Consider the following 51,307-nt stretch of genomic DNA (forward strand, 5'->3'; position numbering starts at 1 on the left):
GGGGGGGGGGGGGGGGGGGGGGGGGGGGGGGGGGGGGGGGTGACTCACAGCATCGACGAAGTAGAAGGCGAAACCCAGAAGCGCAGACACGATGTACGAGCCCACGACGCAGAGACCCTGCGAACCGACAAGCATGCCTCGGTTGTGTGGCGTTGCCAGCTCGGCAGTGTACGTCGGCGTGTTGGCGAAGCACATGGCCGCGCCGAAGCCTGAGATGGCGCGGCCAGCGAGGAACATGGCGATATTGTGAGAGCCAGCGGACAGAGCACTGGAGAAGATGAGGAGGATTGCGGCTACGCCATTGGCGGCACGGCGGCCATATCGGTTGGCAATGGGAGCTTGTATGATGACACCCAGGAGGGCACCGCCGAAGAAACTAGAGACCGAGTTAGTGTTGTTCAAGCAATTGGTGATGAGCTGATGTGGGTTGGGGCTTCAATTGATCGTTGCGGACAACCAATTGATGAGACTATGGGTAGAACAAGAAGCACTTACCCTCCGACCATGCCATTGGTGCGCTCAACGGCATCATCTGGTGTGGACAGGAACTTCGCCAAGAAGGTCGGCTGCGCCAAAGTTCCCGTCAGGATATTGGCAGCATATCCGTAAATGAAGCCACCAAGACCAGCGAGGGCAATAGTCTATGCAGGTTAGCACGATTGGCAGAAAAAGACGGCTCAGGGACAAGCGTACAGCATAGCTCGTGGCACTGGTGTGACCACGGCCGACAATAATCTCAGCAGCAGGTTCCTTGGCCATGGTGGTCAACGTGAGGAAACACTGGTCAATTGACGAGGGAGCGCCTGGTCGAAGGAAGGAGAGCACGTTCAGCGAATCTGGCGGGGAAGGCTATAAGATATCCGGCATGCCTGTCCAAAACCACGCGAGCAAAAGACGAGTCCTCGCCACACACACGTGGCTCTGAGACCCCTTACTCGCGGACGAGGAGGAACAAGCCGTTGATACAATAGTTCTTGCATATTGGTACTGCAATTGGGCGATGTTCATCATCTCTTTCGGCTAGAAGGTTGGCGAGCTGCAGATGTAGCCCCCACACTATCACGGATTTGCACTCCCCGATTTGGCGGTAAGCACCGCGTGGTTCTTGCCTGATTGCCTGGAGGACGCGACCATCTTCAAGCGCGGCTCCGGCTCATGAAGAAAAAGGTGACGGGGCCAGGGGGCGGCAGTGTCGTTGCAGTAGGACGATGCCTAAGCGCTGCATGTACAAGGGTGGAGCTGGCGGTTTGATACGCCGGCTTGGCAGGATTTCACTATTCTCCCCATTGCGATGCCATAAGAGGCGTAAACGGGTGGGGATCCGGGTTTCATATACAGGCATCCCGTGCCGATCCCAAGCGGGCGGATTAGCCACCCCATGTCCCCTGCTCCACACCGTGGCCAGAACCTCAGCTCTGCCGAGCGGCGCAGTCGAACGCTCTGATCTTTACCACTTTGTGCCGCACTTCTCATGCGTGGTTATTCCTTTCAGTCTTCGATGCGCATTGCTTTTGTTCGGCGGTGAAGACTTTGCTGACTCGGCCGGCGACGTCTCCGCCATCTGCTCCCGGCCACGACTTCTTCATCACGCCGTTCACAAGTTTGACCACGAGTCCAGCAATTCATGTCAGCAAGCTCATCCCGGTTGGGCGCCGAGAAATGCTTGACACCTTTGCGGCGTACGAGCTGCTCCACACAAGAGGCGACGAATCATGTCATCGTCCGACGATTCTCGGCCTTATACTTATTAGGACTCGGCAGGATCTATAGCGCACGCTCTTGTGCACAACGATGATCCCTAACTCGACGATTCAATCCTACATTTCTTTTTCGGCTTTCGGGAGGGTGCTTGGCGACTCATGCTCTAGGATAAGGGGCTCCTTCTACACACCTTATCCACTGCTCTTGCACCCCTTCCGGCTCGAGCGACGCTAGTCCTCGCACTGGAGCCCGAATCCTGCGGCCAGGTCCGCTTCGGGCCCGGTACCAGCAACTTGGTGGAATGCAGGGAGTTTGTCGCCGTGCATCAGATCCCTTTGCCGCGTCGCACCTTCTGGTTCTTCCAGCAATTAGCAAGATTGCTCGCTATTCAGGTTTAGTGGGACGCCGTACATACGTATGTACTGTCGCTAACCGATGTCAAACACGTGGGACCGTTTGAATGCCGAGCGGGCCGAGCTGGTCCGCATCGAGCAAAGTATCGCGAAGTCGCACCTACAAGACAAGAGTCAGTCGTTGCACGATAGTTTTGTAAGCGAGCGGTGATCGCAACGGCGATCGACGCACTGCGCTGTTCGTGATGATTCGGGAAAATTCACAGTCGCAATAGGGAGCTGTTGATCTCTTGTAGAGGCAATACCTGACTCAGAACGCGAGCGAGGCCACGCGAAAGATCGTCAACGCTGACCTGATCCTGCTGGTCGATGCGAGAATAACAGCGCACACAATTCACCGCGATTCTGGCATTACCGTGCTTCAGAGACCCACGCAGTAAAACACTGCTGCTGCCCATCGATCTCATGCACAATATCGTATGAGACGAGCCACGGGTGTTGTATCAATGCACTCGCCATGACTCGAGATGATGTGAGACGCCACATGAAATAGGATGTGTTCGATTGGTTTTAAGTTATAAGACTGAGAGCTGTTGCTGGGTATACAAAACTGCAAGTGTAAAAAAAAAAAAAACAAAAGAAAATGTCGTGATTTTGGGCGCCACCGGAAAGACACCTCATATCAAGACCAAGACCGAGAAACCCCCTCCCAATTAGTACTACCTTGCGTGCGCTGAATAGGCGTTGTGCTGCACATTTATGCTCGTATCAGAAACATCATCGTATGTGACGGTGACCTCCTGAACGCGCTGGATCGCCTCGTTGCTCCCCTTTCCGTTGCCCAGGATACTCCTGTCACTGTCGGCGTCGGTGTGCAATGAGGCCTTTCCGGCTTGCGACGTATAAGTGGGGTCCATGGGCTTCTTGGCCGCTCCGGGCATGTAGTCGAGGTTGATGGCGCCATTCTCCGATCTCGATGCAAATCCACTCTTGGACTGCGATTGCTTGTGGTAGTTGCCGTATCCGGACGAGCTCTGGCCGGTGACACGTTTCCAGAGCGGACGCAGGGCGGGCAAAGTGACGCAAACGATTGTCAAAGTCAATTCAGAGAAGGTCCAGCATACGCTATCAGAGCAGGCGTCTGGGTAAACGGTTAGTGTGCGTTGCAAAAACTTATCGGTGAAGCCAAACTCACAGAGATAATCGGCCGAGTTCGACAAGGCATTCAGCGTAGTGATACGGACGACACCACAGATTCCAGCAATCACACCAAGGGACAGGGAGATGCAAATGGTGATTTTCTCCTTCTTCCTCATGTTGAGCTGCCAGAGGACCATCCATGGGAAGAGGGCGAGGAAGAAATCCATGGCGGCCGACCAGACGCAGGTCACGGTTGCAATAACGGTGAGGTTCATGTGGTACGTTCCCTTGACGGCCGGGTTCCAAAGGGCTTCGACGGGCGTGACTTGGGCAAATACGGAAACGGCGAGCAGAATGCTGATTCCCATCATGGAGATGATCCAGAACCAGAGAATAATGTAATGCCTTTTCCATCAGGTTAGCGAGATGGTGGATTGGGGGTGATGGATTTCATACCAGGTCTTGTTAAGGATGCGGATCAAGAAGACGGCGACTGCAGCCTTGCTCGTTCCCATGGCTGTCGCAATAGTGGATTGGCCGATGAGGAAGGCCTTCATTCCGATCGAGAACTCGGTAATTGGCTGGATGTCTGCCATGTGGATGCCGAGTCCATGTTGCGTAGCAATAGTACATATTATGGAGAAAGCAAACATCAAAAGCTGCAGAAAACGTCAGTCGCAAGGCGTAATATGGCGGGGGAAAAGCAAGACGCACCCAAGTGAGAACCAGCAACCAGTCGTCCCAGCCGACCTGTCCTCCGATCTTGCTTCTTGTCCAGTAGCGCAAGGAAATGACAGTTGCGGCGAGAAACGTCTCGAGCCACAAGACTGCGAGGATTTGAGGGCCCTTCTGCTGGATGGGAAGCGTCATGGCGTCAGTGGGGTAGGGTTCACGTCACTCCGAATCCCTCGATGCCGGCGCTGACGGGGAGGGGTGTCGGAATATATTCAAAGGTTGCGTCTTCCCCGGGCAGCATATGATACTTAATCTGAGGCGGACGCTCCGAGAGCTTGGCCATGGCCCGGGGAAGAGGTAACCGTGCATGTCAAGCCCAGCCGCCGGGACGCACACTGCATCTCAGCTAGGTATACCCCAGGCGCAAGACTTTTTCGCAGTCGTCGATCTTCCCTTAAGGAACCCCCTGGATCGGCTGCTTCCACTTTCCGGTTAGTAGGGACTTAAAGGTCGCAAGTATAACTATTTTCAGATCGGCCGTATCTTAGTAGCGGGCGTATGAGGCGTTGGGCCGGACCAGAGGGCGAGGGGAGATGAGTACGGGAGGGCCGATTCCCTCGACAACGCTTCCTTTCTCAAGCCATGGTAGGCAGTCCTTGCAACAGGTTTGATGAAAGGCCCCCATAGCCACGACGGCGTCGCACGCGCAATCGAGAAGTGACTCCGGCGGGCAGCATCGCGCTCGCCTCACGGCTTTTCCTCTCCCGACCACGGCGACGAGTAATGGCAGCAGAGAGCAGCGAGCCAGGGCCCTGAAACCTCGCTTGGCTGCAGGTCCGGCGTTTTCAACGGCATACCAGCCGCTCATTGCGGGAACGGCGTTCGCGCACAGTGTTGTCTGTGCAGAGGCGGCGGCAGCGGGAGGCGGGCGAGTGGGGCAAATGGTTGCCTTGCCGCTGCCGCTAAGCCCCAGTGAGCGGCGGCAACGACATCGTACGCGCACGTTCCGCGCAAGTGCGGCTGTCAAGGAGAAGATCGGCGGCAACCATGGATGAGTAATGAGACGGCCCCACTCGGTTGATGTTGCACCGGCGAGTCGTGGCTTCTCTACAGGGGAATCCGGTCCGAGCGCCTGCAAAGGAAGGACCTAAGTCACCGCCTCGCAACGGGGCTACGCACCGCGGAATCGGGTGTGGTCGCAGGCCGCTAGCCGTCCCTAGCAATGGGGTGGCGTGGCTGGAGATCGGATGGGGGCAATGAGGACGCGTAAATCACTTCCAAGAGATCGCCGTGGGATTGTTCTAGCTCAAAGTTCCTGTTCCTGACAGCCGCGGCCCGATACCACCTGTCAACTGTCACTTGTAAGCATGTGGACCCTGGCAATTTCCTCGCCAGTGGTCCGCCGGGAGATTTTCTGGTGGCGCGCCCCGTAAGAAGTTTAATGACTGCACGCTCGCTAAGTGTATAGCGACTGCGATTATGCATTGTCTCGCTAGTGCCAAGTACGGAGTTGGTCAGGATCTCCTGACAACTACTCCACCATCGCCGCACAGTCTCGACGAGACCTGCCATGTCCATTTCTCTCTTCTGGAATAGCACATCAATATTGTAAGTAGCGTGCGAAGATCGGGGCCGTATTGCACAGCTTGCAGATGACTCCGTCAGAAAATTCACGCAAAAATGAATTAATAATTCATTGGTTTTGGTCCTGTCCTCGAATTCGGCCGGACAGGGAATACTCGGCGCGAACGCACATCATCCAGCTGCTGGGTCAGCCGAATCCTCCTGCATGTAAGCCGACCGTTGAGGGCAACGTGGGATTGTGAGAGACATGCAGCCCGCCGGGGCCTCCTGTGCCGTCCAGGAGGATCAAGGGCCAACGCGTCCCGACCGCCAGAGGGGCGCGCGGCTCTTGTTGCGGGATACAACCCAACTCGTCGAGCGTGTGCCGTGGCTGAAAAGGGAAAAAGAAAAAAAAAACGAGCGGTTTGTCTCAACAACACCACTCGCGAACGTGCTGTTGCTCTTTGCTCGTCTCGACCTCAGCCGCCACTGTCACATTCGTTGATCGCCCGCCTCAGTGGTCAGGCTCGTGCGCATGACCCCGCGTCCAAGTGACTGACTTGTGACTGCAGGTGCAGCCCCTTGCTGTGACCGAACTTCAGTGTGGACATCGCAGATCGGGCAATAGGGGCGGTTGGCTTTATCTCGGGGATCGAGCGCCAAATTGCTATCGTTGCATGGAAACGTAACTTCATGCTTGCCGTCGGCTGTACGAGCAGACTATAGTTTACGAGACCATCTACACAATCATGGCCAAGACTTATGCATCCAACATCAACTTGTGCTCTGCATGGGTTGTGTAAGACACGTGCATGAAGTGTATACAGTGTTGATCAGAACTGAAGCCCGAGACATACCCCACGGGAGGCCTCAGCCGGGGCCCGCGCTCAACATCCTGATACCTTGACGCATGTGTGGGCAAAGCCGTTTCGGTACTCTATTGCAGTATTTATGTATGTATATGTATATATTGGGTCCTTGTGAACCGGCTGTTTGCTGTTGCTCTGAATTAGCATTGAGCCAGATCTAATGTAAGCGCACCAGCAAGAATGAAAAACAAGATCAACTCTACTGAATCAAGTATTGTTTCATGAGAGAATGCAAGTCATGCTCAATGTGGGGTTGCAGACAGGTCAAAGGCTGGCCCGAATGTCGCTCAATAGCAGAAGGTAAAAGCGAGTCACTGCGCCCTACAAAAACTTCAACCATTCCTTCAACCCGCCACCGACAATCCTCGAAGTCTCCGAGTCCGATTCCATCCGCCATTTCGATTATAACGTCCGAATCGCCATCCATCGCCCAAAATCTTAGTCTTATATCTGGCTCAAACTATTTGGTAGACTTACATCCTTGCTCGATTGTGGACTGATCACCGAGCCGCCACGCTTTATTTCGGCATTTCGTACTGCAGCGGTAGTTGTACTACGCTCTGCCCTTGCGCATGGCGTGATCATTCTGCTTTCGTAGCTTTACTTGCGCGGTCTGGATCGAAATCCTAGCAGCGTTGCGTAAGACGAAGATCACGTCACCGAATTTCCGAGAATGCCGGACGAGAGCATGGTGTCTGGAATCCGGGTGCCGATGTTTGGATCACAAGCCTTCAGCCTCAACGCGGCCCTACGAGCTGGCGCTGGGGGGAGCTGAGCCCTGATGCGGTCGCGTTTCCCGAAGCCGAAGGAGTGCCTGTGTAACAACCCAGGTCGACGGCGGTCTCCGCGAAAACCCTGTGCGACAAACCACCTTCCAAGCACTCTTGTACTTTGCTTTATTCAGGTTCGTGAAAGCTTGTGAGGCTGTAGCGGATCTGCCTGATCAACGCTTTTAAGCAGATTAGCGAGAGATTAACTTCAAGGCCCTGCATACAACTATAGAGGAACACGCAATGCATCCTCTGTAACTTGGGGTCTGAAAATCCTAACGGCAAACCAGATCTTTACCGAGTCAAAAGGCCGGAGCCGCATGTCCAATCCGAATTTTCGTCTGACGTCAGACAAAGATAAGAAAAGTGACCCTGACAGCGTGTGGCTCGTTTTTGGGCAGGGATTATCCGCCAGTGAGAGAATTTGGAGCGTGCATAAGGAGCGAAGAGACCCTCAAAAACAGGTTGCTTTTGCTCGGGGATGCGGCTCTAACACGAAAACATACATCAAGCAACGCCACCCAAGACTAGATGTCTCTGTACAGATATCTTCACGAGAACTGACATGCTCGAACCCGTAAAACTAGCCTATTTTCGGATTACATGCGGCTCGGCTGCTACTATAGCACAGTAGGGTTGGAAGTGGCCAGCGCATCGGGCGCGCGGTGAGGCTTAGTAACTCGAGGGCCTACGTGGTACACAGCCTTGCCGTTTTCGGGGACCTCCGCAAGGCAACTGTCGCTCAAAGAAGGCAGCTGCTTGAGCTCGACACCTACAAGCCTCAGTGGTACAAGGCCAGCCAAAGACGTGCTAAGCCGAGCGCAACTAATGGGCTCTGATTGGCTGGTCGAGAACTTCCAGCGGGAGGCGTTCATGCTCCGTACATCTGACCTACTCGTAAAAGACTGCTCGAGCTTGCCACGGAATGGTTGTGTGGTTGCCCTAAGGATTGTGATTGAACGGCCGCGGTGCCTGCGGAAACTTAGCCGCAATCGGTGTCTTACTCATAACCCCACGTCGAGAGGCTATGGCATGCATTAGCTCCAAAGGTGTAACGTAGCTAGGGAAGTGGAGTATATGGTTGCTACCGCGTCCTGATTGCTCCCAGAACCCATCCTGCCTCAAACATGAATTCAGTACAGATCCCCTACACACAATCTCCCAAGACACGTCGGAAATGGACCGAAGAGGAAGATCAAGTACTTTTGAAGGAAGTGGACTTGCAGAGTAAGTCAACTCATACATTATAAGAGTAGCAAAATAATTACCAACACTGCGCGTAGAGCAGCAGGGAACTCCTGCGGACTGGAAGGCAATAGCCCGGAAACTACCCGGCCGCTCCAACAAAGACTGTCGAAAGCGATGGAACAAGATCCGAGCATGCATTGCTAAAGGTCCATGGAGCTTTTCTGAAGACGAGAGTTTGAAAGAAGCAGTCAGGGTGCACGGACTCAAGTATGTTTTTTCTTCTCTTACACGGAATTCATCTTTACTGATGATGCCACCCCAGATGGATCGAAGTGTCACGTATAGTCAAAACACGCAACTCGGACCAGTGTGCGAAAAGGTGGCGCTACGCACTCGACCCATCCATCGACAGGAGCGTTTGGCGGCCACAAGAGGATGAAGCCTTAGTGACTGGGGTAGGGCAATACGGCAAAGCTTGGAAGACTATATCTGAAATTTTCCTGCCGACCAGATCAACAACGGATATCAAAAACAGGTATGACACAATAAGTCGACTGGGAGACCCTTTCTGACTCGAGCAGATACGTTACAATCATGCGCTACAGACGAAAATTCCAAAGGCCATCACAGATGGCCGACCTGGAATCGAATGACGGCCTGGACTTTCTGGAACTTGCTGACGGATTGAGCACATCACCTTCATTCTCAGATATCTCTGGCCTTGACCACGAGAGCCTCTTACAAACAAATGAGGTTTTTAGCATGGTTAATGCTGATTCATGGTTTGTTAACTCCATGAATACACGAGGAGACGATATTCAAAACCTCGATTTTCTCAGGATTATGCGGGACGATGCAAGTCAGAACACTTTTTGGCCCACGGGAAGCACCTCAGACATGACCATGATCCCTCCATGGGGCGCTCAGGCACATCAACCCAGTGCTATAGAACCCTTTGATTGGCTTACAGGGATGGATCCATGGACCAGAAGTTTCGAAGAAAGTGGCGAATTTGCACAAGGGGATCCATTTCAGTCTCATGGTCACTTCAGAGGGACTGATCAATCATCTGTCATGTCTGATGCTCAATTTGGATGGCAGTTTAGGCCGCAAGGATTCGCGAACTATTGCTGAGTACAGTCATTACATCGGTCCGAGAGGAATAAAAACAAAAATTGGAAAGCCAAATTGAAACAAAGATCACCAGTGCTGACAAGGTGTCCTTGAGTTTCGGGGGGAAAAAGAATAAATACATACGGGAAATAGCTAAATGTAGACATAACATTTGAAAATAGAGCTGGACGAGCTATCTATCTACGTTTGATGTAGATTCATATTCAAAGAGCAATGTAAGTTCGGAAAGTCTCCCGGGTTACCGTATCATGTGTCGCCAATTAATCAATGTACCGCTAGGTCGCCTTTTCTCAATCAGTCTTGCAACTTGAGTACATTTAAACCCCCAAATTAAATGTTCAAATATTGGCTATCACGGTTTCTCGTTCAGAATGTCTACAAATTCCCAAGTCCCCAGGAAATGTGGAAAGAGTTGAAATGCACGTGATGCGCCGTCCGCTGCGGCTATTTATAGCGCAGAGCCGTCCTGTCGCCGCGTTTCGCGCGTTGAGACAGTCCCTGTCAGCCTCTCACCCTCCCTTTTTTCGCCTTCACAGGTTGTCCCGCTCTCAAGACACCAACGCTTTCGCAACCGATTCGAGCGCGTTCTCGGGAGAAGTACAGCATGCCAGCCGCAGGTATGGTCGGTGGCAAGGCGAAGCGTAAAACGCACCAGAAGTCGCGTATGGGGTGTGCATTTTGCAAAAGGCGGAGAATCAAGGTAGGTGTGACGTTTGATGGCTCACCATGGCCCATCTCGCTTTTCGTCTTGGCACATGTCTAGTTGCTCTGCATTCAGCCGCACGCTTGTAGCAAAGATATGGATTAGCTGATTGTTTTCGAGTGTGACGAAAGAGAACCCGCATGCACTAATTGCATGAGACGCAATATCTCTTGCGAGTACAAGAACAAGGCTATTGGCCAATTACGGAGAGACACATCCGCAGCTGCGGGGGACGATCATGCACTTGAGCCGCATGGTCAACAATTGCCGTCCCCCTCACCATCTACTTTGGCGGGGCCGGGCCGGTCTGAGGCTCCAGTTGCCCTAGAGACACCCTGTTCTCCAAAAGTCTCCGACATCCAGCCCTCTACGGCTAGCATACAATCTGATTCACCTGCATTGAATCTTACCGATCTGGAGCTTTTGCATGCTTGGCAAAATTCCACCGCACCGTCCATCTCGACTTTCGTTTCAAGGATAGCCTCGGTGCTCACCTTCTGGCGGGTGAGCGTTCCAGAAATCGGGTTTTCCCACCCATTCGTGCTACACGCTATTCTCGCTCTATCCGCAATACATCTTTCGCGCTTCAAGCGCGGCCGCGAGCAGTTTTACAAACTCGAGTCCGAACGCCACTGGAACCAAGGGTTTGCCATGACCACATCCCAGATTCCCCAAGTCAATGACGACAGCTACCACGCATTCTTCATTTTTTCCATGATGTCCTGCATGTACAAGCTGGCCAAAGGGCCCACTCCCGGCGACTATCTGGCCTTCAGCGAGCCGGGCCACGACCCTCCCGAGTGGATCATATACTACAAAGGCTATCATTCATTTATGATCCTGGGAATCGATGCAATGCGCCACGGGCCTCTTGCAGAGCTGATCGAGACCGCCAGCCTCAAAACCCGCCGCTTCTTCGCCCAATCAGCGGAGCTTGCCGATCCCGACCCTATTGCTGACCTGCGTAGGCTCTGCGATGAGGCGCTCGGTAGCACAGGAGGTGGAGCACAGCATGCTCCCTACAACGCGGCCATCGATAACCTCGCTCGTTGTTTCACAATCATGTTTAGCGGCGAGCACGACGGCGAGTTCAACCTCATCATCTGGGCCCTGAACATCCCGCAAGACTTCATTCCTTGCATCCAGCAACGCGAGCCGATGGCATTGGTCATTTTTGCGTACTTTGTAGCACTATTGAACGAGCTTTCGGCGTGGTGGGTGCTGGATGGTTGGGTGAACCATCTCATGTCTGGCATCTGGAATGCATTGTCAGCCGGGAGGAGAAACTGTATTCGCTGGCCAATGGAGCGGACGGGATGGCTTCCTCCGTGAGAACAGGATAGCAGCACTATCGAGAAATCAAGAATTATGCACAACCAGCGGCGACATTTCTGGACTGACATCGCGAGACCAAAACGACGGCACGGACGGATTCTGTTTCCCGAGAGAAATTTTGCTTTTTCGAGTTGACAAGAGATGTTGCTCGAAAATTTTGTCGCGTGGAGGAAGCGGGCCCGTTTTAAGGGGATTGTATGGTGGAAGAAGTTCCGCTGCGCGCCGTACGCTTTCCGCGTTGCGCCTTACGCCTTACGCTTTACGCCTTCCGCGCTGCGTTTTACGCCCAGCCCGCCCCCACAGCTATACGCTTTACGCCGTTTCGCATTCAATCAACGTCTATGAAGTCCTTCATTCGCCGCCACAGTGCTCGTATCTCATCCTTCGAACGCGATGATTATCAATGGATCCTGATGGAGGGGTAGAGAAAAGCCTACATAAACGGTGCTTTGCGTCTTGACTTGGGACCGTTTCTCTTGCCTCATCCTTCACCTTTTGATACCCGATTCCTCACACTCGTTTGACATTTTTTTCACCCAAACCTGTCGGTCTGACGATTTCTATCACATCTTGGTCCTGATAGCACACAATAAAGTACACCTTTTTCTGGAACCTTTGGCGTCCGAATCGAAGTTGCCTTGGAACATTGATGAGTTGTGAGTCCTTCTTGTTTCTTAAAACACCTGGTCCACGATACTGACGCCGAGCATAGACCTCACGATCACTATGATGGAAACCTTCGCGCAAATTGTCATCTTCTTCCTCGTATTCGTCGTTGGCATGGGAATTATTTTGGGGGTAATTCATTTTTGCAAAACTCTTCGGAAGGACAAACAAGTGAGCCGAGTGTGAAGGACTGTTCCTAGCGGCAGACGGCAGGAAAGCAGCCACTATTCTGGAGACAGGGCCTATTGGGGTATGCTCGCGATTACTGAGCTTTTCCGGAGCATCATTATCCAGCAAGGAGGAGGCCCTTTCATTCCCACGCACAAGAAAATTGCGTGAAGGCAGATACGACATGATTGATCTACGTTCTGTCAAATCAAGCGGAACATAGAGTGGCCGTGGGGTAACATCTCATCATTGCTTGGTCCTCTCCCTCTATTCTCTAAGAAAAGAAAATCGTAAACCGAAATCATCGCATTATTTCCCCTCCACAACATCCACCTGGAAACTTCAGTGACCCTGCTCACCCGCACCAGAAAGCGATGTATCACTCGCAAGCGACTGATGTTGCTTCTCCACCACCCTTGCGCCCTCCGGCACCCATGGCTCCGCATCGCCGAGCCTATCAGCAGTCAAGCCGGCGCTCCCCGGGTTCTTCATGCCAGCCTCCAGCTGTCTCTGGTACGAGACGTTCCTCAGTCTTTCGTGCTCGCGCGGCGTGAGTCGGAGCTGCCCGTCACAGAATCACAAACGTCAGTACATCTTTCTACATGTCGCCTCTCTCGCATCCAGAAATGGCGAGGGGAAAAAGATCAACTCACATAAACCTCCACCCCAATTGCATGCACCGTCAATGCAACGAACAACGACATCCCAAACCCAACACTCAACGCCGCGCCGATGCTCGCCGCACCGCCAGGACCGCCTCCCATATCGGCGCGGACGAGCGCGAAGCGGCCCGGGTCCTGGCCGGAGACGTAGTCGGCGCAGTCGGGGAAGGCGTCAAGCAGGTCTTGGGTCGAGTTGTCGAAAGTGTAGAGAAGCTTCGCGCACGGCTCAGCCATGAAGTAGTTGCGACTGGCGGTGGCGACGGTTGCAGCGGTGATCTGGACGAGGCGGGTTGTGATGATGGCGCCGAGCTGTTTTCAAAAAGTTAGCAAACACGCTTTCGTGAAAAGTCTGGTGGGGGAAAGGGGCAGAGCATCGTACATAAAACCACGCCCGCAGCATCCACGCCCTGTGCTGCTCTATCTGCAACCTTTTGATGTTCACGAACGCCAGAACTAGCGAGCCTGTCGTGAGGATGGCCAGCATGCCTACCGCAGCCTGCACGTCCATCCCGCCGCCGAATGCGTGGCGCGCTATCATCAGCGCGCCTGCGTTGGCAACCAACACCAGCAGGATGATGATGTATCCGTTGATGCGGTGGAACAGGATGATCTTGTGCCGGATGGCCGGCACGAACTGCAGTGTTGCGAGGAACGCGGCGGGCAAGATGCCCCCCAGGTGCAGTGTGATGCCAATTCGGTAGAAGTTCTGGACGTAGTAATAGCATTCACCTGGAGAGGCGCCGTTGGCTCCGCCGGAGCAGAAGACGCCACTGAAGTCGAGGTATTGGAAACGAGCGAGGGTAAATCCGAGAAGGGCGCCTGCGGAGGAATGGGGGTTAGCAGGATTTCCAGATATGGAGAAGGGAGACCAAGACAGAAAACAGGAAGAGAAAGGCTAACCGTTGAAGATGAAGAATAGAATGAAGTTGTAGGCTTTGCTGAAGCCGAGAGGATTATAGATACGACGAGCAAGGGCGTTGAATCGGTTGCTCGGGGGCCGAGTAGGTTGAACCATGGCTGTGGGAGGAATATATTGAAAGTGAAAGGGGAGGGTTATATGGAAAAACGCCGAAAAGTGGAAAAGACGCTGGTGATAGTTTCTACAATGCAACCGAAGAGTTGAGATGTGATGCAATGGATATATCGACCCTATGGTAAGGGTAGCTTTATAGAGATATAGACATGATGGGCGCGCATTGCTTCTGAATTCATCCAAGCCCAGAGAAGTATTTTTGGAGTGGGAATCTGACAGTTCGGAGTGATCGTGCGTTTATCGTGCGTTACGCAAGGCATCATTTTTGGCGCCAAGGTGGAGCTCTTGAAGGCCAAGAAAGCAGGCGGTGATATGTAGGCTGTGGTTGAAGATAGAAGGGAGAGAATGGTGGGGGCCGGCGGCGCGCAATGATTCCCGTTTTCGCCTAGCTTCAACACGTGGATAAGCACCACAGCCTGTGCTTGTCGTCATCGACTTTTGAGGCGCAGCGCCAGGGTCTTGCTGCCTATAACTGATTGTTAATACAAGACGCTCTGTTTGTGCAGACACTACGGGAACGAAGCCAACAGCTAGTCGCATTGGAGAGCGTGGGGAAAAGAGTTTACCAAGTGGAGGCTGAAGGAACGAATACGGACGAAGGATCGGTCTCAAAAGCGGGGTGACAAGTCGATGAACGCAGAAAAACCACATTCCCCCGTCGCTCTTTCCTAAAAAAGACGCAATCTGCGCGACACAAGATGGTCGGCGTACCTGGGAGATCCAAAGGCTGTGCGACGTGCAGGCGGCGGAAGAAGGGTGTCGGTACCTGCTCATCCCCCGCAACGCGCAAAGCTAACGCGATCCGGCAGTGTGACCTCCAACGGCCGGCGTGCGGGCAGTGCCTGAAGTCCGGCTTGGAGTGCGGCGGCTACGACAGGCAGCGAATCTTCATCAACCACACCAGCACCGCCCAGTCATGCGCCCTAACCACTGTTGCACCTCCGACGCGTCGCATCCCTGTTGAATCCTCCGAGCGCGCAGCGAAGCCACTTGAGATCGTCCTGCCTGATGCGCTCACCCGCACCGCCTACGAGCTGAAGTCACTCGGTATGTTTTGGGAGGCTTACCTGCCACAAGGCGTGCCTTTCACTTCTGCAAACGCTCAGTTTACCACTGGCTCCTGGCTTGGTATCATCGACTCCATTTTCCACCGCGAAGACTGTCTCAAGCATGCGCTGCTGGCCATGAGCCTGGCCACTGTCGGTCGCCAACGGGGTGATCCCTGGATGGTGAACCAGGGTTACGCATCTCACGGCAAATCTTTGAGAGAGATGGCCTACGCTCTACAGTCGCCCGAAAGAGTGAAAAAGGACGAGCTCGTCGCCGCTTCCAAACTCATGGGACTATTTGAGGTATGTCTTCCCCTCGCGGCACCGACAGACGAAAACCTAATATTTGTAGATCCTCTTTGGAGCCGACGATAGAGACGATGCCGCCCAAGCGCGCAGTTGGAGTAGCCACATCAAGGGTGAATTGGTGCTCATCCAGGCAAGAGGCCCGCACGCACACATGCATGGCCAAGCCCATCAGCTCTTTGTCGACGGGCGCTTCTCTATGGTGAGTAGAGATATCAAGAATTTTATGAGCACAATACTCACTGTTGCAGATGATCCAAGCCGCAAGATCAAGAAAGAAGAGTGTATTCAGTGAGCCGCAATGGAAAGAAATACCCTGGCAGGTCATCCCGAAAACCCCCAAGGACGCTCTTCTTGACATCATGGTCGATCTTCCAACACTTATGGAGAAATTGGATAACTTTGTCGAAGGCGAGCACGAAGAGGGCGTGACGAAGGTTCTCCGGGAAGCACTCATGCAAGAATGCTGGGACGCCGACAGACGCCTCCTGGAATGGGTCAGGACCATGAAGTTCTTCGTCGACGTGGACAAGGTCGCCCATGTAGAACAGGTGGGAAACTTCGCTGTCGCACAGCTGATATACTTCTACTGGGCCGCTTGCATCATGCTGTTCAGCATCCTCCAATCTGCGAATATGACGTCGGCTCAGCCGGATGCTCTCCCGCCTCGGACCGACCCGCGCGTCTATGCTCGAAAGATCGCCCATTCGGCCTCTTACTTTTTTGAGCCCGACGCGGGCCTGTTCGGCGCCCATGTGGCGTCTTTCAGTATAGGCATGGCCTTGACCGTCCTCCGCAGAACGGGCACGAGTCCCCAGGACAAGGAAGACCACGAACTGCTTACCCGCGTCCTCGATATCCCTGGAGTCAACGCCACCATCGGCAAGTTCCTCTACAGCATGAGGGCCAGGTACGACGTCAACCAGTGCCATCTCCGCGGCCCAGTGTCCTAAACGGTGGGCTTTCCAAACGTTGGCTTCAACCTGCAGAATCGTACTTACGCTGGCCTGCCTGTCCCCGGGTGCCCTGCGTCCAGCTCGCTTGCATGATGGTAGCTCTCCAATTCCCCTGGCCACTTGTGGCCCCCAGCCATCTCCACGACCTCTCTCCCCGCCAGCTCCCCGCTTTGCGTTCCCCACAGCGGCTGCTGCTGTTGTAGGTGCTGTTGCTCCGGACCCGATCCCATCTCCGCCGCCATGGCCGCGCCGCCCGCAGTCTTATTGTCCTTCTTTCCCCTCCGCAACCACCACACCACACCCACCACAACACCCACAACCACGACCGCCGCGCCAACGCCCACCCCCGCCTTCGCGCCCGCAGACAAGCCCTCTTCCACGCTCTCACTATCATCACTTCCCGTATCCGTCGTCGTCGACCCGCCCTCCCCCTCCTCCAGCGCGTTCAACACGCCCTTCCACGTCTCCGCCCACCCAGGCGCGCCCGTCGTCCGCGTCAGCTCCGTATCGGCCTCCTCGATAGTCTTCACCACCACTTCCTCAGCCACACCGTTACCGTTTATGCCCGCCGGGCCCGGCGCCTGCGCCAACCACGTCGCGCCGCTCTGCCAGTTCTGACCCAGGAACGCCGCCTGCAGGAAGGCGCGGCCGAGGATGGCTTCGGGCTGCTGGTCGCTGGATGAAGTAGCTGTGTAGGGTCGGCAGGGAAAGTACGTCGAGCCGCCGGCGGAGTCGGTGACGCGGGAGCTGAGGGTGAGGTTGAGGAGGGCGAGGGGCACGGCGATGGTGGTGTTGGACGCGAAGGTGAAGGAGAGGTGGTGCGGAGAGGTGACTAGTTGTTCGTACGAATCTGCGGTGGTGTCCCAGATGTACAGCCCGTAGTCGGCGTCGTAGTTGACCGGAAGGTGCGCGGCGATGGAGGCGCAGGTGGAGCCGGGGAGGTAGAGGTACGGGACGCCCGGGTCGGCGCGGGTGGTGAGGGAGGTGGCCGTGCTTGTGTCGAGGAGGCCGGTCACCGAGGACGAGGTGGTGTTCAGCAAGGCGCTTTCACCCGATTCCACGCCCAACGACACGTCGACCAGCGAGAAGAAGCCGTTGTCCGCGGCCGCGGACACGGGGTCCCCGATGACGCGCGCCTGGTCGTAGCCGCCCCAGTACAAGCTTCCCGGCACGCCGTGCGCCGCGGACCCCACGTGCAGGCCGTAGCTGATGCTCGGGATGGCACTCTGATTATACGCGCGCGGCAGCGTCAGGTTCTGCGACACGGCCGTCTCGCCGTCGGCCGCCGTCCAGTTGAACGTGGCCGCGCCGCCGTACAGCGACAAGTATCCAACATCCAGCGTGTACGCCTGCCCGCCCGGATACGTCACCGACACGTTGTCCGCCACGGCCGTCGCGACCATGTTCAGGTACTCGGTGTCGCCGTCAGCACTCAGCGTGAAGCGGTCCGACACGTAGCGCAGCGTCCCCTCGAGGCCCATGACGGCCGTCGTGTATATCCCGGCTTCGTCGTTCCACGCGTCGGGCCCGAAGGTCGCGCTGTTCATGGCGGCGCGCAGCAATTGCGCGCCGCTGCCCTTCCACATGCCCGTCGCCGGCGATTGGCAGTTGGATTGCTGCGAGGTGCAGGCGCTGGCGTTGACGATGACGGAGGTTTCGAGGAGCGAGGGGAGGAACCATTGTGTCTTGGTTTCGAACGTTAACGCGAGAATGCGGGGCAACGAGGAGAGCAAAGTACCTGGTCTGGGAAATCGATGTTGAATGCTTCAATTCAGTCAGCACCTTGTCAGTACTGAGGACGTTAGCTTTGAGTTCCACGTACTGATTACGTTCCACGGCCCGTCGGGCCCAACCGTCTCATTAGAACTAAAAGTTATTGGCCACGGACTGGCGGCTTGCGATAATGCGACGCATGATGTAAGCGAAGCAAGCGTTGCTAGTCTGTTCGAAATCATATTTGCGGAGAAGGGTTGTGGATTGATCTCCCGGAGACAGCCGGCAGCGCGCTTTCGCGCACTACAACAGCAGAAGGATGGCGGGAGCAACACTGCGGGAACCAAGGATGCACCGCCATTATGTACTTCCAATTTCCCCCGGGGCCACTGCCAAGCCGCCTAGGCAGAAAGAGCGGCCGCTTACACGGACATCCGGGCGGTGTTGAGAGCGAATGGTCACAAGCAATAAAGCTGAAGTTGGGGGCGGAAAAAAGCCCCCTTTGCTGAATGGCCCCGCGGTTTATTTTCTCTTACGACAGGGCTAATTAGCGCCACTGCATCTTTGATTTGGATCTCCTTCCTTTTGGCGTCGAAACCACCGACACGTTCACATTTTGCTTTGCCCGCCAGGCTGGTTTGGGATAAGCTTATCCGAACGCTTTTCCCAGTCGCGCGGAGCGAATGCACGTCAGGCCCCCACCATTCCCCAGCGATCTTCAGCCGCCGTCGGCCTCCTCCGTTCGACGGCGGTCGAGATGGTCTCGTCGTAGCGGTCTGGGGAAGCTTCGATGGAGGGTTTCAGCATGAAGCGGATCGTTCTCACCACGTGGCTTGGAGGAGGCCAAAAAAAAATTGCTCCGGCCCATCCGCGAACACTGCGCCGGCGCCCCCCGGAGGATCTTATACCGGTACTATGTTTAGCCAGGGTGCAACCCGCACAACTTTCCAATCGGTTGGGAGAAGCGGACCATTGCGGGGAAAAGTTAAAAAGATTCCCTTGTCGGATTGAAATAAAGTTCTGATGCGCGCGGCACAGCATCCCGTCAAGTTCAACGTCATTACAAAGCTGTTGTCGGATCCCCAATGGGCACTACGCAAAAGGAATACAATCCTGGGTCTTGTCGCAGCACTGATTCGAAGCTGTTGCAGCTAATCAGATACCAAAAACCGTCTTCAAAGATCAGATCTTACTGTACAAGACTACCCCGAGCCGCCTCATCACATGCCAGGAACATTGGCGTTTGTATCTCGTAGTAAACATCAATTCATCCTAGAGCTCATTAATCTTCGACAAAGTACACCTTTAACATAAACTCTCCAACACACATCCATATCACCTCAGTACCCCAACCTCACCGCAACAACCTTCCCACCCTCCACAAACGTCCCATTCACCGGCGCCGCACTCGCACCCCCCGTCGTCACGAACAACGTATCCTTCCACACCCCCTCCGTCCTCCCAAACGCCGCCGACGACGCCCCAGCAACAGTCGTGCTGTTCAATCCGCCCGCAACAACGGCACTGCGCCCGCTCTCCTCCACCCGCGTAATGACGTTGTCGTTCAGCCCAGCCAGGTATCCCACAATCTCGCCATCCCGTCCTTCCCGCCTCACCGCGAAATCGTCCGCCAAGTGGCCCCGCGCCACGACCTCGGCGTCGCCGGCGGGCTTCGCGGTGGCCGGGTCGACGGGCACGCGGCAGAAGAGGCGGCGGGGGGAGTTGACGTAGTAGGCGTAGCCGAATGGGGAGGGAGAAGAGGAGGAGGAAGAGGAGGAAGGAGGAACGTAGCGCAGGCCGTTGATGCCGAGCAGCAGGCCGAGGTCGGTCGTCGGCGACATGGTCGCGTTGTGCTGGAAGAAGACGGCGTGGGCGCCGGTGCGCGGGTCGAGGCGCCAGATCAGGCCGAGCTCGGAGTCGGAGATGAGGAGGGAAGGAGTGGACGACGTGGTGGTGGTGGTGCTGGCGGGCAGCGTGGCCATGCCGTTCAGGAGGCCGGCGGTGGGGAGGTTGGCGATGAGCGTGATGGCGGTGCCGTTGGTGGTGAGGTCGACGCGGTAGACGGAGTTGTCGGCGATGACGGCGAAGACGTCCGGGGCGAGCTCGGTGATGCCTGTGAGTTGGGTGTGGTTGGTGAAGTTGTGGACGAGGGTGGCTGCCGGATCGGCCGTTGTGTTGGGTGGGTGGGATGGGTTGATTTCGTGGAGGGATGGTGTGGGCTGTGTGAAGGTTACGAGGAGGTTCCCGTTGTGGCGAACGGCGATGTTTTCGACCCAGGTTCCCAGAGGGTATTGGTATACCGTGTGGGTGCTTGCGGCATTGAAGACAGCATCGTTAAGGATAGGTTGAGAGATTGCTGTCGCCGATAGTGAGAGAAGAGGAAGAAGATGGAAAAGGCTGGCGAAGGTGACCATTGTGCTGTGCAAATGGGAGAGGACTTGCTTGAGTCTTGAGGTTCGAGTACGGGAGGCTACTTATATTAACTGCTTGAGTCAAAAGAGGAGATTGTATGTCGCTAACCTTAAGTCTTTCGGGCCTAGCAGGCATTTACTATGCGAGGAGCAGGCAAATCAGAGAACTCCCGATCGGTAACATCATACGTCTGCTGAAAATGTGGGGCTCACAGAGCTCGCCATCTTAGCAAGGGCCTGCAGAAGGTCTGAAATTATGCGGCATTCCATCCGTGCTTTCGTCAAAGGCCCAGTTCAACGGAGTTTAGACGGCTATACGCGCCGTTAAGGCTTTGTTTTCTTCGTAGTGTTTGCCGTTCGGGCCGTCAGTCCTTTCCTGTTCCTTAACAGGCTTGATACCACGATCGTGGATCTTGATTAACCTTCCTATCTTTCACTTAGCCAATGACAATGAACTCCTTGACTCGAGCAAGGGGGACAGCGCTGAGAAGAAGAATGAGCTCTGGAGGTTGTAAAAGATTGACACTGTTATTGAGGTTACAACTATGACATCAGTAGAGCGGAAATAAAGAGAATCGAAACAATCTCTCGTCCTCCTCGGGGGTCTGATTATCTTCAAGGAAAATTTCTTGTATGACATCGATGTTTAGCCTCCAGTGTCGTCGGCCGAGGCAAATCTTCGGGAAAGGCGGCTGCGTCATTCGTGTAAAGGGTTACGAAGAATAACAGAGGCCTCAACATGACCCTTCCTCACCAGTCGCTGCTTAATCAAGCTGTAAATCGTGTCTCATAGTTGAATGGTATTGTCGAGCTTCTGTCTTCTGATGGAAGTGAGAAACGATGCCACGTCGGCTACACTGAATCCCGCATTGGTTACACCCCCAGTTTGACGTGAAGGAATTTACTTTCTAAGCAGATGCTTCCCGCTGGTTCCAGAAAACATGGCCGTTTTGACACCCCTGAGTCCACTGATCGGCACTCTCTCCTCCTTCGCCTTGACCTTTTCGTACACATTTGGCAGTGTCTCAGCATTGTACTTCTTCCTCAGGCCCTCATACCATTCTCTGTCATAGATTTGCCAGAACTCCTCCTCTGTGTAGTAAGCGTTGGCGTATAGCCACTTGAATCCGCCAAGCCGTTTTACCTCAGCCTCCAACGCGCGGTTCACCTTGACGAACGGCTCCGCCTTACGAGGTCCCGGACCCCAGACGCCAACGTTCAAAAGGAACTGCGGGCCTCCCGCACCGGTTCCCGCCGCACCGGACTCTGTGGCTGAATCCGCTGGCGATTCTGACGCACCGTTACCATCGGCGAGCTTTGGGTTCCTGCCGATCTTAGCGTGCAGAGGCACCGCTGATGCATTCTCGACGCGCAGTGGGCAAAGCCAGAGCGGGTAGGTCTTGGTCTCCTTGTCAACCCAGTTGATGAAGTCCTCGGCGCTGTCGAAGGGGAGCGCGAGATCCTGGATGATGTATTGCTGGGTGAAGCCGCTCGCGTTGAGGGCAGCGTACATGCGTCGGGTGTGCATGAGGCGATCCAAGACCAGGCGGGAGAAGCGGTCGAAGGGTGTGTAGAAGCGCTTAAATGCGTAGCGGCCGGTCCAGAAAGCACCGCGGTCGTAGCGGAAGAGGTAGTCTGTGAGCGGAATCACTTCGACGTGATTCTCCTTGCCCACCTTTGTGACGGAGTCTGCGTGAAGGTAGAACCAGTTGTCCCAGGCACGAGAGAAGCGCTGAGGTTTGATTGAGGGTGAAGAAGGGGCGTCTGTCATCTTGCCAAGCATGATGGAGCCGCGCTTGAGGGAAAACATGATGCCATCGATGTACTCGTGCGCTTCCTCGGCCATGGCGCGCTCTACGGTCTGGATGGCAGATTGTACGCTATCAACGGTTACGTATTCCAGCTCGACAAACTTCTTGGCGGGAATGAGCTGAAGCTCAAACAATGTGGTTACACAAAGAGTGCCGTAAGTTCCAGGGGCACCGTAGAAGAGATCGGGATTCTCGGTGGGCGATACTTTCGTGATTTCGCCGGTGGGAAGGATAACGTCGCACCAATTGACGATGCGGTCGAAGAAGCCCCATTTCCACGAAGAACTCTCGCCAGCCACGCCGGAAAAGCCGCCACCGGTAGTGATTCCGGGAAACTCCATGACGACGGGCGGTATCAGGCCATGTTTCAAAGTCTCCTCAGCCAGAGTGTCCATAGGCACGTTGGGTTCGACAAGGGCGACGTTCCGTTCGGTATCAACCTTCAGGACGCGGTTGAACTCGCTCATGTTGATCATCTTCTTCCTGTCGAACTGTACAATTCTGGTACTATTTGTTGAGCCATGGTAGATACGGAACGGCTCCTTGCGCTTATAGAAATCCTCAATGTGGGAAGCAATGGCCTTGACGGCGCTGTTGTGGTGGTCCATACTAGACATTATGAACTACTGCTGTACATGGGACGGACAGACAGGCGCTAAAGTGATCGGACCGAGCAGAACAAACACGGCTGACAAGCGATGTATGGGGGAATCTTGGGTATCAACAATATCCGAACGTTCCGGTGCGTTTGCGTGACAGGTGAGAGAAATCAGGCGGGTGGGATGGTTGGTCCCGACAGGAGGAGCGTCGTGTTGTGCGCAAATTAAGAGATAAGCACGGAAAAGAATGAATTGCACCGCGACGAATGCTGAGAAGTTGATAGGGGTGTGTTGCTCTGAACAACGTCACGCGTCGGGGCTGAGACTCCATCATACGATGACGCAATGCAACCTTGTTTTAATCTCTCCCGGCCCGAAAATCTCCCGCCCAGGCAGCCAGAAATAACAACCTACCCGGAGATTCTTCCTTGCTCGGCTCATTCTCTGTCAAATATTTTAGGACCAAAGTTCAATACGCACCTTTGGTAGTACTCTAATTGAAAGAAGCGCCGTAGTTGCGGCGGAGATCTAGCAAATGCGCCCGAGGTTAAATAGCTGTTATATGCGCTTAATTGAATGCTAAACATGAAATCTACTACAGTGAAGATGAGATAAAAGGAATAAAAGTATGCACAGTTCTAATATTTACTGCTATTATCTCACCCGTTAAAAAATGCACTGCATGCTTATTGAAAGGTCTCCGCCGATCTCTAAATCTCTCGTCTCTCAGCAGCTACATCTACCAAGCATCTCCACAACTGATTTCTGAATTTTCAAGGAATCCTCTGTCTTCTCACAGTCCGATTCATTGTTTGTGAGACAAAGAGAGACTACATCGGTGAAATTCTGTCCAGCAGTGTGAGACAACTTTGCCATCTCTTCCGCGTCATATCCGAACTCGACAAGCGAGGGTAGAGGCAGCATCTTCTCGTCCCGTTCAGCCTTTTGGATCCGTTCAGAGAGATCTGGAGTGCTGGAGTGTAGATCTACAAGTCTCTCCCATGAACCAAGCTCTAAAAGGACACACCCCAGCGAATATAGATCAAACGCCTTCCGGAACGATTGTCTGTCCGCTCCTCTTGCTGATGGATGTCTGTACAGGTCGTCCTCCAGGGATGTTTGCGGCTGTCGAGTCAACATCTGGCCATCTTCAGTGTCCGGCCGAGCGTTCTCAAATCCAATCAAGTAAGCTGTTGTACCAAGACAGTGCTCCAATGATGCACCCTTATTCGTGATGAAAATTATGTTCTCGGAGCGGATGCCTTTGTGTAGCCAGCCGGCGGTATGGAATTGAAGAACGGCTTCAGCCAAAGCCATGGCAATGTCGAATCGGCGGCTTAGCGAAGCCTGTGGCTGCTCACAGATGATTTCGTGGAGTGACTTGAGCTCGATTCGGCCGTTAAGCTTTAGCGAAGAGAGGTTGTAAACCAATCCGAAGCAATCCAGTTCTTTCCAAGAAACAAGGCCCATGCACGGTAGTACTGGAAAAGCGCTGCCATCCATTTTCCCGAGGAGAACGGCAAGGGCTTTCATTTGGGGCTCCATGAGATCCCAAGTTTCTTCTTCTGCCGATCTCCACTCAATGAGGACATCGGTATCTCGGTATCTTCCCAATTCAATACCATAGCATTCCAATCGCGACGCAGGAGGTAGCGGTTTGAGCCTTTTGGTGCTTAGAAGTTTGAGCTTTAGACCCATTTCGACCAAGGTTGCCGCATCTAGCGTGTGATCCGGGTTCTTTCTGCCCACGATCGACATGATCTGCTTAAGCTCCGCGGCTGCTGCTATCTGCCGGTCGTTGAATGATTGTTTTGGATAGAGAAGCTGCTTAATGGATTCGAGTTCGGCTGAGTTGGCTGACCTGGAGACCAGATCTCTTAGAAGAGCTTCTGTGGCGAGTTTCAGCCGATGCTGATCCGCCGAGTCGAGAAGGCTGTACAAGCGGTTGTTGATATCTTCTATCTCGCTGACGATTCGAAGAGCCTGAGTCTTCCCAACGGCGGCCCACTTGAGCCTTTTGAGAGGTCCATTTTGGGAGTGAATAAACTTGCTGCTGGGTTGATTGATCTCCGGCTTGAGCCGCTGTAGCAGCTTTCCCAGCGTGCTTTCACTGGAAGCCTCATTCTCGATGTCGCTGGCACTGATGATCTCTTCCGGAATGCGTAGCTTGTACTTCGCTTCCAGAGCTTCCGCAGAGGTCATGAGTGCTTTTTGCTGATTCAGCAATGTGACGGCTAAATTCCAATTGAGCTTTTCCTGTGCAATGTTGCGGACGCCGGTTCGCTCTCCCCACTCGCACAGGCGATGCCGTTCCCACACCAGTTTAGAACGCACAGAGTCGCCATCACTGCCCATACTTTGAGCCGTATAAACGAATCTGTATGCCTCGAGGCATCCCTCAAATGCTTCGAAAGCCAGGCTAATGAAGCCAGCAATGGCGGCGGCTCCTTCAACGCCTGAAGCCATGTTTGCTTCTGTCTGTGGAATCGTCGCTGGCGGTAGAGGTGGGTGTAAGGCTGACTTAAGTAGGGGCAAGGCTGTCGCGCGGCTCAGCTCACACGCACATGAGGCTGATTCTGTGGTGATAAGGGTGCGGGGTTTGATGGGGGCTGAGAAGCTGAAGTTTGCGCCCCCGCAGCATGAGTGGGCTGTGTGACCCGCAATCCCGAGTCACACGTAGGATTCTATGGCGCACTTAGCTATGCTAAGTATACGAGCAAACTTCAACGTCCGATAAACCTCAGCCTTGGGGGTGCTTCCTGGTCGCCATTGCTGTCGCCAGCTCGACTCCACTCGTTCCCGTCGGTTCTCATCATGAGTTTCCACTCGAATCCTTTTCGCTTCCGAAGATCTGGCAGCAAACCGCAGGCCTGGGCATCCATTCCCGCGGACCAGGCTGAAGGCGCGCTGGAGAAGTTGTGTCAGCCTCCCTTTACCCCCGATAAGTTTCAAAGAATCGCAGATCTTCTGTTACACGTCGATGCTGCTCGAACCCAAAACGATGGAGTCCCAAGGAACTGGAAATACAGACCGCGCATCTATACGGTATTGCGCAACATCGCTGCGGGTAACCATGAAGTGTACATGGATCAGTTTGAGGCCCACCACTACGTCGATTTCCATCTTCCGTTCGATAACCAAACCTTACCCAACTTCCTAATCAACTCCGAGTTGAAGATTAATTTCCTCAACTTCCAACATCATGTGCTGAGTCCCGAAGCACGTTCGCTTGTAATCGAAGGGGGAGAGCACCAACTCATTGCAGGAAGTGCTGATGCATATTTCTGGGTCCAGGAAGTGCTAGGACAAGGGGGGTTCGGGTGAGTGAGCTGCTAATGTCTGAGTCCCGAGGCTGACTGATGTGAAAATAGACAGGTTGACAAGGTCACCAGCAAGCTCAGCTTTGCCATCTTCGCACGAAAACGGATTCCCCGGCGAAGAGATTCGGCGATGAACCTCAGACGACAAAATGATTTCATCAAGGAGGTTGAAATCTTAAAGAAGCTCTCGCATCGCCATTTGGTGAATTACATCGGCTCATACACGGACAACAACTTCATAGCCTACCTGATGCGCCCTGTTGCTAAGTGTAACCTCCTTGAATTCCTAACATATCTCGGAGACCCTCGAAATGAAGGGAGAAGGAGACATGTTCAGCCTTTCTATGGCTGTCTTGCAAGCGCTATCAATTATCTCCATGACCAAAGCATCAGGCACACGGACATCACTACGCGAAACGTTCTTGTTGCCGAGCAGAACAAGATCTACCTTAGTGACTTTGGGACCGCAACAGACTTCTCCCAGTCCGGCAGAAGCACTACGCATGATATGCTTCCTATCAGCATTGATTACGTTGCGCCAGAGGTTGCTCATCGTCACAGAAGGAACAAAGCGAGTGATATGTGGTCATTGGGAGTTGTTTACCTCGAAATGACCACAGTACTACTCGGGAGCAATCTAGCCACTTTCCGAAATTTCATGGCAAGGAACTCGAACAACAAAGACCATTCACAATCTATCTGGGCAAACCTCCCAACAGCCTTGGACTGGCTGACGAAGATCATGTCCCCACACGTTGATTCGGCCAATGAAGCCATCACCTGGGTCAAAAATCTCTTACAGGATGACCCGAAAAATAGGTCAACTGTAAAAAACCTGATGGTTGATATTCAGCAGACGCCGTCCTTCCGACAGTTTTGCTGCCTGGACTGTTGGGATGAGTTCGAAGCTGGAGCCTTCGAGTTTCAAACGCCTTTGAACCCCGAGGGGTTCAATGAGACAATGAGAGATGCCACTGCTGCTGAAGTATCAGCGCGTGCTGCTGCTCTGTTTGAGCCCCAGCTCCCTCCAGCTCCGATGGACGTGAATCACTCACAATCAATCGAAAACTGGATTACAGCCTCAACAGATGCCACTGTTGACGTCGAGGATATCACACGCTCTTCTTGGGAGAGTTTGAATAGCAGAACAGTGAACCGGCGGCTATCTCTGGGATCCTTCTCGGAGAGCATGGACGAAAGCATGGCTTCTTACACCACGATCCAACAGCCGAAGAGAAGCCGCAGAACCATGAGAGAACCAGCTTATAATCGAACGCCTGAAAAGTCCCGCAACGAAGATATTGCGCTTGGATACATTGTTGAAGATGATAGCAGTTCAGATGAGGAAGATCCGGTGGTGAAGAAGCAAGCAAAGCTTGCTGATGGGTTCGTGATCGAAGAAGACTCTTCAGGTTCTGAGGCTGGCAGCTGCGAAGCTACTGCCTCTTTACAACCGTCACCTCTGTACGAAGCCCCATTTCGATCACCCGTGCAAATGGACAGCAAAACCCTTGAAGGTGCGCTTCCCTCGAAACTTGATGACAATAACCTTTGGGAATCGAAGAACGAAGATCTGGATAGCTCTGAAGAGGAAGAATACCTGAATGAATTGACCTTGGCCCCTCTCCGGAGTGTCGATCGCAAGGCTTTAGCCATGGACACTGGCAAGCAATTGGTACTATATCAACAAAATTCTGATCAACAGAAGCCAGAGCCACAAGCAATTTCAGACAGGCCTCATAAGGATCCTGAAACAGGGCATACAAGCTCCCGTACTGTTGATGTTTCAGTACCGCGGAAATTGTATCTAACGTGGCCATCTGATGAACTTGAGCATAAAGAGCCCACCGACAAAGTTCCTGCGCCCGAATGCCTACCGCCACTTCAAATAGAGTATCGAAAGGAGGATCAGGACATATCTCCGTCTATCTCCAACCACACCTTGAATGGGGCCTTCCAGGATGATATCTCAAAGGACTCGGGCATGCAGCTGGTCATCTCCTCCCATAACCAGCAATACTCTGATGCAGCCCATGAGACATTGGATAAAAGACACATGAAAGAAGACGCAATCTCCCAAGAACGCGAAAAAGGACAATCTACAAAGCAGGTGGGGAATGAGAAAAGTTCGCCATCAAAGCAGTCTCATGGAACCAAGAAGATGGTCCGGTGGCATGAGAAGTTAATCGAGGAATCCCCAGGAGGTATGGACGAAGATGATGAAGCAGCAGCCCGCCGAGTGAAAGGTCCTCGTACAGACAAACAAGCTAGTGTAGAAGATGCGAAAGATGAGTCTGAAATTGTGTCTGAACCAAGCGGAGAGCAGAGCCGGACAAACCATGGGACGGATGCAAATGCAGGCCTCAATCTTCCAGTGGAGCCTCTCATGCTTAATGGATCTTCTTCCATGGCGCTTGGATCCGAAGATTCATCTACACCTGGAAAACAGAAAGCCAAGCCACCGAAGAAGGGGAAGAGGCATGCATCACAGCCATCGAAGCCCAGAAACGTTCCGGAAAAGCCGGTTCAGAAACAAGAACGGACGAAGAGAGTTCCCAAGTCTGCGCCATCACCCACCCTTTTCATGGAGGATGCGCGGAAGGCTGGTCAGCACGCCAAAAGCATTGCAACGAGTCAAATGACATCGCGCACAAAGCAAGCCCTGGCTGGTTGGAACATCAACCGGTGGGTGGACGAGACCAACAAGCTCCTCGAAGTCTTCTGCACTCGCGGTTCTGTCGGCGCCGTCCGCCAGCTGCTCTCACAGAAATGCAACCCAGGTACGAAAGCTAAGCCGCGGCGAGGGCCGCTTCTCAACGCAATCCGTGGCGCCAGTGCCAAGCATAGCAAAATAGTCAGGGCCCTTCTCGAATATCAAGTGGATGTGCATATCGTCTCCCCTCGCCACTATAACAAGACGCCGCTGCACCTGGCGATTGAGAACAACGACAACGACGGCTACGTCAACATGGTCTACGACATGGTATTCGCAGGCGTCGACCCCAACGCAAAAGATCGCAACGGCGAGTGCGCCCTCGAGAAGATCTTCAAGGGGCCCGAATCGCGCGGACTTGAGAAGTACCGGTTAGATGCACTGGCATTGTTGCTACTATCCGAGGAAAAGGGAGGGACGAAAGTCAAAATCCAGGTGCCCGCGACGCGAGACACACCGTTGCACCTGGCGGTGCGGCGCCGCAGCCCCATGGCGGCTGCGATGCTTCTGCACAAAGGCGCTGATGTCAATGCTGTGAACGCATCCGGTATGACTCCTCTACTCTCTGCTGCCGTGATGTGGAAGGGCGGCGGCAGAGGTGCGGCCTCGCAGATGGCACCGGATGATGAGCAGATGTTGGATATACTCGTGGCGCAGCCGGGCATCAAATTGGACGAGTTTGCCGGGACACAGCGCCGCACTGCGCTTCACCATGCCGTTGTTTCTGGCATGCCGCTGGCAGTTGAGATTCTGCTTGACAAAGGAGCGGATCCGAAACTTCGAGATGCTGATGGGAAAGATGCACCGGGACTAGTGGCATGGGGGAGGGAGAAGGAGACGAACGATGATGAGAAAATACGCATGCTTCTTAGTGATGCACTTGGAATATAATCGCCTATGCATTGGAGTCTATAGAAAAAAGCATTCCTGTCTAAGGTCTTACACGGCGATGAGGACTTCACATGTGTTCTAGAGTATAAGCAATCGTGCAATTGAGGCTGGGTTTTTGAGTGAAAAATAAGACGGCTCGGCAGGATGCGGCGTATTAGGGCGGATGGTATCGAATCATTTCCGTTTCGAAGGATTCACTCCTGTACTGCGTTGGCGTAACAGCACTAACGAGACTAATTCAGCCCAATGCCCTTTCATCAACATCAAACGTCGCAGACCTCGCCTAATTAGGAAATTTCTGGGATCCCGAAATGAAACTTCTGTGCCAGTGGAAAGGAACTGCTGCTCATAACACGAAGGATTCCGTCCTGAAGTGGGAGAATTTAGGGCCGTGAGAAGCTGCTGCCATCCGTTTTGTGAAACACCAACAGTCCTTTCGCTAACAAGCAATCTTGATTGGCCACAGTCTATCATAGTGAACCAGAGTACCCCCAGAATTAGCAGCTGGAGATGTCCCTTCTAATCTTCAGATTCGAACCACCTCCAAAAGTATTTAAACTCATACCCATCCCAAAGACCCAACCATTTCTTTCAAGAGCTTCACACGAACACTCTTACCACCATCATGCTCTCCTCCACCCTCTCCCTTCTTACCCTCACAACCCTCGCCCAGGCGCATCTGGCCGCATGGGCCCCAGGCATGTATTGCCGCAACGGCAGCAACCCGGATTCCGACAACCAAAACAACAACCTACCCGTCGGACCCCTCTACGACCTACCGCAGTCATCATGGTGGTTCCAAGCTGACCGTGGCTGCGACAAGCTTCCTCCGCCCGCCGGCGAGTTCCTCTCCATCCCGGCCGGCGGCGCCTTCACCGTCGAGATCGCCAACAACCGCGCCTTCACAACGCTGAGCTACGACGGCGTGATGGCCAGCGAGTGGCCGGACGGCGCCGAGCATCCCGAGGACTGGGCGGGCGAGTGGGATGGAAAGGAGTGTCTGCCGGATGGCGGGTTCATGCATGCGCAGAACCGCAGCATGGCGGCGGGGACGGCGTGGGCGATTGCGTATGAGAGTGATGTGGCGAAGGTGGGGATGGAGGATTTGGTGGTGTTTTCGGTGCTGGAGCAGTAAGTGTTCTTCATTCGTTCCTATTCTGTCAAGCATCTGTGCCGCGGTGGATAGATGGGCTAATGCGAATCACTCGTCAGCACGCCTTGGAAGCGGCTTGCCACGTACGAGGCGCCAGTTGACCTTCCAGCTTGTCCCCCTGCAGGCTGTACTTGTGCGTGGCTGTGGGTGCCTAATGGGTGCGGACAGGCGAATATGTATGTGAACCAAAGAGAAGTGCGTGAGCCTCATGAGTTGCTAAGTTCTTTTCATCAGGTATATGCAGCCATACAGATGCAACGTTACTGGAGCTACTTCAGACAGAAAGCTGGCCAAGGCGAAACCTCCTGTGATGTGTGAGTACGACAGCTCAAAGTGCGTTGCGGGTGCAAAGCAGATTATCGCGTGGAATCGTAAGCGGCAGTCCTACCATCCAGAAGCTCCTGGGTATATACTCAACTAACAATTGTTGTGACAAACAGAGCAGTCCGGCAACAACATCAAAGTTCAGCAAGGCGAATCACCTGCTTATAGCGAAAAATGTGGCTGGAAGCCCGGCGCGCAGGACGATATCTTTGTCGTCTCTTGATACTTCTAATCATATCATCTAATGTTTGGGATCTCAACGAACGCACAAGCAAAAAAGTATTATTTTAGACATTCAATCTTGCGCAAATGCATATATTTAGCCAATCGAACTCAACAACCCAAAGAAATCGGACAAAAGACGCGCTGTGGACTTGCATATTGGTCGTCTCCATGTAGGAGCCATTATTCTAATATTCGGGCTAATTAGTGGCGGTACTGCAGCGCCGCTCATGTCCAATTTCGAGAAGACTACATTGATCACGCTGGTACAATAGTCATCGCGATGCTTGCTCGCACTCTTGTAGCTATCTTCTCGGCCGGGGCGATCCTCCGGCACCTCCTCCGACACTTCCTCCGGCGGTCCTTCGATCCATATGTAAAAGCTTATCGTAGCTTATCTATTGGCTGGGAAGCTGAACACTGCATATGTCGTTCTACTGCATCTATATCAGGCAAGCGATATACATAAAAGAAATGTTGGAGGACCTGCCGGAGGATGTGCCGGAGAACCTGCCTGAAGACGCACCGGAGGACGCGCCGAAGGGTCGCGCCGGTCGAGGAGATTCAATGTGCCGCGAAGACGTCAAGGTAAGTTCCCCATCTGCTGCATGGACTCATCCACAAATTAGACAACAAAGTCGAATGAGTCCTTTCATGAGATAATATTCAGCTAATGTTAGTCTGGAATTCCTAGTCAGTACAAAGACCGGCTGGGCAGAGAACCCTTTTGCCGTTATTGCTACTCTCGGCTTTCTAAAAGTGACGCAATCACCGATGTCGAATGACTTTTCGGACAAGATTATTAAATATATAGCCTAAAAGTGCTCGCGAAGGCGGGGTGTTGTACATAGATACATGCTAGTGTATATCGCTACTAGCCCAACCAAGAATCAATCGAGCGTTAAAACTATTTGACTTGTTTAGGTGCTACGTACCGATGCTTATTTGTTTTAGCGAGACGCCAACAGCCCTAACGGCACGCAGAGCACCGTCATCGAGGGCTACAAGATTGACGGCTCGTTCGGGTACCGCAGTGAAGGCCTGTACAAGAGCGATGCGTCGTACGTCAGTCACGCGCACGGCTGGGACGCCGGGCCGACGACGACACTGACCGAGTTTGTGGTCAGCTTGAGGGTTATGGATGTTCAGAGTAGGCGCTGGTGGATCCAGTCGTTGTACGGTGGTCTGGAGAGGGCTAAAGGAGGATTCACGACGGGGCTGGGGAAGTTCCGGGCGGCTTGGGTAAGGGACGACGATGGAGTTGTGGAACTGACGTTTGGCGTGCCGGCGATGACCGAGGAGGTTTTGGTCTTGAGCCTGGACGGCGAGGCGGTAATGACGGTGAAGAAGGCGGATGAAGAAGAGCCCAGAAAGGAGGAGGTTCAAGTGTCGCAGTCGAGTACGGAGGTTGAAATCGCTGTGAATGCTTCCGGTGCTGAGTACACAGTCAGCATACTTACGAGTAGTGCTTCATTGGTCAAGTACACACAACTAGCACGGAGACTCTCCACACATCTCTTACAACATGCGGTAGAAGCCTCAACCCAATCATAGGTTGGACTATTGCTATTCCCATCAACATCTTAATTGCCCGAGATAGCCCAACATCATCATCACCATCGTGAGGAAGGAGGCCGGCAGTGTCATCTTGGCCTGATGCGGTCAATCATGTCCAACATGGGATTTTGCGATTTGTCCGTCCGCCCGGCTGCGAAGAAGCATACCTTTTCTGGATAAATCGGCTAGGCGGATTATTTGCAGTTTGCTCGATTCAACTTTCCTCCGAAGAAGTGGAAATTTTCGGGTTGCCATGACGCGACCGGCGGGGTCAGTTGCGGAGAAGGTGCTTTAGTGCCTTGTGGGGCATGAATTATGCCTCCAGTCTCACTGAACCAGGCGTGATCTCGATATATAAATTGCCGACCGCGCTTTCAAATTACGGCCCATCAACGCAGTCCTGATTGCACTCCTCTCAAGTATGATGGTTTTCGCTCACGTTCTTGTTAGCTTCTTCGCGCCTCTCGCTTGCGCCCTCGTACTTCCCGATGATGTGGGAAGGCTCCCCGCTTTAGGCTGGAACTCCTGGAACGCGTTCCACTGTGACATCACCGAGGACTCGTTCCTGACTGCAGCAGAGTATCTTGTCTCGCTCGGATTGAAGGACGCCGGGTATCAATACGTCAACATTGACGACTGCTGGTCAGATTTCAATGGTAGGGATGAAGTCACTAGCAGGCTTCTGCCCAACTACACCCGCTTTCCCGACGGCATCAATGGCACCGCAGCGAAGATTCACGACCTCGGGTTGAAGTTCGGAATTTACAGCAGCGCCGGAACCGTGACTTGTGAAGAGTATCCAGCAAGTTTGGGGTACGAGAATCTGGATGCTGAGACATGGGCGGAGTGGGGAGTTGACTGTGAGTCTTCGCTTCTGCTCAATGTCCATTGATGATCTCCTTCTTAATTCCGAACCTGGCAGACCTGAAATATGACAACTGCGGCGTGCCATCGAACTGGACAGACGAGTGCGATTATTGCGTCGCAGACAACCTCGACAGCTCGGAGTTGAACAACGGGACTTGTGAGTTGTCAGGAGCGGGAGCTGCGATAAGTAGCTAACAGCGGCACAGGCATTGACACGACCGGCCTCTGCCCCGACGGGTATAATTACACTGATTCCAATTCTGCTGAGCGATACCGTCGCATGCGGGATGCTCTCCTGGATCAGGAACGGCCGATTCTGTTCAGCATGTGCAACTGGGGTCATGCTGATGTCAAAGTCTGGGGAAACGAGACCGGAAGCTCTTGGCGCATGTCCAGAGACATTCAAGGTCAGTCTTGATATCCTCCGATATCTCTTCGATCCGCAAGAGAATGCCAACAATAAAGGTAGATCGGTGGGACAGCGTACTCCGTATCCTGAACCTGAACTCTTTTCAGCTCAATAACGTCGACTTCTGGAGCCACGGCGACACCGACATGCTTGAGGTCGGTAACGGTGGACTGACCTTGGCGGAATCGCGATCCCATTTCGCCTTTTGGGCGGCCATGAAGTCGCCGCTCCTAATTGGCACGCCGCTTGACGTGCTAGAGGACGATTATTTGGCTATCTTGCTGAACAAATATCTTCTTGCCTTCCACCAAGACACAGTGTTCGGTGCGCCAGCGGCCCCATACAAGTGGGGGACCAATCCTGATTGGACATTTAACGCAACAAGGCCCGCTGAGTTTTGGGCTGGGCGTTCGCAAAACGGTACGATGGTCTGGTTATTCAATACGGACGACAGTCCAGCGAACAAGACGGCGAACTGGGGCGAAGTTCCGAAGCTCGAAGAAGGCGGCTCCTACAGCGTTCTGGATGCTTGGACGGGTGAAGACCTTGGCTGTGTGGCCGGTGAATGGACGGTTGAGCTGGAAGTTCATGACACAGCGGTATTGCTCGTCCAGGACGGTTGCAGTGAGGGGATCGATGAGGCGAGGTGAGGTTTGATCGCACGTTAGCTGGATCAGATAGCTTCCTCACTTCGGCGTGGAATCGAATGAGATGGTCGTGCCTGCCGCTTTCGCAGTCACCACGTTGCGCAGTTGCCGTCTTTGGTATGACCACTTGCGGCGCAAACTTTTCATCGCTTGCTCCACGCCCACCATCCTCTCTTCCTCGCTCTTCCTTCGCATCGTCATCCGGCAACAAGGCATACCACGATGCTCCAGTGGGCCGCCCTTCGACGCGGGCGCCTCCCGCTTCGTCTGGCAAGCACCGAGCAGAAGCATATCGACAATTTGCCACTGCAGACCCGCGACGTCAACATCAGCGCTTGGGACAGCTCGTCCACTCTCAACGGCGACAAATATGAGTCTCTTCTAGATGAGAAGAAGTCGCCTGTGTCGCAAGTTACAGAGACAATCTCCCTCCGTGATGAAGAGCCGCTCAAGAAGCGTCATGCATCCTGGCTCGGAGACTGGTGGATTTGGGAGCTATTCGGTATCTTCGGCTCCGCCGCCACACTCATCGCTATCGTCGTTATTCTAGCCAAGCACAACCGCGCCGAGCAGCCGGAATGGAAGCACGCGTCGCTCAACTCGTTGATTTCCGGGCTTAGCACTCTCGCCAAGGTCTTTACGCTGTTCCCGGCCACCAGAGCTTTGAGCCAGATGAAATGGATCTGGTTCGCGAGTGAGGACCGGAAACTGAGCGACCTGACGATCTTCGATGCTGCGAGCAGGGGAGCTACGGGCAGCATTGAGTTGCTATACAGTTTGAGAGGCGGGTCCGTCAATCTTCTATTGAGTTTTCATTAAAGTCGGATTTGGCACACGTTGACGCTACTAGTCACAGGTCTTTGGTGACGCTTGGAGCGTTGGTGACAATTCTCGCCTTGGCGTTTGAGCCCTTCGTCCAGAACGTCATACGCTATCACCCGCAAACCGTGCCTTCAGCAACGGAACCGGCCTTCTTGGCGAACGTCTCCTTCTACGACTACAGCGGTCAGAACTACAGTTGGCACACTGCGGCTCATCCATTGCTCAGGACAAACGTTGCAAACGCCATGTACTACTTCGACAAGCCAGAGCTGTGGGCCCAGCCCAGCTACACATGCCGCACCGGCGATTGCACATGGGGCTTTGTGTCGACAGTAACAGTTCGCTCCGAATGTTCGGACGTTAGCGACAAACTGGTCTACTCACAGGTACCGATGAAAGACCCCGCTGTTTTCGGCTATACAAAATCGGTGAGCTTTCCTGGTGGGCCACGTATCCAGTACCAGGAAGCAGATGACTCGGTCAATCCGATGGGGTCTGTCATGTACGTGCAGGCCATCACACACGACAGCCCTCCTTGGGGCATTCGAGCCATTGAGCCTAGAGGGAACGTCAACTTTGCAGAAAACCTGTCGTGGCTGGACCACAGCAAGGCAAGCTTCATTGGCACCGAGTGCACCCTCATTCCCTGCATCCGCAGTTTTAGGGCTGCCGTGAGCAATGGAAACTACAGGGAGGAGGATGTCAAGGAATGGTGCAAAGGAGGCTTTACCGGTGGAAATTTTCCAATCTGGCAAATTCAGCATCCTGAATGGGGCCCCGAGCGCGGAGTCCGGCCTGGAGAGGTCTATGGCATTGGCCGAAACGGATTCCGGGGAATCGACGACTTCTTTCACTCCTCTTTCAATGGGTACATGGATGTGGAAGCTCCTGCTGTTCGTTTTGTCCCAGTGCAGGATGGTTCGGTAGAGGGAGGCGGAGTCCAGATCCTGCGAGGCATGTTCACCAGGAAATTTGCTTCGACCGAGTGCGAGAACTCGACGCACAAGATCAACTGCAGCTTTGCGAGCCTGGCAACAGCGATCACGAAGAGCATCCGAGATGCGCCGTACGCGGAGCACGGATGGGAATCGGCGAACATGGCTCGTGGACAAACCCTCGTATCGGCTCAGTATGTCGAGGTTCGATGGAGCTGGTTGATGTTACCGATTCTGGTGTGGGCTCTCAGCACAGTTGCTTACGTCGGCACCGCATGGGAGACTAGGAGGGCTAAGCTACAGCTATGGGGAAGCAATCCGCTACCGCTCCTGTTCCTCTACGAAGACGCCAACAGCAAGCGAGGACTGCATGGTGGGACGTCTGAGGCAGCTTTCGTAGAGCGGTCGGAGAAGATAAAGGTACGTCTTCACGTATCGGAGACGGAGGCAAGGTTGGTCGATGCTTGAGCTGCTTGGGGAGTTATTGAACAATGGTTCCAAATCCACTTGCGATCAGATTGGCGAACTTCGGTCCTTACGTCGGTTGGTGTGGATTATCGCGGAGAAGGCTCCTTAGGTCATGTAGCATGTCATCTCGTTTGCGTTGCCGTAGCAAATAATTGAGAGGCCATGTCCAATAGTCAGGGTCCAAAGGCGGTATCACGGCATTTGGAGGATGAAGATGCAGGAGGCAAGGGCGCGATGCGGGCCTGACACGGAGCGCGTGACTGCCTGATGTGGTGCAATCACCGAGCCGGCGTCATCGGCCCCCCGGGCTGGCAGCTCCGTATCAGCTATCAGCTTGCGCCCAGCTCCCAGGCACCGTCATCTGCAACCAACGTCCACCATGAAGTCTGCTACCATTATCTCATCTTTCGCTGCCGCAGCCTCCGCGCTGTCCATCCTGCGCGATGGCCAGGAACCTCTCAAGCAGCCCAACCTGAACCTGCCCAGCGAGCCCGAAGCCGCCGAGTCGTTCTTGATCGAGCTCTCTCCCGGCGAGACGCGCTGGATCACCGAGGACCAGAAGTGGGAGCTACGCAGGGTGCGTCAACCCTTCCCAGACACAATCGCATGCCGTCGCTAACAGCCGCGCAGCAAGGAATCAACTTCTTCGACATCACCGACACGCAAGACCTCGGCTCGATCGCCAAGAGCGCCGCGACCGTCAAGTTCCCGCCCACCACCGCCTATAATGACACGGTCAAGCCGCTGCTCAAGCAGCTGAAGAAGGAGAACATGCACAAGCACCTGGAGAAGTTTACCTCGTTCCACACGCGCTACTACCGTTCGCAGTATGGGGCAGAGTCGTCAGCTTGGCTCTTGTCTCAGGTGAATCAAACTTTGGCCGACGCTGGCGCACTCGACCATGGTGCATCGGTAAAGCCGTTTGAGCACCCGTGGGGTCAGAGCAGTATCATTGCCACCATCCCTGGAAAGAGCGACAAGACTGTCGTGATTGGTGCCCACCAAGACAGCATTAACTTGTTTCTGCCATCCATCCTTGCGGCTCCTGGCGCAGACGACGGTAGGTAACCTCATATTGTTAGCGAGATTTTGCTGATTGTGTATGAAGATGGTTCCGGTACCGTGACTATCCTCGAGGCTCTGAGGGTGCTGCTTACCTCTGAAGATGTTGTCAAGGGTAAGGGTGAGAACACGGTCGAGTTCCACTGGTACTCGGCGGAAGAGGGCGGCCTGCTCGGATCGCAAGCCATCTTCCAGTCGTATGAAAAGGAGGGAAGGGACGTGAAGGCGATGCTGCAGCAAGATATGACCGGCTACGTGCAGAAGACCATCAATGCGGGCGAGCCGGAATCTGTTGGCGTCATCACCGATTACGTCGACCCTGGCCTTACCGAGTTCATCAAGGAGGTCATCACCACCTACTGCGACATTCCCTACGTCCTGACCAAGTGCGGTTATGCCTGCTCCGACCATGCGAGCGCAAGCAAGGCCGGCTATCCGTCCGCTTTTGTCATCGAGAGCGACTTCAAGTACTCGGACAGCAAGATCCACACCACCGAGGACAAGATCGAATATCTGAGCTTCGACCACATGCTGCAGCATGCGAAGCTGACTCTTGGTCTGGCGTACGAGCTGGCCTTTGCCAAATTCGATTAAAGGAAGCAGTTGACCACCGCGTTGGTCTAACTCCACGTTTAGTTTTTTTTTTTTTCTGTCTTTCATGTCCATTAATAAATACGAAGGCGAGGTACAAAGGGGAGATATGGCTCCAACAAGAACACAATAAGACTTGAAATGAAATAGACATGCTGAACATTCTCATGTGCATTCAAATACCTACCAGTTGAGGCTAGATTTGCTCCCGATTGGGACCGAGTCTGATCCAGATATCACTTGTTGCAGTGCTTGAGATAAATGTGTTTGGATGGGCTTTCCTACGGAGAATAACGATATGATGCGTGCCGTATCGTGATGCCGCGGAGAGTATGGATAACTATGCAGATTGAATGAATGTGCGTTTGTTAGCAAGCCTGAAAAAATGATCTTGGTTTGCTTTTTCTGTTTTTGGTGTAGCTAGAGCTATTAGTATGATACGTGTGCTTTCCCTGTTATGCCACGTCGTGATACTAGTTTATGGCACGACGGGATACCAATCCCGAGGCAAGGCTGAAAGCCCTTTTTCGTGGCGTACAGCTGAGGCAGTGTGACGCCCCGTTGCTGGGCAAATGTGAGCCTTGTTCCTGATGCCTAGAAATGTGGAGTTGTTGCGATTTGTGCAATGTGCGAGTGAAGTGCAGTCAAGCTTCTTTTACCTTTGGTTCTGGTTTAACTTATTGAGCAAGTCGACCATGGATGCTCAACTCTGGCCTACAGTCTACTTCCATGGGTTCACATGTTTCAGTAATAATCCTGGGCACTAACCCGAGCCGGCTACCGATAGAGAAACCGTTGTCTTTCCCTAGGATGGGCCGTGTGCTTTGAAACATGGATAACGCGGTTCCGAGATAAGAGACTTTTTTTTTTAAAAAAAAGTCATATGACGGTTGATACAACTTCCCCGCATTTGGCACAGGTGACGAGGAAAGTCCGCCTTGCAGGATTTGGTGGTGTTGCAGCTCAGCCCTGCGGCGATCTCCCGCAAGCTCGTTGGATTGGCGTGTCCCCACCACACCTGCAGCTGCACATTCTCCACCACTCAACCCGCCGTCTAAGCCCCCGCCCTCGACCGGCTTCTCCAGGCACCAACCAGAGCTTATCCTGCTTCGCTCACCGGGCAGATGCGACATGTAAAGCCACCCGGCCGCCCCCGCTTCCACACACTGCCCTCCCAACGGCTCCGTCTGCAGCATGCTGTCCGGTCTCCCCTTTCGCGCAACCTTGCGCCCCCGCCAACCTCAGCCCGACCCTGGCGCTACGTCAACCGCTCGCCGGAGCCAGAGCACCAGCCCGCATGCCGCCGCATCCTCCGACTCCGGCGAGTCCGATGACCCGGATATAAGCTCGCTCAATGCCCAGCTCGACGTCCTCACCACCGTCTTCCCCGACGTCCAGCCCGAGGTCTTCCGTGAGATGCTGAACAGCTTCTCCGAGGAGAGCAGGCTCGAGGTCGTCACCGAAGCCATGCTCAGACAGCCCGACCGTTGGGTGCGCGGCCGCCATCGCACCTCCCCGCTCGACCAGAAGGACCACGACGCTACCGACAACGCACCCCGCGCGCCCCACACTTCGGATAAAGATGCCCGGCTCCCGGTCGAGGAGAGGTTCCGGAATGAGACATACAAACTGGCGGTCAAGCAGGCTTTATATCAGGAATTCAAGGGCCTGAGTCACTCTACCATTCGCGCCGTTCTGGCTGAGTGCAACTATTCTTATACCCACGCTCGTCCGACCCTGCTAGGGCTTGTGTCCAAATCATGGAGGTTCTCCGTCACGAGCTTCTTCACTCGTCGAAAGCCGCCCTCGGCCCAGGATCATCCGCTTGTTACCTGGCAGAAGCCGGATCCTAGCATTGGTGGAGCTCTGGTGCCACGGTTGGTGCCGACCAAAAGCGCGGAGCTGAACAGGGAGCTGTATGATTCATTAATCGCCCCGCTGCTACGCAAGCAGAACGAGGAGATGATGGTTGAAGATCGAGCTCTTGCCGAGCAGCTCAACGAGGAGGAAGCCGAGGCTGCCGGCGAGATGTATGACTGCGAGTGTTGCTTTACTCCCAGCGCTTTCGAGCACCTGTCGTCGTGCGACCAAAGCGGCCACTGGATATGCTTCCGCTGCATTCGTTTCTCTATGAACGAAGCGCTGTATGGCCAAGGCTGGGCTTGCAGCGTGAACACCGAACGGCTGACGCTGAACTGCATCGCTCCCGTTTCCGACGGTCAGTGCCAAGGATGTCTTCCGCAGCACTCCGTCCAGCGCGCACTTGCCGAGGAACGTGACGGCGAGGCTACTTTCCGTAAGTTTGAGGAGCGGGCCATTACTGACTCTTTGCGCAAAAGCGACCTTCCTGTCATTCAATGTCCTTTCTGCGCCTACGCTGAGGTCGACGACGTCACGTTACCACTTCTCTCCTGGAAACCAGGCTTCCGCCGCACCCTGAGCATCTGGGCTCTTCCTGCTGCGCATTTCTTGTATCTCAAGCCTATCTACTTCCTCATCCGCTTCCTCTCACTATTCTCCTTCTTCTTCGTCACCCTCAACTATCTCCTGCCCAGACGCTTCCGCATCGACTTGGTCTCCCCGCTCCTCGCCTCGCGACAGCGCGTCGCCCGGCTGCGGCGTGGACTGCGCTTCACGTGCGCGCACCCGGCGTGCGGACGGACGTCGTGCCTGGCGTGCCACAAGGCGTGGCGCGACCCGCACGTGTGCCACGAGTCGGCGCTGGCGTCGCTGCGCACGCACGTGGAGAACGCCGTGTCGAACGCGGTCAAGCGGACGTGCCCGCGCTGCAACACGTCGTTCCTGAAGAGCGGCGGCTGCAACAAGCTGGTGTGCGTGTGCGGCTACGCCATGTGCTACGTCTGCCGCCAGCGCATCGCGCCCGACGAGGGCTACCAGCACTTCTGCAACCACTTCCGCGGCAACAACCCGGGCGTCGACAACTCGTGCGACGAGTGCGACAAGTGCCACCTATACGCCGAAGAGGACGTCGAGGCCGTCGTGCGGGACGCGGCCAAGGAGGCTGAGAGGGAGTGGAAGGAGAGGAACGGCGCCGAGGGCGGCGACTCTGCCGCCCTCGCGGGCCTGAGCGTGCAGCAAGCCGCGCTGTTGGGATATCATACCAGCGGCAGTGGCGGGCTGGGGAACAAGCAGATGCAGCCGCGGCAGCAGGAGTTCGTCGGTGTGGGTAAGGGGAACGAGTGGGAGATGTGGTTGGATTGGCTGATGGATGCTGTGTTGGCGTAAGAAGCAGCTTCTCCTCCCTTCTTTCTGCCTTCATTTCTTCTTGTTCTCTTTTTGATCCTCCCTGTTTATAAGGGGCAGGCAAGGCGTTGGAATTATTTTTACTGGCGGCTGGGGTGTTACTTGTTTTTCTGGGACAAGGCGTTCTTTTGGTTTGCATAGCGGTGGCGCTTCATTGTTCCAAAGTTTACGACGCTGACGTGCTGGACGGCACCGCAGAAGAAGAGATGATAGACCGGATGGGGTGGTGGGAGGGTCGGCTCACTCGCTGCTCTGATATCCTTTTATTTTCTTCAGGTCAATGATTCTCTTTACGTAACCAAGAGAAATAGGTATATTTATAATGCAGACAAGATTTCATAGTGGGTCTGAGCGCGTTTGTATGTGGAGTGCCATTATATGTTATTTGGTCACGGCAGGTAAATGTTAAGGTGTGCTTCCAAGGGAAATTTTTAACATTAAGTATTCTCGTATGCTGTGAACCTGTTGTGCTACAAGTGTACATGCCGTATATGATTTTCACGGTTTCTTTCGTATCGACGTTTAGTCAATTAGGACAAGTCCAGGTTGTGTAGTCTGAAGTATTGCGGTGTATACATCCGTTATCCCTAGTACCCTTGATGTTCCCGGCTAGGTTGACGTCGAAGGGAATTCACTTGCTATCTATACTTAATAGACGTTTCTCTCCACAGGAGTTACTTTGAAAACCAGTTAGGGCTGAATAGTCTGCTCGTTACTTAGGATGCTTAACATTTAGTCTGCCTTCTTTAACCTTTTTTAAGAGTCCAGGAAGCAGAAGAACGTGTTTTATTTCCACGCCATCAGTACTCAATCAAATTTTGTATATAACTTCATTGGCTGAGGCCTGCTTCCATCGAACTGAGAGAGACACTCGAGTAACATCGAGTAGATCTACAACTTCCGTTGTGGTCTAGGGGCTAGGATTTGCCGCTCTCAGATACAGAGCACTCCTCGCATCAAGCGCCGGCAAGGCCCGGGTTCGATTCCCGGCGACGGAAAGGAAGTCAGTACAGTTCTTTTTGCTTTTTGCTGTCCTCCTGGACGGACTACCCAATGGTGTGCATCTTCTTTTGACTCAGGGATACTTATCCGGACTCGGAATGGCCGGAAGTTTGTTGGTCCTGTGAGCACATTCATTGACTTTTTGAGCAAGTGTAGAGGAACGGTGCAAAAGAAGACTGAAGTGGCGGCGTTGTGAGTCTTGCTTGGGGTGGTGCTGTAGGGATTGTATGCAAATGCAATGAAGTAGGCCACGCGGCAAAGGGTCCATTCGAAGGGCCAGATGGAGAAGGAGAAGCACAACGGCCGGGATAGCGAGGGCTGTGATTGAACGGTGCCTGATCTGAAGCGAGATGCGTCGGGAGCTTGCGGCTTCAGACGATCGGTTAGGCGGGGAAGCTGTGCAAGGGTCCGAGGAGGGGCCGCCCTGCCGCTCCAGCTGTCCAGTGCAGGCCGCGTGCACCGCAGCTCTACCCGCTACACCACCCCAGTCCTCCGCAGAATCCGACCACGCATCGCGCTGCCCAGCTGCACCTATCCCACAAGTACCACATCCTATTTGCCCACCAAAGCGCCCGCCTGGGCGTCCGCTCTCAAGCTGGCGGGCTTACGACAGTCTAGGCTCCTGCTCATCAGCTTCATCCTCTTCGTCACCATCTCCCTCATCTTGGCTTCCTCACGCCTGGGGTATCGTCTCCAAGCGGTACTCGGCTCACTGCGCCCATCTGCCTACACATTTGGCTACCAGCAAGCTCGGCCTTTGACCAACGTCACCATGGCTCCCTCCCAGTACCAGAAGCCGCCCCAGGCCCCGCCGCTGTTCACCCACACCCCGGACACCGTCCTCGAAGAGACGAAGAGATTGGTATGCCTAGCGTTGTGCGCGTGCGCTGCTCAGTGCTGACGGCCTTCCAGATTGCCAGGTCCCGCAACGTCCAAGATGAGATCGTGAAGAACATCACCCCGGAGTCGGCCTCGTTCGCCAACGTCATGCTCCCCGTTGCTCACGACGACAACAAGATGGGAATCGAGTCGCACATCCTTGGCTTCTACTCGGCCGTCTCCACCGACAAGGCGCTGCGCGATGCTTCCAACGACGCCGAGTCGCTGATGGACAAGTTCAGCATCGAAATGAGCATGCGCGAGGACTACTTCAACCTCGTTGATGCCGCCCTTAAGAAGAAGGAGTCGCTCGACCCGGAGTCTCAGCGTCTGCTGGAGAAGAACCACAAGAGCTACATCCGCAACGGTCTGGGCATCCCCGCCGGCCCCAAGCGCGACCGCTTCAAGGAGATCAAGGACCGCCTGAGCGAGATCAGCATCGCCTTCCAGAAGAACCTGAACGAGGAGAACGGCGGCCTGTGGTTCACCAAGGAAGAGCTGGCCGGCGTGCCTGAGGATGTTGTCGGTAACTTGGAGAAGGGCACCGGCGAGAACGAGGGCAAGATCCGCCTGACGTTCAAGTACCCCGATCTCTTCCCTACTCTCAAGTACGCAACGAATGCCGACGTGCGCAAGAAGGTTTTCATTGAGAATGAGAACAAGTGCAACGACAACGTCGCTCTTTTCCGCGAGGCCATTGTGCTGCGTGATGAAGCCGCTCGTCTGCTGGGTTACAAGGACCACGCCGAGTTCCGCATCGAAGATAAGATGGCCAAGACTCCTAAGACGGTCAACGACTTCCTTGGCGACTTGCGCGAACGTCTTGCACCCGGTGGTTTGACGGAGATCAAGAAGCTTCAAGAGCTGAAGAAGAGCGATGTCGAGAGCCGTGGCGAGAAGTACGACGACCACTACTACCTGTGGGACCACCGTTTCTACGACCGCCTCATGCTCGAGAAGGATTATCAGCTCGACCAGAACAAGATCGCCGAGTACTTCCCGCTCGGCCCTACGATTCGCGGCATGCTGCAGATCTTCGAGGAGCTTTTCGGCCTGGTCTTCGTCGAAATCACCGGCGAGGACCGCAGCAAGATCTCTGAGACCGGCAAGGGTTCGGACATCGTCTGGCACGAGGAAGTCCAGGTCTTCAGCGTTTGGGATGACGAGGGCGAGGGTGCCGGCTTCGTCGGTTACCTGTACCTGGATCTCTTCCCTCGTGAGGGCAAGTATGGTCACGCTGCCAACTTCAACCTGCAGCCTGGCTACATCCAGGAGGATGGCAAGAGGAGGTATCCCGCCACGGCTCTCGTGTGCAACTTCTCCAAGCCTACGCCCAAGAAGCCTTCGTTGCTGAAACATGAGGAGGTCGTGACCTTGTTCCACGAGCTGGGCCACGGTATCCACGACCTTGTGTCTCGCACGACGTATTCGCAGTTCCACGGCACCAACACCGTCCGCGACTTTGTTGAGGCACCTTCCCAGATGCTCGAGAACTGGTGCTGGACGCCGTCGCAACTCAAGTCGCTTTCCCACCACTACTCGTACCTCTCTGATGAGTACAAGGCGGCGTACGAGGAGTCTTCCAACGGTGCAGCTAAGCCGGAGGAGCGCATTCCGGATTCCCTGATCGAAAGCCTGATCAACACCAAGCACGTGAACGACGCTCTTTTCAACTTGCGCCAGCTCCACTTTGGCATCTTCGATATGACGGTGCACACCCCGAAGTCCCACTCGGACGTTGAGGCGCTGCCGGTCAGCGAGACGTACAACAAGCTGCGCAAGGAGATCTCCAAGATCGACGGTCCGGAGGTCTTGTCTTCATCGGAGAAGTGGACCTGGGGCAACGGACAAGCTACCTTTGGCCACTTGATTGGCGGCTACGACGCCGGCTACTACGGATACTTGAGGTGAGTTATTTTAGAACTTTGGTCCACTTGATCCCCCCCACCTTCCGCGTTCCGCGCATATATCTCTTCACATATACCCTTGACCGTCACTTTCTACGTTTAATTTCACATGCACTGCATGCTTTGGCTTTGAAGCCTTGCGGGGTCTCGATCACAAGAGCTTGGGAAAAGAACATCTCATCAGAGATGGGCGTATTTCTTACGTCAACTCTGTCTGGCCCTGTTTAAATCCGATCGGATCGTGGATCAGGCGCACAGCACGGCACGCGCGTCAACTGGAGAAAAAGAACTCGGGACAACAGGGCCGAAGGGCGAAAGGCAGTGATGACCGTTGAGGAAGTCTTGGCGGAGAAACTCGCGGCACGAATGTCCGGCTGCTCGCACCTGATTGGCCAGGAGCTTGCTCCGGGCTCCCTCCTGTTCCCCCAGTGCCCTTCGCTCGTCGCTCGCTTCGTCGGCCCCTCCGCTTCGGTGGGTCCGCCGAAACTGCCGTGGCATCGAAATCCTCGATTTTCCATACCCGTGGGCGTATGACGGCATGCATACGGCAACCACCATGCCCGCAACCCCGGTCCTTTAGCCGAACAGATGGGCCGATAGAAGTTCGATACTCTGACCTCACTGGTGGGAGAGATCGACTGTCTCGTGCAATCGTCAGTCGTCCCGGGCATCCACCCGTGGTGCTTCCGGTTGCGTGGGAGCCGCCATTGCTGCCCTCGATCTCTGCTACTTCCCAATCCGGATTGCGAAGCATGCCGGACCGAAACCGGGGGCCATCTCGATGATGACTGTGACAATCAATCCTTTGCACATCATGTGCGCCCCGACTTACGTGGTCGTCCGTCATCTCCGCGTCAGTGGCCATCACAACGGGCTCACAACAAATGGGGCTCAACATCAACAGCAGTCATTGGACAGGACTAGCTAATTGGCGAAGTTACCGTCGCTGAAACTAAGAATCCTCCGGTGGCGAGGCTGCGGCGCACATCATCTTGGCGTGCATCGAACGATGGTCGTGCTGCGCGTTTGTTCCCGAGCCACGGTGCTTTTGCTCCTTTCGTCGAATGGGGTTGCCGGCGGAAGTAGCTCCTTACATGGCACACGTGTGCCAGACGACGTACAACCTGCAATCTCGGAAGATCCGTCAGCGATGCGCCATGGCAGGAGTACTTCTGGCACATCGCATAGAAGATTGCCGCGCATTTTGGTCTCACTGTCATTTTTGTTTTTCCATTTTCGTACATTGCCGTCACCATCATCATCACTATTTCTACACACAGACCAGTCTAGACCCTTTGCTAACTTCAAACCTTACAGCTCCCAGGTTTACTCGGCCGACATGTTCTACACAGTGTTCAAGAAGGACCCGATAAACGGCAAGGAGGGCAGGCGCTACAGGCACACGGTTCTGGAGCGCGGTGGCAGCCAGGAGGAGATGCAGACGCTTGAGGATTTCCTTGGAAGGAAGCCGAGCACCGAGGCTTTCTACAAGGAGCTGGGTCTCGCGTAAAGAACCCCGTATTCCCATCAACCGCACGCAGGTAACTTGGAGTATGGAAGCTACTGTTGGTTAAGTTACGCAGGTAGTAGGCATATCAGGTGATGAAGCTTGTGGATAGTGGGGTTGCTGGTTTATACATATGCCATAAAGTTAGGCGGGACGTCGGAGTCGCGTAGATGAAGAGTGAAAGACGAGAAAAAGAATGAGAAAATAACATCATTAGCGAAATCCGCGCGAGCCAGTGGGTTTGGAATGCGGTTCGTATAATTCGCTCCCGAATAGAGTGCCCTTACCCCGTATTGACCCCGTTCACGCCAAGGATATCTATCTATCCATTTGCCCTCCGCTATAGGGCGGCTGACTAGTGAGCTTGTCAATATACGTATTTATTGTGGAGGCAGTAGCGGACTATGTGGGACTTTAGCACTTTGTGGTACCAAAACTAACGAACAAATGGCAGGTCCAAGCGTGGGTGGGGACCAACATGCGATGTTCAGTGTTGTCGCGAGACCTGTCGTGCCCTCTTTTGGCTAATATCGACTTTTCTGCAGGCAAGTGACAAGGCAAAAAGCACGACGTCGTACGGAAGGGGATTTTCTTTGCCCGTATTAGAATTATCGTGATATGTCGGAATGAGTCATGCTGCAGAAGATCGCTCCTGCAGGGGAAAGCGTGCAAGCTTTCCGGCCCCGAGAGAGGCCTACCTGTGGGCACTACACATTCATCAACAGAAGTCCCAGGCATCAAGACCGCTGACTTCCTGGATTAGCATTTAGCAGCTGGCGGCAGCTAGCAGCGACGGGCGGTTTGATAGCACCTCCAGTACCACCAGTACTAGCGCCATTGATACCGTTAGCAAGTCTTTATTCAAGTTCCTTTTAACCCAGTTAAAACGTGTTTTATTCACTTGAGCTCTCACTCCACAGAAAGCAGTGTTATTGAAAAGGCAAGTCGAAATTTGCGCAGTTTATATACAGTTTTTATAGGGGCGTGTACATACTTACTTGTTGGCTTGTTTACTCACATCTGTACGCGTAGAAACGCGTAGAATAATGAACTTATCGACGTTTCTGAATTTGCCAATCGTATTATGAGCGCGAGACGCGGTAGTAGTGCTAGCGATGCCAGAGATGCCAGAGGTACTCGAGGTGCTAGAGGCAAGTCGAATCGCCGGTTTGCTCGCACGTCTATATTTGCGCTGAACGCTCAGCTAGCCGCTACGAGCTGCCACAAGCCGCCGGAAGCAGGCGGGGATCGTGCTGATGTTTCCCCCCTTTCAACATTGGATTTGCACATCAGTCCTCGCGTCATCCGCGTGCTCACGCGCACACCTACGCCCCGCACTCAATAATTTTTTTTCCGTCCTTGCATCGTACCTGGCTGCCTGACCATACGGCGTGGTTTCACGGAGTAGCATCCGAAAAAGAAAGGAAAAAGCAACGCTCAGCAAAAAATCAGCCAGCCATCCTGCCCGAACAGAAAGCAGTCGCGATAACGGCTGACGTGTTCTGTGCTTTCCAGCAGGGCCCAGAGCGACCGGCTTCCCAGATTGAGAAGGTGCAGGAAATTCGATGCAAGCTGGAGATGGATAGACGGGGGGCCGTACGTATGTACGGAAAGTGAAAATCAGAGAATCGTTCATTCATCTTGCATGCCAAGTCTCACACGCGTTGGCAATATGTAAGAAGACGTCGTGGGGAGATTACTATTCTGTCTAGAATGCCATCATGCACCACTAGTCATGGGGCAAGGAAGTCTTTTTTCTTTCACTAGCCACAACCAACCGGCAGAGCAATGCGCACACTTGCCGATGTGGATCGGGTGTACAAGTACGAGTGAGTAGGGATATGAAGCCCGGGGAGCCGGAAGCAACATGAGAGAAGGCTGCCGATGCATGCACAACTAACTAATGCTCTCCTTCGTCTAAAATCGCCGGAGTTTTACTGGATGGCGGGTTGCTAGGAGCAAGTGTTTCTGCCCGAGACCTGCGGCTAGCTATGCCACTCGGGCATGAAGAGGCTTTTCTCTAACGAATTCTGCTTGCTTTTTTCTTTCGCCAGCTTTGCGAGATTGGTGGCCCAAGCCCGGACAGCCGGCTGCATCCTTGTGCGGCGTGGTTGTGCTCACCTCGGAATTCGAGACATGCCACGTTCACTATTGGGGATACCTAAAGCAGCGGATAGTCGTTAAAGGTAGAAAATATGAGATGATGAAAGATGGTTGGGATCTGCAAAAAAAATAAGGGCAATGGCCCGCCTGAAAATCTCGACGCGCTGACTTAGCAGGATCTGAGATCCGTACCAACCCGGATCGACTGCCCCCTCGAACGTCAGCTGGACATAGTGTAAACGGAGACAGTCTTCTGTCTCTGGCTCAATTAATCGGCTGCGCTAGTGGATCCGGCGTAGCAAGTGAGACGAATCGATTAGGAGAAAACATCGCTGCAAAAGACCCATGCAATGACACGTGAGAGATGATGCCGAAGTTGACGCACGCTCAGGGAGGGAGGGAGCAAATATGCAAGAGCATGGCTATGCAAGTTACGTATGCAACTCCAGGGGAGAAGACAGAGAAGAAGAAACCCTCCAGATCTCGCCTCCCCTGGTTTCTCCCTCCCTCTACCAACTTTATTGTTTTTCTCGTTACCCTTCGCAGCCCGATCATCCGGTACAGAGATCACATCGGGGGAGGCTGCTGGGTACATCGATTTGTGGAACTGAGTGCAATCAATCCGTGCACGACCGAAAGCTCGCGGCATGCAGCTACTGTACACCGTATTTCCGTAAAGCGCAGTCGCCCAGCGATGTTTCACCAAATCCGCCGCGTCTTTTCGATTCTTGATTTCTCCATCCTTTCGTTGATGGTACAGCATCGTCAGGAAGCAATCCTCCGCGCGGAAATCCATCTGGCCTTGTGCGACACATGCATATGTGCGTGCACTCCCATCTGGCAGCCCCAACCCCTAGGATCGCCTCCCGCCCTTCTCCAGGCATACCCAGGTGATCTCATCACATCGCAAAACACGCACGCTGATGCCTATCTCGTAATTCCGCCCGAGCCGTCGTCTTCCCTGCTCTTGCCCAATCACCACGAGCGATTTGGATAAACAGAACGAGCAGGACTCCGTATACCCCACACCCACGACCTACACGCTCGTCTCTCCTGATCCTAGGAGTTCAATCAAGAAAAGAGGAGCAAAGGTAACCACCGCACACCATTGGAGGGGCCGCAAATGTATGAGCAGTCCAATCTGAAACCCTCCTCTAGCCTTGAGTGCCTGCGGCATCGTGACTCGCCAAAAACCGCGCCCTCGAATAATCAGGCGGTCAAGAAGGCGACGACGTGTGATCGGGATAAGACTTGCCTATCCCGGCGACCTGCTTACGAGCGAGCCGGTCCTGCCAATCCGCGTGCAGACTCACTGCAAGCGAATGGTGAGGGGGATTGTGGAAAAGGGAAACAAGCCCGCACGACTCTATGCCAAGACGAAATCTTGTTTATTCCCGGGATGCAGGACGCTCCACAAGAAAAATCTACCAGCTGTGTGCTTCGCACGATCACCCTTATCTCAACTCTTTTCCTTGTTGCCCTTTGAAAAAGAAGAGATTAGAAGCCATGATGACGCGTGCGGAGAAGCCATTTCACTTGTTCTCCATCATTCGACCACGTGGTTGGCGGCATCCCAGGGCTCAAAGGAAGCTAAACTAGGCGCTAAAGGGAATGTTGTGCGCAACAGCCGGCGGGGTGTGATACACATGGGCTAATAAGCACATGTCACTCGAGACAGCCGTACGCGTCGTGTTGGCCTCTCATCAGTACGTACCGACGTGCGGCTGAGGGGCATTGCAGCCCAAAAATTCAGGGCTCGACGTACCCCGGCATTATTACACAATCAACTCCCTAAAGCCTCGGCTTCCTAGCCCTATGTATTGATTCAGCCGCACGAAGGATCTCCGAGATCTGCTCTT

At 54.1% G+C, this 51,307-nt stretch overlaps 16 protein-coding genes across 16 annotated transcripts; 9 read left to right on the forward strand and 7 right to left on the reverse strand.

The window, feature by feature from the left end:
- On the reverse strand, positions 1–759 carry LTHEOB_8830 (MFS sugar transporter; the record flags this gene model as incomplete). The annotated part of the gene is made up of 3 exons (XM_035518351.1): positions 49–376; positions 496–641; positions 694–759. Coding segments are annotated over 3 exons (540 nt in total), but the record flags the coding sequence as incomplete, so codon positions are not given.
- A 2,014-nt stretch (positions 760–2,773) lies between these two features.
- Positions 2,774–4,064, reverse strand: LTHEOB_8831 (uncharacterized protein; the record flags this gene model as incomplete). The annotated part of the gene is made up of 4 exons (XM_035518352.1): positions 2,774–3,195; positions 3,250–3,599; positions 3,651–3,853; positions 3,909–4,064. 4 exons carry the CDS (start codon positions 4,062–4,064, stop codon positions 2,774–2,776), a joined length of 1,131 nt encoding a protein of 376 aa, XP_035369730.1.
- A 6,683-nt stretch (positions 4,065–10,747) lies between these two features.
- LTHEOB_8832 (C6 zinc finger domain-containing protein) lies at positions 10,748–11,428 on the forward strand (the record flags this gene model as incomplete). The annotated part of the gene is made up of 1 exon (XM_035518353.1): positions 10,748–11,428. One exon carries the CDS (start codon positions 10,748–10,750, stop codon positions 11,426–11,428), a length of 681 nt encoding a protein of 226 aa, XP_035369731.1.
- A 1,179-nt stretch (positions 11,429–12,607) lies between these two features.
- On the reverse strand, positions 12,608–13,942 carry LTHEOB_8833 (uncharacterized protein; the record flags this gene model as incomplete). The annotated part of the gene is made up of 4 exons (XM_035518354.1): positions 12,608–12,826; positions 12,919–13,236; positions 13,307–13,746; positions 13,828–13,942. The coding sequence occupies 4 exons, from the start codon at positions 13,940–13,942 to the stop codon at positions 12,608–12,610; spliced, it is 1,092 nt and encodes a 363-aa protein (XP_035369732.1).
- A 716-nt stretch (positions 13,943–14,658) lies between these two features.
- LTHEOB_8834 (C6 zinc finger domain containing protein) lies at positions 14,659–16,268 on the forward strand (the record flags this gene model as incomplete). Its single annotated transcript, XM_035518355.1, has 4 exons — positions 14,659–14,661; positions 14,770–15,312; positions 15,362–15,517; positions 15,567–16,268. The coding sequence occupies 4 exons, from the start codon at positions 14,659–14,661 to the stop codon at positions 16,266–16,268; spliced, it is 1,404 nt and encodes a 467-aa protein (XP_035369733.1).
- A 44-nt stretch (positions 16,269–16,312) lies between these two features.
- LTHEOB_8835 (Aspartic-type endopeptidase) lies at positions 16,313–18,226 on the reverse strand (the record flags this gene model as incomplete). The annotated part of the gene is made up of 3 exons (XM_035518356.1): positions 16,313–17,956; positions 18,010–18,035; positions 18,094–18,226. The coding sequence occupies 3 exons, from the start codon at positions 18,224–18,226 to the stop codon at positions 16,313–16,315; spliced, it is 1,803 nt and encodes a 600-aa protein (XP_035369734.1).
- Positions 18,227–19,324: 1,098 nt separating this feature from the next.
- On the reverse strand, positions 19,325–20,398 carry LTHEOB_8836 (Six-bladed beta-propeller TolB-like protein; the record flags this gene model as incomplete). The annotated part of the gene is made up of 1 exon (XM_035518357.1): positions 19,325–20,398. The coding sequence occupies one exon, from the start codon at positions 20,396–20,398 to the stop codon at positions 19,325–19,327; it is 1,074 nt and encodes a 357-aa protein (XP_035369735.1).
- Positions 20,399–21,296: 898 nt separating this feature from the next.
- LTHEOB_8837 (FAD linked oxidase) lies at positions 21,297–22,814 on the reverse strand (the record flags this gene model as incomplete). The annotated part of the gene is made up of 1 exon (XM_035518358.1): positions 21,297–22,814. The coding sequence occupies one exon, from the start codon at positions 22,812–22,814 to the stop codon at positions 21,297–21,299; it is 1,518 nt and encodes a 505-aa protein (XP_035369736.1).
- Positions 22,815–23,531: 717 nt separating this feature from the next.
- LTHEOB_8838 (Het-s domain protein) lies at positions 23,532–25,271 on the reverse strand (the record flags this gene model as incomplete). Its single annotated transcript, XM_035518359.1, has 1 exon — positions 23,532–25,271. One exon carries the CDS (start codon positions 25,269–25,271, stop codon positions 23,532–23,534), a length of 1,740 nt encoding a protein of 579 aa, XP_035369737.1.
- A 348-nt stretch (positions 25,272–25,619) lies between these two features.
- LTHEOB_8839 (Serine threonine protein kinase) lies at positions 25,620–29,729 on the forward strand (the record flags this gene model as incomplete). The annotated part of the gene is made up of 2 exons (XM_035518360.1): positions 25,620–26,125; positions 26,177–29,729. 2 exons carry the CDS (start codon positions 25,620–25,622, stop codon positions 29,727–29,729), a joined length of 4,059 nt encoding a protein of 1,352 aa, XP_035369738.1.
- A 625-nt stretch (positions 29,730–30,354) lies between these two features.
- LTHEOB_8840 (uncharacterized protein) lies at positions 30,355–31,429 on the forward strand (the record flags this gene model as incomplete). The annotated part of the gene is made up of 3 exons (XM_035518362.1): positions 30,355–30,860; positions 31,117–31,253; positions 31,323–31,429. The coding sequence occupies 3 exons, from the start codon at positions 30,355–30,357 to the stop codon at positions 31,427–31,429; spliced, it is 750 nt and encodes a 249-aa protein (XP_035369739.1).
- Positions 31,430–31,902: 473 nt separating this feature from the next.
- LTHEOB_8841 (Catabolic L-serine/threonine dehydratase) lies at positions 31,903–33,085 on the forward strand (the record flags this gene model as incomplete). The annotated part of the gene is made up of 3 exons (XM_035518363.1): positions 31,903–32,016; positions 32,413–32,874; positions 33,029–33,085. The coding sequence occupies 3 exons, from the start codon at positions 31,903–31,905 to the stop codon at positions 33,083–33,085; spliced, it is 633 nt and encodes a 210-aa protein (XP_035369740.1).
- Positions 33,086–33,406: 321 nt separating this feature from the next.
- LTHEOB_8842 (Alpha-galactosidase protein) lies at positions 33,407–37,133 on the forward strand (the record flags this gene model as incomplete). The annotated part of the gene is made up of 6 exons (XM_035518364.1): positions 33,407–33,845; positions 33,908–34,009; positions 34,059–34,259; positions 34,322–34,860; positions 35,221–35,696; positions 35,765–37,133. 6 exons carry the CDS (start codon positions 33,407–33,409, stop codon positions 37,131–37,133), a joined length of 3,126 nt encoding a protein of 1,041 aa, XP_035369741.1.
- Positions 37,134–37,512: 379 nt separating this feature from the next.
- LTHEOB_8843 (Leucine aminopeptidase) lies at positions 37,513–38,789 on the forward strand (the record flags this gene model as incomplete). The annotated part of the gene is made up of 3 exons (XM_035518365.1): positions 37,513–37,710; positions 37,764–38,193; positions 38,242–38,789. The coding sequence occupies 3 exons, from the start codon at positions 37,513–37,515 to the stop codon at positions 38,787–38,789; spliced, it is 1,176 nt and encodes a 391-aa protein (XP_035369742.1).
- Positions 38,790–39,980: 1,191 nt separating this feature from the next.
- Positions 39,981–42,032, forward strand: LTHEOB_8844 (Ring finger protein; the record flags this gene model as incomplete). The annotated part of the gene is made up of 1 exon (XM_035518366.1): positions 39,981–42,032. The coding sequence occupies one exon, from the start codon at positions 39,981–39,983 to the stop codon at positions 42,030–42,032; it is 2,052 nt and encodes a 683-aa protein (XP_035369743.1).
- Positions 42,033–43,824: 1,792 nt separating this feature from the next.
- On the forward strand, positions 43,825–47,348 carry LTHEOB_8845 (Metallopeptidase; the record flags this gene model as incomplete). Its single annotated transcript, XM_035518367.1, has 4 exons — positions 43,825–43,914; positions 43,965–45,838; positions 46,141–46,309; positions 47,163–47,348. The coding sequence occupies 4 exons, from the start codon at positions 43,825–43,827 to the stop codon at positions 47,346–47,348; spliced, it is 2,319 nt and encodes a 772-aa protein (XP_035369744.1).
- Positions 47,349–51,307: the final 3,959 nt, after the last annotated feature.

Source organism: Lasiodiplodia theobromae, assembly GCF_012971845.1.
Source record: "Lasiodiplodia theobromae strain AM2As chromosome Unknown scaffold_29, whole genome shotgun sequence".
In the NCBI taxonomy this organism is placed as follows: domain Eukaryota; kingdom Fungi; phylum Ascomycota; class Dothideomycetes; order Botryosphaeriales; family Botryosphaeriaceae; genus Lasiodiplodia; species Lasiodiplodia theobromae.